The sequence below is a fragment of the Camarhynchus parvulus genome, chromosome 6 (assembly GCF_901933205.1).
Source record: "Camarhynchus parvulus chromosome 6, STF_HiC, whole genome shotgun sequence".
Lineage (NCBI taxonomy): Eukaryota > Metazoa > Chordata > Aves > Passeriformes > Thraupidae > Camarhynchus > Camarhynchus parvulus.
Genome location: NC_044576.1, coordinates 25,724,479 through 25,795,707, shown reverse-complemented (window position 1 = coordinate 25,795,707; position 71,229 = coordinate 25,724,479). Strand labels below are relative to the sequence as shown.

The 71,229-nt window shown below is 42.8% G+C and overlaps 3 protein-coding genes across 5 annotated transcripts in view; 1 reads left to right on the top strand and 2 right to left on the bottom strand.

The window, feature by feature from the left end:
- BBIP1 (BBSome interacting protein 1) overlaps positions 1-1,361 on the top strand; it is a 1,470-nt gene extending 109 nt beyond the window's left edge. Inside the window, exons 2-3 of the mRNA XM_030951757.1 lie at positions 201-455; positions 530-1,361. Coding sequence (XP_030807617.1) covers positions 201-455; positions 530-696 — 422 coding nt within the window. The 3' untranslated portion in view covers positions 697-1,361. The remainder of the gene's footprint in view (positions 1-200; positions 456-529) is intronic.
- PDCD4 (programmed cell death 4) lies at positions 1,351-19,869 on the bottom strand. Of its 3 annotated transcripts, none has more exons than XM_030951093.1 (13): positions 19,727-19,869; positions 16,048-16,198; positions 14,789-14,885; positions 11,214-11,510; positions 10,580-10,674; positions 8,776-8,889; positions 8,291-8,512; positions 7,930-8,027; positions 6,332-6,446; positions 5,387-5,494; positions 4,207-4,317; positions 3,330-3,469; positions 1,351-2,087 (listed from the first exon to the last, which is right to left on the bottom strand). In XM_030951093.1, exons 3-13 carry the CDS (start codon positions 14,826-14,828, stop codon positions 2,027-2,029), a joined length of 1,401 nt encoding a protein of 466 aa, XP_030806953.1. In that variant the 5' UTR covers positions 14,829-14,885; positions 16,048-16,198; positions 19,727-19,869; the 3' UTR covers positions 1,351-2,026. The 3 variants fall into 3 exon arrangements, with proteins under 3 accessions (XP_030806953.1, XP_030806954.1, XP_030806952.1); XM_030951094.1 differs by having other exon boundaries at positions 16,048-16,195; positions 19,727-19,863; XM_030951092.1 differs by lacking the exon at positions 19,727-19,869 and adding an exon at positions 17,123-17,399.
- A 14,352-nt stretch (positions 19,870-34,221) lies between these two features.
- RBM20 (RNA binding motif protein 20) lies at positions 34,222-57,425 on the bottom strand. The gene is made up of 13 exons (XM_030951756.1): positions 56,232-57,425; positions 54,540-54,601; positions 54,291-54,382; positions 53,853-53,944; positions 49,909-50,052; positions 48,848-48,979; positions 46,984-47,063; positions 45,492-46,176; positions 43,549-43,647; positions 41,480-42,149; positions 39,024-39,143; positions 38,204-38,325; positions 34,222-34,332 (listed from the first exon to the last, which is right to left on the bottom strand). The coding sequence occupies exons 1-13, from the start codon at positions 57,423-57,425 to the stop codon at positions 34,222-34,224; spliced, it is 3,603 nt and encodes a 1,200-aa protein (XP_030807616.1).
- Positions 57,426-71,229: the final 13,804 nt, after the last annotated feature.

Here is a 71,229-nt window from a genome sequence, read left to right as displayed (position 1 = left end):
AGGATTTTATTTACAGAAGCAGAAAATAAATCATAAAAGCGCCTCAACGCCTCAGATCCGCGACAGGCCCTGGCGGGCGGGCAGGTAGTGGCTCGCCGGGCCGGGCAGGCCCGCGCAGGTGGGACGTCTCCGCCCCAGAGCAGAGCCCGGTGCAGCTGAGGCGGGGAGCGGCATCCCAGAACCCCGGAATCCCGGTACAGCCCCGGGGGAGTCGCTCCCGCCGCGGCCCCAGCCCAGCGCCACGCCAAGGACTACAGTTCCCAGCGCGCATTGGGGCGGCCGGAGGCCCGTTAGGCCTACCACTCCCAGCACGCACCGGGGGCAGGAGCGGGGTACGTGGGCGTGGCGCCGCGCAGTGCAAGCTGGGAGCTGTAGTTGGCTCTGGGGGCGGTGCCGTGCCGGAGCCGCCATGCCGGAGGGGACGGGAGCGCTGCGGGAGGTGCTGCCGAAGCAAGGTACAGCAGAGAGCACCGCCCGGCCCTGCCCGCCCAGTCCGGCACTCGCTCACGGCCCTTCTCTCCCTTTGCAGGGCAGCTCTCGGTGGAGGACACGGCCGCCATGGTGCTGTGCAAGCCCAAGATCCTGCCCCTCAAGTCGGTGTCGCTGGAGAAGCTGGAGAAGCTGCAGAAGGCGGCGCTGGACGCGGCCCAGGCGGCCCCGCCGCCGTCCGCGGGGGCCGCGCCGCCCCGGCAGTAGCGCGGGGAGGGTCGTGCCCGGCGGCGCCCGCGATCGGAGGTACCGCTGTGGAGCGGGGCTGCGGATTAGCGCGGCCTGAACGCGGGCGGTGGTGCCGGCTGGGCGGGGAGGCCGCGCGTCGGGCGCGGGTGGTGCAGGAGTTGCGCTGGTCGCTGCCCTGGCGCTTTTTAAACGCGTCTTCAGTGGTACCAGAAAAGGAAAGCGGGAGGAGGCGAGTTCCACAACCCCTGCTCCGAGCCGGGCGTACCAGACCCACTGGAGCACTGAAGCGCTTGGCTCCTAGAGCACAGCATATTCCCGGCCCTGGAATGGCTATTCCAGCATTTCGGAACGCCTGAAATACTGACGTGAAACTGAATAACAAAGGAGAGGCACTACGGAGTTCCTGTAAGCGAGTCATCCTTAGATCCATCTTGTTCTTGAGCAAGGGCTGCACGAAGCTCTGCTGCAAAGACACGTTCACAGTATCTGTGCCAGCCTGGACGCTCCTACACAAGTCAGTTGTGTTTTCCAAAACATTCTGGTAAATACTCACTTGCCATGAGTTTAATTATTCTGTGCTCTCCTCCTGATTGCAATACCAAAGGGCAGCGTTAGATGTACTGCTTAGTTTATTCTGTTTAAAATAAATAAAAAGGAGGCAGAAACAAGAGCTTCACAAAAAATATTTTTAATATGTTTTACCAGAACTTTTCACTTTTCCAGTTACATAGAAAAAAAGACAAGTTTGGTACATGGGGGCTGAAACCAACCAGTGTTCTCCCCTGAAACAGATGAATTAGTCTTGTGCCCCAGCTGTATTTTCTTGGGCTCTTTAAAACAAAGAAACTGCTAATTTTTTTAAACTCCCAAAGCACAGTATTTCTTTAGCAGCAATGGAAATGGGATCACAGCAGCTTAACTTGACCCTTCTATAATAAAGCTTTGTATAAACCAGTGATTTTATGATGACAGCACTGTCCTGGAAAGAGCGAGCGGCAGTCAGACATCGATGCACACGTGGAATGATTAGGTCATAAACATGGCACATACAGAGATAGCTTATTTCAAGGCACCACCACAGCAGAGTGGTTAGTTGTTCTACTATATGCCCAAAGAAAGAACACTTCTTCCTGAAATTTACAAAACTATTAAAAAAAAAAAAAAGAAAACAATTTGTACCCAAAACATGTGCTCTTAAAAAAATACGAACTGTGCTAAGCAACTCTTAAATTTGGTCAGTCCCAGATGTGCATCCATACACACACCAGAGGAGCATGCGTGCTGTATATATCGATAGCGAGCTACGTTCCCTTTCAGCTTGTAAGGCTGCAGGAGGCAGGTCTCACATTCAGTAGCTTTCCAGCTTCAGACGACCTCCATCTCCCTCACTCACAAAACGCTTCCTGCCCCTGTAAGAAAGTACAAAGTCTCTTTTCAGTAATTCACAGTAGCATTGCTTGATTTTATCACTGAGAAGAATCTTTTCTCAGGTCTTGGAAGTCAAGTGAGTTCAGCTGGGTTAGCAGTGATCACAATGTCAGCTCAGCTGCTTAAAAATGCTGGTTTGAAAACCTAGGAATGGTGAGTTTCTACTTAAAACTGAAGTACATAAACCAAAAATGCCTCTCAACATATAAATGGTAACCCAGAGCATAATCAAGCTTTTGATGCAGTGATGACTCTCTATCCTCCCACACACCCAAACCTGCAAAACATTTCATACCAACACACACACACAGAGTTTTAAGTGTGAAGTCCACAAATGGAGGCTGTTCTTGATAAAGATGCTAACATTCCGAGATCCAAATTTATCACATTTAAGAACTCTGACAAAACACCCAAAATAGAAAAGACCTGTCAAATAAATACTATTCCCAATGCATAAAACTGTGAATAATAGTATTTATATCCTATTAAAAATTTACATATATTTCCCAGAGGAAATGAAACTTCTTAACTGGTTTTGTGACCAGTAAGGAGGTAACAGCATACTTATTAGGTACAGTTCACACAGCATTATTTATGCTATAAGTAACCAAGCCATAACAAAAAAAAAAGAAAAAAAAAAACCAACAACAACAACAAAAAAAAACCAAACCCGAAACAAAAGCATTACAAAAATTACAGGACATATATAACGAATGGGGTGTGCAGAGCTTATCCCATATTAGTGTTCTGTTCCTTTTTATGTAAATATTTGGACTGGTTGTCTCATCTTAGAGCTCTACTCACGCTGTTTGATAAATTTAAACCGTTTTTAAAGGATTCTTCTTTCATTTCCCCAGTATAACTGACAGTTTTCCACTGTCACCTACATGGACCATTGTGGCAACCTGGATCTTCCAGCTTGGTGCTGCACTGATTTCTACCAAGCAAATCAGGAAACCAGAGGAGAGGCAGCCTTTATCTTCTGAGGAGCACTGAAGGGGTGCTACCTGGGATTCACAGAAGACTGCCTTTCCTCAAATATTTATCCCAGCCTCAACAGGTTTCACGTCAGTGCAGGTTCTTAATACTTATTTTTCCAGTCCAACTGTTGGTCCATCCTCCAGTTTCCAGTCAGCAACACTTTAGCCCCCAGATGCTGCTTTTGGTACCCTACGATAGGAATGAAAAGCAGTGCCTTTGCCTATCTGCAATGAAAGAAGTACCTGGAGGGGCAGAGGTCTCTCAGTGGTTTGGAGATGATTCCAGCCTGGAAGCATTCCTCTACAAAGCGCTCCAGCACAGAATAGGAGTGTGGCACATCCAGGTTAATGTCAGGGATTTCACAGTAAACCCGTTCATAGCCCTGCAGTGTAAGCATTCAAATAATCATCAGGTTATTCTATGATTTATTACAATGTTTTTAAATGCCCTTCTGCATTCCAGAGGATTTATTTTTTATATGGTTTTACGAACCTAAAGCATTGCAGCTACAAGTCAGTAGAGAAATAAGGTATATAATATCAGCCCATACCATGGCATTGTACAAATATCTACATAAAAAGACAGTCTGAACTTCTAAAGAAGTCAGAAATCCAGACAGTTTGAAATCTGTATGTTAACCTGCCTGTTGCTACAAGGGCAGTAACATGGGAAGAAAATGAATAAGTCTTCCATGTAGGGGAACAAAATGTGGCCACAAATGACCAACACAAGTTTATGCAGAAGGGGAGACTGGGGACAACCAGAGATGACTTCATCACTTCCCACCAGCAACACAGCTGGATCAATTTTTATGTAAGTGTTGGTGTGGTCCCCAGTCTGCCCTGGGACAGAATTGCTGTCCCATACTCATCCTGAGAAGTCACAGATGGTTCCAACTGTGTAAAATACTGGTTTTTATACTGCTCTACTTGACATTTGTAATTAGTAGGCCTTCATTGTACTACTTCAGTTACAAAGAACTACCAGATAAAAAGACAAATTTAAAAGATGAAGCAATATTTCAGCATTTTAGATTATTAGTTTTAACCAGTTAACTGCATAAAGGCAGCTGAAAATTTTGGAAGACCTTATGCAAAGTTCTCTAAGTGCCATACTTACTCTTTTCATTTGGTCCACAGTAATGACAGAAGACTTCCACAGAGTTTTCAGCAAATCCAGTATCATTTTAAAGGTCTTTTCTCCAGTTGACTCCAAAACCAATACAATAGCCTAAAACAAACCATGCAAGTGTTTTGACTAAAATGAAAACACAGGCTCAGGTACAAGGTGTGTGAGCATATGAAGTACAGAAAGGGGTGAATGTGTTGTTATTATGAATTTTCTGGGGAAAAAGCCCATTTGCTACATGCACTCAGTTTGATATTATTATTATTAGTAGTAAAGAAAAACTAATGAAAATCCTTTGGATAAGATAAAAGGTATGAGAAACCAGAAAGGACTAGACAGAGTGAAAAGCATTGCCTTTCTCTCTCTGGTTTCAGCACTACATGACTATATCCATATGGCTGCTGCAGTGCAGATGGCAATTAATTAATTTTGTGAAATTAATTTTGTATCCAAGGGATTTTAATTTTGTATCCATGGGGGTTTCTTATCTGTCATTTTAGGAGGACCCAGAAGCTTAAAATCTACAATACTGCACAACCCCCATCAACTGAAATGATTCTGTAGTTCTATTGCAAAGGAATTTTCTATAGCAAGTCAATTTACTGAAAAGGAAGTTTTGTAGATTGTAGGTGTTCAGCTTTATTGGTAAACAACCATTTCCCAATTTGGCAGAAAAAACAGTACAAATGGGAACAGTCTCCCATATAGGCTGGGTCTGAAATATGTAAGCTTTTACAAATGTGCTGGGTGAAACAATCCCACCCTGAAAAAGGAAGCTCTATAACTTAACAAAAACAGGTAACACCCATTAGAATACCCAGATATCTGAAACTTGAAGGAAATAAACACCAAAACAAAGCATGGGAGGATTTTCTCTGTTGCTATTCCTCAGCAGAAAATAAACTGAGATCTTATTTTCAGGAACTTATAATAATCTGGATTCAACTATTTAACCCCCAGAAATTACTTCTGGATCTTCCCAGAGTCAGCAGCAGCTTACTTGTTGCACAATACACACACAAATGAACACACAAACCTTCAACTTTACATGAAACAATTTAGTTATTCAAATAACAGAACAAGCAACCTAAGCTTCAGATGCCAGTTACATTATTTGCATGCCCACATCAAAACACCAACAATTATTAAAGGGACCCTGATTTCTCCTTACTTCATATACAAGTTCATGGTGAAAATGGGGTACTTCCAGTTCCTGAAGGCAGCGTTCTGCTTCCAATACATCTCCAGAAAGCAAATACTCTTTCAGCAACATATCAATCTATTGAATTTTAAAACAAAAACCCAACACTAATTAGAGATAAAACGTAAAAGCTGTCAACTGTTTTGATAATCCACTACCAACCCAGCAGCAAGTTAGTTCCTCAAACTTGCTGCCAATGCTTTTATAAATGTAATTAAATTTAGGCATTAATTAAATTGAGACACTATCAGTAACCTGAAACACAGCGTAAGCCAAATACCTATCCACAGTGTTGATACAGAAGCACCAAAATCATTGTTTTATAAGCTGTATGTCACCATAAAAGGAGCATGTGGGTGGCATTAAGTTTATCCTCTCTCTTGAATGCCTCCTCCTGTCATCTGTTAGACTCCCAACCTAGAAATTGTAACATGACCTTTTCCTTTAGACCTGCTTACTTTATAGCATGGATCTCTAAACATTCCTCTTTCTCCCTCTCTCTTTTTTCAGTCATTACTATGCTTTTGATCAGCAATGCCAAAAAATAATAGTTTATCTAGTTTAGCCAGTTTCATCTTGGCTCTTTTAATTACTTCATCACTTTATACTGTGAGGTCTTAAAAATCTGAATGCTTACAAGTTTTGCTTGAAGCAAAAATAAACATATACTTGCAATACAGAATGTTGTACTAGCATGCTCCCACCAGTGACAAATACTACAAAATCAACTAAATTATCTACATCAGTTCTACTACTTTGTCTATATCAATTATATAAATAAAAGTCCAAACAACAGAAAAAAAACAACACTCATGACATAAGACATTATTTTAGTATGGGATACTTGTTTCTCTTCCCCAAACAAAGTAAGCTCAGACCAGCAGCCCACTGGAGAGTGGGGAGTTTTGGCATTACCTCTTTGACCAGGTGTTTCACAGACTGCTGGCCCCCTCCAGCCCCCCAGACGCTGTCGATGCGCTTGCCTCCCTTGCTCATGCTCAGCAGCACCGTCGCGCGGTCCAGCGCAGCTCTAAAGGCAAAGTCAGTGCTTTAAACCTCGTTACAGAACTTCATGAATGAACCTGCAACTGCCCCCATGGCCACATCTCCTCAGACAAAGCTACCAGATCTTTGGGAAGGGGTCAGGGTTATCAACTCCAGGTGACCATCCAGATCAAAGAAACAGCAAAAAATAAGCTCCCCATGTTGTCTTTCTGTCACCCTTACACTGCTGCTCCTATCAAGGACAGGTAACAATGCTGTGATGGCAGTAGATTAAATCACCAATGCAGAACCTGGAACATCCTCACAAAAAACAGCTGAATATTTTTCTTATGCAGAAATGGATTGTATCCAGACTCCTCCAAGAATGCAGCTTGGCAGGTAGATCTCAAACAAAAAAGGCCTGAGTTGCTGCCACACTCAAGAACAGTTTTCTACTGAAACACTATTTTCCGTTTGGGTCTGAGGAATTATGAAACCTTTAGAATTTAAGCCAAAGAAAACACTTCAGAAGGTAAATGTGTAGTTGGAAAAATAGCACAAGCTAGGGATGCCTGCCAGTTTATTGAAAAAAGTATAAAAAGGGAAGTGAGGTGACAAAAAAGAAGTCTGGGATACAGTATGTACCATCCATGTAAAGGAGGAACAGTTCTCCCAGTCCTCATGCTCGGGGCAAGCCAATAACAATAACTCTATTCACCAAGATTTAATGAGCAGGAAAGACTGGCCAAGAAATAACAAAGGCAGCAAAGCATCCCAGATGTGCAGAATGCAGGCTACAATCCCTCAAATCACAGGACACATTTATATAAGTGACAGACAATTTTCTCAGTTTGAGCCCCCAAGGTAGGCAGCTAAGAACTGCTCTTCCTTCTGAAGTGCCAAACTGTAACCACTGCAAATGCAACTTCTGGAAGAGACAGGAGTTCAGCACCTCCAAAGCAAGCCTGAAACATACACTTATGGGGGTAAGAAAAATAACACATGACTCATTATTAAAACATCCCTCTTTGTCAGAGATTGCTCCTTCAAACTTCTCACACTGACATGGAAAACAATTGTACTTCTTGACAAACAGAGCATTACAGAGAAAGTCTCGGAAACCACTGCACAGGCTTCAAAACAGTTAATCCCTTGTGTATTTCACAACATAATTACAGCAGCTGCCCTGATGCTATATTTACCCATTAATCACATTAAAGCTTTTTCTAAGACAAAACCTTCCATAACCACTTCTTCTTACAGCTCATTTTTCACTCTTGAACATAAGCTGGGCAACGAACCTGACAAACTCAACTCAAATGTATTAATACACTTTTTAGAACTCAGTATTTCTCCTCTGACTTGAGTCATTCTGGATTTTGTTGGTTTTGTGGGTTTTTTTTCATTTCAAATTAAAAAAAAAAAAGTTCAAGAACTGCACGATTTATTCTGAAGCTATAAATTCCTGATCATCATCTTTGACATTTGGAAAAGAAAACTGTCTCTTATAGAGAAAGCAAGGAAATTACCGAGCTTGGACACAATCCACAGTGCCTTTGTAGCCATCTATGTAGGTACTGCTTAGGATCCCATCTCCAACAGCTCTAGCAATGAACTGGCCCACCAACTGCAACGAAACAGAACCATTTTTAATTAAATGCTGAATTTCAAAGAAGTTTTGAGTAGATAATTATAATGTGCTTGGTTTTCAGGTTTTATTTAAATGAGCTGTTTCAAAGTGAAAACACAGCCTGGGTTAATTGGGAGAGGATTACAGACAGTAAGAAAATCAATAGATATTTTTCAATACACAGAGTCTATTTCTTTTTATTTGATCTATTTTAGCCACAAAAAGCTTTTGACTACTGGCATAAGGATTTACAAATATACCTGCGGCGCCCTGGGAGAATCCAACACCAATTCAGGTAGTTCTTTGAGCAGTCTGTCAAAGGATTTTTCCACATCAGTTTTGCTTACTACTGTCCCACAAAGGTCAGAGATAAGCTTAGATGTCATTTCCCTGTGACTAGCCTTCCCCTCTAATGCCAAGGAAACAGCCAGCACTGGCACACTGTATTTCATTTCACCAAGGTTTAAGTTCTTCAGCATCTCCTAGATAAGATTTGAAAAACAAAACAATGAGATTTCATAATTTTTATTATTTAAATATATAAATAGACCTCAAATAAGTATTTATGTGCTTATACAATTACATATATGCTTCTGCTCACATAATTAGTACAACTGCTTGGCTATTCTTATAGTACATTTCTTGCCAATTTCTCAATAAATTCATTCATAGCTGGCAATTGCATTACCCTGTATGCTACAGCTTTGACCACTAAAACACAGAAATAAAAAAGCACACAACATACCGAAACTTCGTTAGTATCTCCATGTTCAAAATACTCCTGGATGATTGGTGTTAAAGTTTTCTCAAATGCTCTTTCATCAAGAGGTAAAACTACTGTTTCATAGACACAGTTCTCCTGTTTTAAAAGACAACACAATCAGATATCCTTATTGTCTTTTCTTGCAATTTATGCAGCACTAATAGCATCAAAATAGTGGGTTTTTAATCCTTAATACTTCATTCTTGTTAGTCAATATTCTCCCATAAAACATTAGACTCTGTCTCTACTATTAAAGCACAGATAATGCTGGCTAACTGTCATACTTCTTTATATTTTGACTTTACTGTTAGCTGAATTTAACAGAAAGGCTTTTTTTAATTTACTATTTATTTTTTTAATTTTAATTTACTGTTAAACAATGGTAAACACACCAAACTCTGTTCCTAGGATTCAACTGATGCCACAGGAGCAGAGGTCAAGTGCCTCCATACTGAAGGGAGAGTGACAGAAGCTGCTGGCCCAGCCCAGCAGAGTTGGCTGTGCCACAGCACCTTCCCCGGCAAGTGGCACTCCTGTCCCTGGCAGGAACCCTGCCTTGTTCCCTCCTCCTTGCTGACTCTGTGACCAGACAGGTGGTGCCATGCACAAATCACAGAAAAAGCATTTTCGCAATATTTGTGAGCAAAGGCATTCCCTGAGGGAGGAAAAAAGAGGCACACAGCAACTGCCTCGTGTATCATCTGTCCTGCAGAGTTCCAGCAGCACCACATCTCCCCACTCTAATTTAGGTCCCTACTCTGCAGCTACAGAAGCAATATTTAGAGCAGTGCTACAGAGCTGAACAAAGACATCTGATCAAAGACGTTTTTCAACCAATGTTTAATGGAAAGAAACTTTTCATGATCAAGAAGTATAGAAGAAATCAGAAAACCTATCCTTCCATCATATCAAAGCTACACAGAATGTTCATTCTTCATTAAATTTTGTTCTATGAACGTGTCAGCTCCATTTTTAATGGCTATTTCTGTTAATGCAAACTGTCAAATTTTAGTGAAAATTGATCCTGGAAGAAAGTTTTGATATTCTCCCATACCATACCTTCAGCAGCTATGGCTACAGCAAATGCCTCTACTCAAAGGACACCACCATTGCTCTGCTGATGTCACACAGAGCGTACTTATGGTCTGTCTTGCAATTGATCTGATCTCAGAGATCGCAGCACACTGTGTTCCTAATCACCATTTCCCTTTCAATGATGGAAAGCCCTCTGCCCAATAAGCTTTGCTGTCTCTCCCCTTCTCCCAGTAATGTGGCTGTAAGATACAATCTTCCATAACATATTCTAAATAAATATATGCCAACAAAATGTCCAAGCTATGTTGATAGCACTTGCATGAAGTGTTTATACCAAGCAGACAAGACATTGGGCAGGCTGGAAATACAGGGATTATTATATTATTATAAAGGATACTGTCCCCACTAACCTCCCCACTTGAGCAAGTCTGTGTTGCAATTTTAACACAGTGTTTGTGTGCAATACAGAGCAGCACTGCAACATCCACCTCCGTGGGAAACAGCAGTGGAGAACACACCTGGGAAAGGGATGCTGCTTACTCAGGCACAGAAAGAGGGCTTGGGAATAAGATTTGTGAGTATTATTCTGTGACTTATACACTAGCTGACTTTTTACTGGCCAATAATCTATTCTTGAGCATAAAAATGAACATTTCAGTGTAGCCAGGCTGACATTCATGTTAACTCACAAGGCCATTGAAACTGATAAAAGGAAATATAAACCAACACTGCAAAGAAACTATTTGCATACCTGGTCATCATCATAATTAGGATCCTTAATATCTACTTCTTCCACATCGTACACTTGACCTGGTGTTCCCCAAACTCCTTTACCACCTGCTCCACCTGGCAAAATATGGGAGAGTAAGTAAGGACCATCAGTTTATAAACAACACTTCTGATTTTAATACAACATTCTTTCACTCAAAAGTGATCTATCACTGCTTGTGCCCATATCCTGACTAACAATATATGCTGAAGAAGGTGTGTTTGTCTGACAAGTTCCCACTTCCTCAGCCACTTTTCATCACTTTCCGGTAAGACACTAGAAGCAGTATGGACTGCACAAGAATTCCTGAAGGTTGAAACTGAATTTTCAAATACAATCATGATTTAAATTTGCATTAGTAACAGTCCCATGAACCACCAACAGTTCAGATTTGTGTATTAAGCCTTCTAAGGAAATGTACTTCCCTCAAAGACAGATGTTGACATATTAGATTTGCTGCCACCTGCTACTGCCACCCACTAAATAACAAAAAGGGCCAAATGCCTGCACAGAGACTGTGGTTTATGAAAATGATTCCCAGCAAAAAAAAAATGTACTGTGCTTTGAACAAATCTTTATCTTTCTCATTGTACTCTCTCCACTAAGCTACACCAACCTTTCTTTGGTAGGCCTCTTCCCTTTCCAGAGCGGGATCGCCTGTCCAGGAGTTTCCCCTTTGGGCTCGTTGGTACCACTCCAATCTTCAGTGTCTCTCCATTCTCACTAACAGAGTCTCCTCTCCCAGAATCTCTAGAGGAGTTTTTCCTCAACCGTCTCTTTGCTTTAGCGTTTATTTTGGCTTCAGTAATTGAAGTTGCAGGAATCCAATTTCCATTGATTTCGGTTTTTCGCTCCTCAGACCCACCATTTTCTTCATCACCAGAAAATGGAGCATCATTTAGATTCTCAAGTTCTTAAAAAGAAGACAGAAAAAAATCTTATAGTTAGAATACCAAAACACATTGCATTTAGAAAGGATTATAACATCATATAGAACGCTTGTTTTCAACAAGGTAAAGGCAAACATTGTTCTTAAGGTATACTGCAGTAATAAGGACTTCCTTATTCCCCTGCACAAAATATCCACAATCTAAACAGAGCAGAAGTCAAGAGTTGGAGAGCAAATTAATAAACCCATACATAAATACATAAACCACAGAAAACCCCACCCTTGTTAAACTAAAACTAGCCAAACTCCTAAGTGCATAGATCTAAGTGCCTCGTTCTCACTCCTCCCACTCTTCTCTTGATTTAGAAACAAATGAAACTGCCAATACAGTAAATTCTGTAGGAACTCACCGATGTTACAAGACTCATCACCAAAGTGAAATTAACCCCCTAAGTCATCGACCAACATTCCCCTTATTCAATTCAAGGAACTTCAAACACAGTTCACTAGCAAGAAAAGCAACAATTTAGACACCGAAGAAAATTAAAACATTAGTCATTTTATTTTTTGGTTTTGAAGTTATGGGGGAAAAATGCTGTTCACTACAAAGCTTGGAGAGCTTGGTAATGAAGACTCCTAGAATATACAGTCCTTTGAATCAGTGGGAGCTCTCTTCTCTATGGAATGTCCCTGTGTAGCTTCTGTCAAGACTGTTTCTAAACACAACACAATCAAATATGATAGGTTTGTTTTGTACCCAACAAAAAACTCTCTCACCTCTTAAGGATCTGTAAGTATCTCAGAGTACCAAGAAGCACAATAACTTCACTCTCTGAGGAAGCTAATACACATTTAATGTTTAGGTCTAAAGTCTTATTTCACAAAGTTAAGTTGTCCCCCACTACTGCTGTGTGGTTCAGTAGAATGTCTTATTTAGAGCATTATAAACAAAGGCTGTCACAAGCTATTCTTCCCCTTCTTAACTAATCAAGATTTTTAAAAAAGGAAAAAAAAAAGAAAAGAAAAAGCACCTGAGAAGCAATTTACATTCCAGTGAGTACCCTGGGAGTCCTTGCAAATTAGAAGACACACACACAGACAGAGAACAGCCTCAGCTCTCTGTTACACAGTTCTCCATTTCTTCAGAACTGAGCAGAGTCCTAAAGACACAACCCATAGCCCCAACACTAGCAGGGCAATATGAGGGCACTCAGAAGAAGCTGCTTTTCCAAAACTGCTTTACAGAAGAGTTCACTGCCATAAACCCAGAATATGAAGAGTATTCAAAATTTACATTTGAACTTAGCTAACATATTAATTCACCCTTCCAATATCTACTCAAAAGCAATGTGCATTTGGCAATATTTCTCAGAATTATGTTTTTTTTCACTTTGAAACAAGTTCATGAAAAATTGTTTTTAAAGCCAAGTGGACTAATAAAATATTGCTAATCTCCAAGTATTTACCCATATCAAAAATTATATTAAACTGAGCAAAAATTGATGGAACTGCCTCCTTTTGTGATCAAAGAAATAACATTTAGATACTGGTGTTCAGAGATGTGAATGCTACAGCAGAGCAATAATGCAGCCATTCCAGGCTAAGCTTCATCTTTCCACTCATTACTCCCACAAAAGCATTCCTTTTATGCTTGCAGCAAGCTAAAAAAGAAAAGCATGCATCACATCCAGGAAAAGATTTCTCACAAGCGGCTTTCTCTGTTTGTCTAACATTTTAATAAAACAATGAGAGATTTGCATAAAGCTAACAGAGGGGAAAAAAAGAGCAAACCCAAACAGGTTTCCTTCCTCTCATTCCCCAGGAGACCCCAGCAGCAACAACCAGCTCCTCTCAGTCAAATCCACTCAAATTCTTCTTCATGCTCAGTCTCCCATGAATTTCTCCAGTTTAGACCTGAGTTCTGGCTGTCCAGAACCACTTACTTCTTTCTCAGTTTGCAAAGGAAACGGCCAACAATTAACACAAGTCAGTCCTGACTCTGACAGCTAAGGATTAAAGGGGAGGCGACAGACCAACCTCCTTACACAATCCTGATCTCAGGTTCAAGACTAAAGGAAATCCTCCACAGGGAACATCCAACCCATCAGAATTTATATTTCTCACTGCACTACTACACTGGTTTTTATATAACACTGTAACTTCCAGCTGCAGCCTCTTTCTCCATAACATGGTAACCACCTGGTCCTCCACTATTAGTTACCTAGTTAGGCTTGAAAGAACAGACTGAACACACATACTAATTTCTAAAAACTTATATAATAAAATAAGAACCTATAAAATGGTGCAGATCTTCCTTCTAGCTTCTTATTTTCACCTCATATAACATATACATATATAGGCAGTAACAGTCTTCAGTCAACTTTAATACTTTGCTTACTATACATCAAGAAGTTATCCAAATTTATCTCATTACCCTGCCATTCAGTCTAGCAGGCTCACTTAAAATCCATGCTTTTATGGGCTACCTTTGTTAACAAAGCCTTCCACCAATTTTAACTGTCCAAACTCTGCCAACCCAGCTCTCCTGCAGCTTTCTACCCATTAGCCAAATATAATTCTAAAATGTTGACAACCAAGGTGTCTTCTGCACTAACCTAATTCTGCTTAAATATCAGAAATCATATGGAGTATATTGCCACCTCAACTGCATTACTCGTCATCTTAAAATAGATACGTGTTATTCTAAAAAACATTTAAAACCTCTTTGACATGAAAGAGTCAGTGCAGACCATCACAACCTTTGGAAGATACAGAAAACAACATGAATCTGTGTTACCCTGGCTAAGCATCATAAAATAAATGTGTGATATGGACAAAACAGTCCATTTTATGGCAGTCTCTAACATGTACTTCCTAAATTTTTCCCATGCCAGCCCACTTCCAGCCAAGCCCTTCAACATTTGTTTCCCCTTATTTTAAGGTAAATTGTTGCATAAAAGCAGAATTTCAACACACCTACAGATTTTACTTCTAAGTTTATTCTTTTCTTCACACCAGCACTACTTGAACTCAGATGATAAGGAGACAAGTGCAACTACTATCCAGTAACTTATAGAAACGCTAACTTTATTATTTTAATAAATTTTAAATAAACATAATAAAGCAGGGTTCTTTGATATACAATTGAAGGAATTATTCTGTAAGTTTTTGATAATTTTTTCCCTAAATCAGTATTGTTAAAGTATTATCAGGTGATGCACTTTTTCTACAGAGAACCCTTCTGGTCCGCTAAGCAACTTTAAGTTTAAAAAAAACCCAAAACAATTGAATATATTACTTACCTGTTGGAGTAATATAAATGTGTTCCTTTTCTATTTCCATAGCTGCTTAAGAGAGCTGACTGTGAAATGTAAAGTCTTAAAGTTTTCCCTCCAAGGCCTAAACAGAAACAGAGAAGCTTAAAGAACAAAAACCACTAGATCAAAGTAAAATGCAAAGGCTTCACTCACAAAATATAAAAATGGGGGTGTTTTAGCTATAATTAACTATTAGTAGCAGCTGAAAAGTCCCTGGGAAGGTAAATGGTGTAGCAAGAGAGAAGCACCAGCCTCCAACACATCGAAGCCTGGCTGCCTTAGCAGCTGTCAGTTCTGCTGCTTATAAATGGGACAAAAGCCGTTATTTTAAGGCTAAAAGCCCCATGTACACAGCTTTTTTTAGCTGATAAAAGCCACCTCTATCAACCCAGACTGTCCTGCTCTGCCAAGTGGTTATCTGTATAAGTGTACAATATCAATGTTATAATTGCATCCACGAGAGAAACGTTCTTCATGTGAATGATGCTGATAAAATGGTACCAATTTATCCAGTTCAGCCCAGCCCTTAGAAAACAAGTTAATTTCTGACCCTCCCCTTAAGGACATAGTGTTTGTTTTGCTGTATGTGTACATACAGCTATCAAGTTTTCACATCTGTGCTTCTGCACCCTTCAAACACTCCTTGCAACCACCATTCAATCTGCAAGGGATAAAGTTCTCATTTAAACACTTCTCTTTTTCTGCTCCTCTTTCTCCCTCTTCCTAGTAGCTAGAATTCTCCAAACCACCCCATGTCACTGTGAGCAGGACGGCATCATCCATCTTTACTTTATGTACACAAAAAAAATTAAGCAGTCTCAGAATTCCCTCATACACTTCTTCACCTGCAAGATTTTCACAAACCCCTTCACAGGCCTTGGAATATTACTGGTATTTGAGTCTGTCCCATAAGAATTCAAGAGCCCTTTTTCCCCATCTCATCCTTTGCTGCCCTGAAAACTGTTCACCGTTGAGTGGCAAGATTGTGACACCAAACAACTGCATTCCCTTCCCCTTTTCTCTTCCCTGGTTTTCCCCTTTCATGCCCACTTGTCTGCCACAGACCCATTAATGGCAAATGATTCATCACAGACCGTTGGCAATAAAGAAACTCTGGTTTGGGGCACAGCATTCAGCTGTCATGGTCCTGTATTTCCTAATGCCAAGCAAACAGCTCCCAGCCTTGTGCAATAAGCCTTCCCTGCCCCACACATTTTTTAAAATCAACATTTTTCATGAGTTACCTCAAGCAATCATTCAGGAGTTCTCAAGTGTTCCTTCCAGTCACTGTTGGTTGAGATATATTTCCGTGCAGGTCTCAGTCTAATCTGCACAAACTACCTTGAAAGAACAGTTTTATCTTTCCTAGTGGAACGTTCCATCAGTTGTCCACTTCTTGGGAAAAGACAAAAAAGGACAAAACCTGTGTTAAATAATAATCACAGCTTTCATCATTTGTAACCAAGTTCCAAATTTCAAGGGGAAAAATGCTCTTCCTGTCCAGGACCTTAGTTGAAATCCTCCACCTGTGGCAACATAATAAATAACAACCCAACTTCCATGTAGTACCACTCTGAGATTCAGCACCCTACTTTGGTTATAACAAGCATATTGGAATATCCTAGCCTTACAGTGCTGCTGTCATACTGATCAGGAGATAAGAGCTACACTCTCAGTTTAGCAAGGCACCTTCTCACTAACTCAAACTAGAAGATTCTGGAGCTTCAGGATACTGGGATTTATCACTGTATCCAAAACCCATCATTCTCTCATTTGCAGACTTACATCACACAGCAGTACCGATAAAACCATGGAACACAATTTGCAAAAGTGCCTTTAAAACATCAGAATCCATCTTGGAAGAGATAATACAGGAACAAAATGGACAGAAGCCACTTTAGGCAGAACATAAAAGCCGTGGCAATTTTTAAGATGAATCAGTGATATGAACAGTACTTTTAAAGTAGTTCATAAGACAAGGGTATTTCTCTAAGTCACTGAAACCCACCAATTAAACATGCTCGGTGCTCTGTACCCACTACCATTTCTTGCACTCCATCTAAACAGGCAAATCTACCTCAGCAGGCACAACAACCTTTACAAACAACACACGCAGCTGGACAAAGCTTCCGAAAGTTATCAAGACCTCCCGAGGAGCAAAGCATCCCCAAGTAACTTTCACAGAGCATGCACTTTTTTTCCCTTCTCGCTAACTTTAGGCAAACACCCCCCGCTACCGAAGCTTTGGAGACCTGCCAACACCAGCTGCTGTTCCGCAGCCACACACACAAAAGCCACGGGAAGATTCGGTACTCCTACCAAACCCGTGCCGCCGCCCGGGACCAACGGCGGCGCAGCGCCGGCGCTGAGGAGCGGGCGGGACCGACGGCCCAGGCCGCCGGACCGAGGGCTGCAGGCCGCTGGGAGCGGGCCCGAGGGCTCAGGCCGCCGGGGCCGGACTGGCGCAAAGGCAAGGCCTGGCAGTGGCTGCCGCGGCCCGGGAGCGCCCGCAGCTCCCGGGATGCGCCCGCAGCTCCGCCGCTCCCTCAGGGCCGCGGGCCGGGCCCAGTCCCCTCAGCCGCCGCCGCGCGCGCCCCCGCTGCCAGCCGTGCGCGCCGCCCGCCACCCGGCCCCGCCCCCGCGCGCGCGCCCGCCCCCTGCCTGCCTGCGTTTTCTGCCCCAGCGACACGGCCACCCGCGGCGCCGCCATTGGCTGGCTGCCGCCCGCCCCGCAACCAATCGGCGGGCGGGGCTCGGCGCGCGTTAGGCCGGGGGAGAACGGGGAGGGCGAGACCATCGCGGGTGGGTGCGGGGGGCGAGAAGGAGCTATTGGTGCGGGGAGCTGAGGCGCACTTGGGCCGGCTCCTCCATTTCCCTGTGGGACACGGCACCGGGACAGCATCGCCTGGGCCCTTCCGCCGAGGGGGCAGGTGTGGAGCGGCAGCCCCCAGGATGTGCGAGAACGGCTCCTCACATCGCGCCTGGGGGTGCTGGGTGCTAGCCCCGGGGCGGCCGCGGAAACGCGGCAGCTGTGCCTGGTTCCTCCTCCACGTGCTGTCCTACGTCTTTAATTAAAAGTCAGTTTTTCTGCCTTTTCTGAAGAAAACCATCAGAAAAAACAACCTATTACCTCTTATCTGTGTGCGTCTCTCTGCTAAGAAGGGGAGCTGAGGCCTTTGGCCGCCTCCCTCACAAGCCCTTCCCTCAGCGTGGGGACGGGGCTGGGGCAGGGCGGCCGCTGTCCGGCGGGATCGCCGCTCCTCGCAGCCGCCTTCTGCCCTGCTGAAACGCTCAACACAGGTTTAAGGATTAGCTTTAGGATTGACAGCCAAACCGTGCATGTCCGTCCACAGCCTTCCAAACTTCCCACCTTGTTTCAGTTTACATTTACCCTGTTTACTCTATACGAACTGCCTGAGGGCACACACCTAATTAGAGGTGACAGTCTCTAATTGTCATGTGCTTTGCCTCCATTCGGGCCTCTCCTCAAAACTCAGCTCACCCTTTGTCTTCTCTCCCTAATTTGTCACTCCAGAGAGCCCAAGCAATGAGGGAAGCAAATACAGATCCCTTCTGCTTTGGTACATGTGCATTGCAGGATTTTCCAGCTGCCAGCAAGAGAAACCTCCTCAGTTAACCAGATTATGACTTGACTTTTGTAGGATTATTAAATATTTTTCCCATATAATTCCACTCCAGATTGGTACACTTCTGACTGAAATAAGAGCCAAAGTTCCCTTGTGTAAGAGCCTCTGAATTAATTTAGTGGCCTGGCTCTGCATGAATCATCCAAAATAGGTTTAAGATCTAAAACAGCAATCTGTTAAAAGAATGTGCAACACGATTGCCATGTTTTCATGATACTTTCCCCATCAGCTAAATGACAGAAAGAAAACCTTTCTTGCTCATGAAGACACTAAATTGCAGACTTTTTCAAGTCAGAACAGTCCAACATGCTCACACAAGATTTTTTTCACACGCGACCCAGAGGCAGCTTTAAAAGATGTTGTTTCCCCATCAATCAAAAAATAGTTCCTAGTTTGTTCTCTGCACCTTTGCTGACTCGTGCATACCAAGCAAACCACCACAGTGTCGTCACCGAGATTTGGAAAATAAATTCTACTTATTAACATTGTTGATGGAATTCAGCTTTCCCTGCAAGGCAGAGTGGGGCTTTAAAGAGATTTTTCAGGAAAGAAGAAAGAGGTGACAGAGAGACTGAAACAGTAACCAGAACCTGCACAAGGGAAGATGTCACAAAATATGGCATCATGCCAATTACGCCTTTTAAAGCACCATGGAAAATTGCTAAAGGATTTTCTGCTAAAGTTTAGGACTGGATCACTTTCAAGAGGCCTAAAAGCTGGGTCAGTAATCAAAAGAAGATGAAAACCACCAAACCATCCAGCATACCTCCAGACCAGAAAATTGTGTGGTTTTTCTTTCTTCTGCTGAATATCTCTATTAGCAGCTGGGTTATCAATCACTGAAAATCTCGTCTGCACATATTTTCTGATTTCTAAAGCACTATGACTTGAAAAATAGCTGATGTGCATGAAAAATATTTTGTATTTTTCTACTCTATCAACCAGCCTACTTACTAAAAGACATCACCTCTTTTTCCCTTTCTAACCTCAAAGCTGCCTGCAATAAGTAGAAAACAGCTGATCACATGCTAACCTCTGAGCTGTAGAGACCTGCTCGCTCCCTCCTGCCCTTCCTCCCTCCCTTCCCTAGACATATTAATAGCAAACACACCACCAAAATCCCCACAAAAACAAAACAGCAAAATTCCTCCTCACATAGAAAAAAAAAAAACAAAACTAAAAAACCAAAAAACCTCCTAAATTCTTTAGAGCGTTTCGGGTGGGTTTGCAGCGGTGAGGGGTGTCCGGCCGGCCCCCGCTCCGCATCCCGGGTTACCTGCGCCGCGCCTCGGCCGCCCGGCCCCTGCTGCGCTTCCACCCTACAGCCGCCGGTCACCTGGAGCAAAACGCTCGCACGGAGGCGAGCAGGTCACTTTCCAGCAGTCTTCCTTCCTTTAGAGCCTGCTGGGTTGTTTTCAAACTCTCCCCTCCCTTTCTCACATGCAGGCCAAGCCCTCCCGTAACAGCCCGGAGAGGAATCCATTGGCTGGAGCTGCCCCAAAGGCGTGGAGCAGCCCTTCCCCCGTGCCGTGCCCGGTGCACAATGGACACCGCGTGTCTGAGCTGCCCTGCCCCGGCTGCTCGGCCTTCGCTTCTCACCGAGCTCTGCCTGAGCTGTCGCTGGGTTGACTCACGCAGGGCTTCCGACCTCCCGCACCAGAGAGAGCAGTGAAAAGCAGAGAGAAGTTGCCTTGGGTTAGAAACGCCACCGAGCATTTCCCTTGTGCTCCCCACTGCGGATTTTTCAAAGTTTTACTTTCTGTTTGAAATATTTTCGATAGGCAGCATCTGTGCTCCTGACACCTCAGCAGTGCTGTTTGATTACAGTCGAGTCTGTTACTGTGTCACTTGGAATAAGAATTTCCACACATAATGCAGACAGCAAAAATGTATCATAGCTGTTAAATCAATCTGCTCTGTTCAGTTGCCTGTCTCTTGGCCTTCTGCTTTCTTTCCCTTCAGACTACTTTTATTTTTGCATCTTCGGCTAAGGTGCCTTCATGAAATGAACTGCAAACACAGCACACCCATTCTTCTTCATCAGGCAGCGCCAGCTCCAGGTTGAAAGGGTACTGAAACACGCCTTCACTTTTTTTTAATGCTCAGTAATTAGAGCTGCTTTTGAACATCCTCGTGCAGCTCCATGCGGGAGCTGGGAGCGGAGCAGTGCTGCAGGCCCGGGTGCCCAGCGCCTGTCGGGGCTGGGCGCCCTCGGAGAAGGGATCGCGTTGCGTTTGCCCGAGCACGGAGACCGAAGAGTCACCCATTGCCATGGCTTTGCATAAACACTTTCCCGAACCACTGCCTTCCTGTCTCTCTCGTGGCTTCCCAGGACTTGCCCCTCACGTTGCACAAGAAGCCTGCCCCGCTCAGGGCTCTGAGTGCACCCTCCTGGCAGCGGCAGCAGCGGTTTGCTCCGTCCAACTGTTCCAGGCATGTCTCCTCCGTGCTGCCGCTGTCATCTGTTCATTCTTGCCTTAACAAAGGGCAATCACGTATCTGAAAAGACGCTTTACTGGAAAGGGCTGAACTTGTGAAATGTGCAGAAAAATGGGAGTACTTGATTTAAGAGTTCCAGACAGTGAGCTCATTTAAAAGCTAACAACCAAAAACACAAAATGCCACCTCCACCTCAGAATAATTGACCCTTTTTACTGGTTTACTGTGGGAGAAAATCTTAGTGAGCCATTTATTAAAACAAGGTGTGTTATTGCCTTGTAATTATTATTTGACAAGCTGAGGTCCTGTGATTAATAAATCATGTGCCTACTTTTTTTGTGTATATAATCACATGCTCTATATTTATATGGACAGAGGCTTACAGAACATTTACCTTTGTGCTTAGAACTGGCAGGAACTTCTGTGCTATCAGGTCTCCTATCAAAGGCACCCTGTGATATAATCCTTGTCATGACCTTGCCAAGTTACATCCTCAAAGCAATTCAATATTTTGCATGCACAGCTGCAGTGGGGAGGCCATTCCAGAACCACATTGTCAAATGGTTGGTAACAATCTTCTGATCAAAATGTCTGATGCCTCCTTTTGATCATTTATTCTGTACCAGCACTGGCCCTTAGCACCATCAGCTCTTCGCTCTTCCCTTCCTGGGAGTGTTTATGTGGAGAAAGCCTCATGCTCACAGTATTTGCTTTGCAAAATGGAGTGAGATAGCCTCTCCTCAAGCTCACCCCAACCTTCAGTGCGGCCTGGGCTGCATCTCTCCAGCTGCCTTCCAGGATTGCATTTCTCACTTCCTATTTGCACTGTTGACAAGTCAGTTACTTGGTGATCAAAGCGTGAGCTGCCAGGGAGCTTGTAGGAAAGGCTTTGGTCATTTGTGCCTATGACTACCACTTTCTGCCATCTGCCTTTCTCTGTGTAATATTTCAAGCCTCCTTTCTCCTGAGGTTGCTTCATATTTTCTGTCATCAGCAAATTCACCAGTTCTCGAGTAACATTAGTGCCAAGGTCATTTAAAAAAGCACTTTGCCAGTTCTGCAGAGTGATGCTTAACACTCCCCTGGTAACTGCCCTCCAGCCTGACAGCTCTGCTGCTCTTACACCAGGTCTTTAAGGGGGTTATACCTTGTGCAAAATCACCTCTCCCTTTGCTTAAGAACTTTCCACGTGGCACCATGTGAAATGTGCAATGTAGGTCCAGAGAGGTGAGATCCACCCCATTTCCTTCACTAAGCAGATGGCTTGCAGCTTGCCTTACCCAAGAAAGATAAATGGGTTTGATAAACCCATTTCATCTCATGCCATTTACCTCCCTCTCTTTTGGTAGCCTTTCCTTCACTATTTTTTTCTGAATCTGTCCTTATGCTATTAGCTGAAACCTTCATGCCTCTTCTTGCCCAAATCAGTTCACTTCTCTGTACAGGTTTGCTGTGCTCCTGTCCCTGGCTGAGGGACCTGTTAAAGACATCAGGCCAGTTCTTCCAGAGCTCTGGCATGTGGATTAGCCCGTTCCTCTGCCTTCAGCACAGGAAGCAGCTCTGAGATTTGCTTCTATCCTGGCCCCAAACATTTCCATACTCCCATCCTATTATACCTCACATCTGCAGCCACATGATTAACATCCTCAGCAAAAGTTAAAGCGAAGTGTGAGTTCAGGTTCTGCACATACCCAATGCATATTAACCTCTATCCCCTATAATTTCTTCTTCCTCCTGTTTTCTTCAGCCATATACAATGAGAAAAAACTTCTTCCCGTTTTTTATTAATGTCCTTTAAAAGACAAAATTCTGACTCCCTTTTGAGACATAGCTTTTATACCAAATAAGTTCTTTTGCTTTTTAAAATGAATCCTTGCAATGACTGTTCATTCTAAGTAGCATTTCTGAGGTATAAATTCATTCAACTGCAGCATCTGTCTCCAGGCTTTTCCCTTTGCCTGGGTTTTATCTCCAGTTAACTAGAGTTTTATCCCCTATCCTGGAGTCTCGTTGCAGTGAAATTTAGACATGTAAATCCCCAGGCTCCTAAGGAAAGCTGACTATATGGATTAGTTCCTGTTACTTATTTAAATATGCTCCTTGGAACTCTGAAGCTGTATCAGTCACGCCTGCCTTCATAAATGGGATATAATATTTTGAACAGGGTACTGTTTATGACTAAAAAACCTGCAGCCTCTCAAGTCTCCAAGAAAAAAAATTGACCAGAGTGGATTTTCATTATAGTTCTAGGGTAAAAATAAGTAGCTCAGTGGTGGAACAGTAGTAGTTGGTCTTTTAGAATTTTCTTTTTTTAACTTTATAAATATAACTGTGCCAGTCACCTTTTGTGGTAAACACTAACAAGGTGTTTTGCCTCACTGGGGCCAAGAGACTCAGCCAAGGTGTTTTCCTGACCACTGAGGTCTAAATGTCTACATGCTTTCCTTCACCCCATTTCACATCTGCTTTTTTCTCCACCTCTCCTCTCCCTCCTTCTGACTTCCTCCCAGAAAACAGGACACTGTCCCTAAGTCCTACCACTGGCCTGAAGCCAGAAAAGTGTCAGCATGCAAGAACTTGACATTTTCAGCTCTGCTGCTGCAGGGCATAAAGGTTTGGCACCCCGTGCCTCCCACAGCCCAGCCCGCTGAGCTGGCCAAAGAGTGTAACACCTCCTGATGTCCTGAATGTGCATCCAGGCTCCTTGGCAGGCTGGACCACCTGGTCTGGAGGGAGCCAGTGCTGCTGCACCTTCACTGTAGCCAGAGCTAGTGGGAGAACAGCAGCCTGGCAGTGCTGATCCAGGGAAAACCACCTCTGGTCCTCAGTGGTGTCCCCCAGGTTGAATTGTTCCCTGCTGAGGAAGGTCCTTCAGACCTTCCCATGTGAGTATGGCCAGCGGGCTGGAGGGATTGGGCTGGAGATGGGGCTGCAGTGGCCATGCTCAGTCCAGGGGCATCACACCTTGCCCTCCAGGCCCTCCAGGCTGCACTCACCCACCCCACACCATGCCAAGGCAGGCTGGACTGCAGCCCCAGGCACAAGAGTTCCCAGGACAGCCCCTCAGCCACAGGGCTCCTGGGGAATGGAGCAGAGCTTGGGAACGGCAGGTGCTGCTCCCAGCCAGGTGTTTCCAGGGCACTGCCCAGGCTGTGCTGAAGCTCCAGCTGGGCTGAGTGCTTCCCCCATCTCTGCCCACCCCAAGGAGCTGGCCTGGCACTCTCTCTGCAGGAGAAGGTGGGGTGTGTCTTCTCGCTGGGGCATGAGCCACAGAGTCAGCACTTCAGGGCTGGGTTCCCACCTCTGACGCCGACTTACTGCATGACCTAAGGCAAGTCACTTAGCTGCTCTCCTGCGTTTCCTGACTCTGCTAAACGCCAGGGATAATAAGTAACTTTGTGTGAGTGCTACGAAGCTTTGAAATCTTTAGATGAAAAGGTGCTGCATAATTGCAAAGCATTTTTAATAATGCTAATCATTTGCTTCGTTCTGCAGCGCCAGTCTCAGGCTGCAGCAGCCTCCAGCAGGCAGCCAGGGAGCATCAGGCTCTGCTCAAGAGCAGCGTTTTCCTGAGTTTGTTTCCATTTTTACCTCATGCTGGTCCAAACAGGAATCTTAGCTCAGCCCAGGACCTGACAGAAAGCTGCAAACTCAGAACAGCGCCTGGGCCTTGCAGGCAGGAGCTTTCTGGAAGGCAGGGGAATTTGGGGGAAGGGATTTAAACAGCTGTGTTGACAACACAGACAATAGGGATCTGATTCAGGCTGAGGGGGCTACGTGAAAGGCAGCACAACGCTGAAATTAAAGCAACAGTCAAGAGCAATGAGAAGGAAGAAAGGAGGATTACTTGGGTTGAAATGCTCCTGGTTTGGAAGCAGCCATAACCACGTGTCCCAGGAGATGCCTGGCTGGCTCCAGCCTCCTCTGCATCCCAGAGAGCCTTTATCCTTTTAAATGCACTCTGCCAGGGATGCAGAGGCTTCTGGGGCAGAGTGCTTAAGTGTGAACATTAATCCAGAGGATTACAAAGGCAGCGCTTTTGTGAAGCACTGCAGATAGATGAGGTTATCTTCTTTAGTTAGGCCTGCAGAGCTCATGTTTAACCACAATATTATTTTTATTTGACTCACTAAATAACAGTAGCTAGTGATGCCTGCAGCTCACTGCAATCCAATACCTCCTCTTCCAAACAGAGAAGTCAGTGCACTGCTGGAAACTCCTGTGATTTTATCACCATTTATATGCTTTGGGGATTATATCCTGAAATCCCAGCTCCTTGAAACAAGGGAATTTTAGCTTTCATTTATAAACAAAGTATGCCCCTAGCCCTCAAGGTTTTGTGGATGAAAGATTTGAAACCATGAAACTAGTGCAACCTAAAAGCTTAAAAAAAAACCTGGGAGGTGAATTAAGAGATCCTAAAGTTTGTGGGGTAATTAAAAAAAAAATTAAGAAAAGAAATAGTCAGCAAACAACTTTGTCTTGGGAAGCGGGGCAGGGCTTGGGCTGACTCCTGGTTTTTTGGGACTTGGGGTTGCCAATATGCCTTTGAACTTTGCAGCCATTCATAAATCCTTACATAACAACAGCAACCACAATGCACTGGAGCTCTAGAAATGCTGACATGAGGAAAGTGGTGGGAAAAGATTATTTTAGAAATGTATGACAACTCAGTTTGAAGCATTACCTGAAGCCTCAACAACCCATATCCCCTTGGAAAAAGAGCATCTTTCTGCTCTGGGAACTCATTTTGCTCTGTAGTAAACCTTTTGTAGGTAAAGAAGAATTCAAAGGCTCCACAAGATCACAGAACTGTATTGAAAGAGGCTGAACATATGACTTGGTCCCTTCCATTTCAGGAAAGTGATTCTTTGTTTCATGGGTGGTGTTTGCTGAAAGCCTCCAGGACCAAATAAGAGCAAATGTGAGCTTCAAAACCTTCATAAGCATCATTCAGCTTTATCCTGTCTGCATCTTCAGGCTCATTCACAGGCAGTCAAGACACCACAGAGCTCTAGTTGGGTACCAGCTGACCCACCCCAAGCCCCTGCTCCTGCTGAGCCAACATCCACTCACTCAGACCACCTACACTCTGCTTTCAGCAAACAGAATTTACTTCCCACTTTGCCTGGCTGACAAGAAGTGATTAATGAAAGTGAGCTCATGCCATTCCTTGCTATGGTGTGAACATGCCCCAAGTGCAGAGAGATGGAGCAGCTCCTGGAAGGAACATATCCAAACAATATTTCTGAGGGGTTTCTTCCAGTTTTTTTCCTCCTTTCACCAGGCTGGCAGGGCCCAGTGCTCCCTCACACTGCTCATATCTGCTGCTGTTTTAAACAAGTATTTAACTTACCTTAGTGCTCAAGTAGTGCTCAACCAGACTCTCACTGCTTGTTTTAAGATCAGACCCCACAGAAGGGGTTTGGGGAGAGATGTGCTGGTGGCTGAACTACAGCAGCAGCTTGTGAATCAGCACCTGCCTCTGCAGGAGGAGAAAAGCAGAGGAGCATGTAACTCAGCTTGTGAACATGCAATCACAGGGACATCAGCCTGCTGATATCTTGGAAGACTAATTCTATCATATCCATCCTGTCTGCCTGAGTTAATCTTTCCCAATTGTAATCAGGCACTAGAATAGCTCAGCTGCAGTGGTGCTGATCCCCGTTAGCATCTGGACACACCTAGGCTGCTCTTGCTGCTGGTCTCAGTGTTCTTTCTTCTCACTCTGCTATTGAGCACACCTGTTTGAGGACTCCCTCCTTTCCAGAGACCCTGTGGATTGTCCAAGGGCACACTGACACCAGTCCCTGTGAATGTCTTGGTGGGGCCATGTCTTGGCAAGCTTGCCATCACAGCTTCCACCTACAGACAGTGCTGTGGGCGGTGACAGTGAACAGGGTAGATAAGCAGGTCAGAACTCAGCTTGGGCACACCAAAACAACTTTCTTGTGATTGCAATGGAGAAGTACGTCCCATTGCCAGCTGCTCAGTGCTAAAGTCCATGCAAGGCAGCACAAGCCTTGCTCATGCACACACATGCACACCCACCCTCCAATGTGCCCACGCCTTGGGAGCCAGAACCTCTACAATGCACTAACAGTTCTGCTGTGAAACTGGTTTTTACATCTCAGCACTATTTTCCTAGTTCTCCACCACAGGTGTGCAAAACACAGTGTGGCTACACGCCGTGAGCTCAAGGTGAAAATGTGCTGCCAAGAACACGTTGCTATCTGCCAAAGATAAACCAGCTGCAATGCAAAAGCAGCTCAGCCAGAGAAGAAACCCACAAACAAAACAGGCTTCCTGTGTTCTCTAAAGACACCAAGGCAGTGTTTAAGGAAGGTGGAACTAATATGCGTGTCCTCAAACAAGGCTCAGGAACAAGGGGAGGACAGCTTTTAAACAAGAGCCTTTGTTTCTAAGGCACAGGGAAGAAATCAGGCTGAGAAAGCTGCCTCCTGACCGAGGGCTGTGCTGCTGATACTTTACTGTGTTACCTTGAGGAATAGTGTCCAAGACTCTGCCTGACAATTATTTAAACATTTAATAGGCTGAATTCAGCATGCCCTACACAGCTTTCTAGTTCACAAAAAGCTTTTGGACGTGCCCACTCATTCAGATGATCCAGTTAATTAAAAATTGATGTATGCTCCTATTTCAGTTTAAAGGAAGCTAGTTCAGGTAAGCTGAGTGTTGCTCCTGACAGGCAGCCCTTTAACCAGAACAGGCCTGATGTGAACTGAGAGAGCTGCTGGCTTCGGGTATCTGATTAGAAATCTCACCCTGCAGAAGGCTGATGCAATTGTGTGCAGATCAGCCCTAAGAAAATCATCTTCACAGTGTGGGAGATGGATCCTTGTGGCCCCACTGCTCCACTGCCTGCTCCTACACCCCCGTGGCACCAACCACAGGGCCCTCCTGATGTTGGCAGCAAAAGGGGACAGGTAGGAAGGAAAAAATTGGAAATTACTTCTGCTTCTTTCACTTCTGCATCTGGGGAGTGAAGTTCCCATGGTGCCATGAGTAGGTCAGGTTAGTACAAGCCTATTCCAAAATGATAGGGGCCAGATTAGCAGTGCTGTAATGCACCATAATCCCCAAGGAAAGGGGAAGTGGGGAATGGCAGGAGAGCTGGGAAGGATTGCTGACCACCAGGTCAGTAAGACCAGCTCAGGCCCTGCAATGACAATCACAGAATCACAGAGCATTCTGAGTTGGAAAGGATCCCCAAGGATCATCGTGTCCAGCTCCTGGACAGTCCAAAAATTCACACCATGTGCTGTTTGTCTAAATGCTTCTTGAACTTTGTCAGGCTTGGAGCTGAAACCAATTCCCTGGGGAGCCTGTTCCAGATCCCAACCACCCTCTGCATGAAGAACCTTTTCCTAATATCCAACCTAAACTTCCCCTGGCACAACTTCAGGGCATTGAATGCTGATCTTCGTCGGTATTTTGTGTTCCACTGCTGCATTACCTAGTTCCACCAAGATGTTTTAGGGAGAATCCCTGTCTCTTGTTGAGCCCCCCTCTTGCCCCCAGCCAGGGGAACTTGCCCTCCACAAATACATACCACATGCTCCTATGGCCTCATGTTGCAGCATTGCATCAGTGAGTGAAGCACGTGAGGAGAGCTCGACCTATTGACACAGATCCGTGGAGGCCGATGGAGTTGGACGTGGGAACGTAACCAAGGCAAACCTGTTCTCTGGGCTGCCCTTGCTGCCACCTGCACAAACACAGCACAGTCCCAGGGCACTGAGAAAGCAGGAAGGGGAGGCTGCTCCACACAGGGCCTGCCAGCCCAGCTGATGTGCCAGGGCAGCATCCCCCAGGCAAGCCCCACGTCAGCCTGGCCCAAAGCAGGCAGCACCATCCCCAGCTCCCTGCATGCCCCTGCCCTCCCTCCTGGTCAGCTTCCCACACAGGGCTCCTGTTTTGGGACAGCCTTGACCTGCACTATGGGGCAGGCTGGACAGCCCTCCTGTTTCACAGCCTGGCTGCCCAAGTGAGGTCAGCCACAGCCTTGTGTCAAAAGGCCAAGCTGATGTTTTGTTCACCTGTGAAGTTTTCCAGACCCGAGTTCCTTTTTCCACCAAGAATATTATGACAAAACCTGGACTTGAAACATTGTGTTTGAACACCAGAGTTTGGATTTTTTTTTCCTTTGGTATGAATATATGATTTCATTTGCCTGATTTCTAGAGTGAGAGATTCACAGCTTCAATGAGATGGTATCACACGAACAAAGGTTTCAGTATATCCAGGACAGAAGAACTGAAACCATTTGTGCTTAAAATATATGACATGTGTGCCTCACCTGCAAAAGAGTTTCTTAAGACTGATTTAACAAGCTGCAGAGTCAGAAAACTGACTGCCAGCCTTTCTGCCCATTTTCCCAGCCATTCAGTGGGGCAGACAGGACCCATTTCCCTCCCAGAGAGGGGGATGGGAGGTGTAGCTCATGCTTTGACAGTGCCCCATGCCATGCCTTGCACATGGACCAGACATTGGTGTCACAGTTTTCCTCCCTGTGTTTTCCACTGAATGAATTCATCAGATCTGGTGATAAAGTCTCCCCTCAGCTTTTGTCCTCTTTGCATTCTTTAAATATTTAGTACCAGAATGTCTTTAGGTCACCCTGGCTGAGGCTGAGTATTTCCTCCCAGGAGCTCTTGTTGGTGGCAGTGGTGGTGAGTCAGGAAAAGGCCAGAGTGGGAAAGGTCCTCATATAGCTGGGGTGGCACTGGGGAGGACATTACTGAAAAGAAGAAAAATCAGGAAAGGCAAAGGGAGAGCACAAGGGAAACAAAAGAATTGGGTAAACTTAAGGGATGTAGGTTGAGATGGCATGGAGAAAGTTCCTGGCTGGGCAATATTTTATGTGATGCTTTCAGAAGGCTGAGAAGACAACCTGGATGGAGACTGCAAAAAGCCAGTGGGAACTGACAAGTTGCCCGGTTCATTTGGAAATAAAAAGGGAAGTAAGGACATATCTAGAGGGACAGGAGTGGGTAATAACAATTAATGATAATTACAGAGTGAACTGCAGAGATGTGCTCACTTCAACTTCAGCACCAGCTGATGGCAATCACTCACAATCTGTACAGTGGGAGCTCCCTGGCAAGAACCATGAACCACAACCTGTAAAAATTACATTTAAAAGCAAACCTTTTACACCCCTGCTTCATTCTTACTCCTTAAACTATCTTTTATTAATTTTGATTTTTAATAGATCCCCTGGGAAGCTAGAAGCATGTTGTTTCTGGGACAGTTGCCCACCAATGTATATGCTTTATAATTCTCTTTATTAAAATCTTTCTTCTTAAGAAACACAAATTGAAACACTTTGCAATCAGTTACACAGATCAGTTAATATTGGTGACAGGTCCTACATAATTAAACAAGTACTAACAAATTTCAACTGTTTACAAACCAAAACTTAAATTAACAAGATTATATAAGCTCAATAAATAGTACATCTGGTCCAGTTCAAGTATAATTCAACAAATCACAGCCTTAATCCTTACAGAAAAGGAAAAAAACCCTGAATATAACCAGCCTAACACTAATTTAGTGTTAAAGCCAGTGTGAAACTTTGTCTGATCTAATGGGGCAAATGTTTAATTCTTTCATTTTTTTCTTCAAAGGAAGTAGGTTGCAGATTGACATTAAAGACTATTTGAGATCAATGCAGATTTCACAGAGATGAAAAACATAGTCCCTATTATAAAAGTGCAATCTTTGGTTGAGATGTATGGAAATGGTTTTGATATATTAAGGAAGCTCCTTTTTAAATATCAATATTTGTATGGCTAGACCTGAGCCTGCTTTGTGCTATATACATATATATATATATTTATAAAAATAAAGAGCGTGGATTATAGTGATGACAAATTATGCCAACTAAAAAAAGTCAAGAGTTTAATATAATAAACCAAAAGAAACAACACATTTTTACACAAGCTGAGGAAGGTAAGGGGCTGCCTATAGTAGAATTCTTTCTCAGCAGAATAGGTAGTAGAGACAAGTTGAGGAGTGCCTGTCAGCATTGCATGATGGCCTGTTGGAGAGGGAAGGAGATTAGCTCTGAGTTCTCAAAGTGCATCAGGCTGCAAACTGATCATGGACATCACTGGGAGCTAATTGAGACTTGGGATTTCTTTCAACTGTTGAAATTTTGGGGAGAAAGGACCTTCTCAAAAGGGGAAGTGCCCATTTGGCTGTTCCCAGGATTTTGCAGATTGCTGTTTTGACAGAGCCCAAAGGGATGGGGTGTCCAAACCAGCCCTACAAATGTCTGGCTCTGATCAGGGCTGTGGGGCTGGGCTCTGCACCTGCACTGCTCACCTGAGTCATCTCCCTCCAGAAGAGGAAACTGCACAGGGTAGAGATGCCATCTAGAGCCACCTCCTTCCTCAGCGGCAAGCAAGGGCCTGTAGCTGTGACCCAAACAAGGTGTCTGGAGCCAGGACATTTCCTGCTGAGCCTCGGTCAAGACTCCACCTCTGGAGACTGAAACTTCAATGGCTGGGGACCAAAGGATATCAAGACCCACTGTATCAAGGAGGGATTTTGTATTCCTAATGCAACTGTCTAGGGAAAAAAAGGAGGTTAATTGCAAGCTGTGAAAAATGGGAGTGAACCTGGTTCAGAACCAGAGGAGGGGGAAAGTAGTTTGAATCATCTCCCATAAATCCAAAACTAAGCCCCTGGGTAAACACTCATTTTAATTATTCTTCTGCTGCCAGTCAAAATCTCATGGTTACCTGCTGCTTTCCCTGCCTGCCTGTATCCACCTGTTGTCTGTTTTCAGAAAGTGTGATTTAAAGCTCTTTGGCCTGGGAAAGTCTTTGTTGTGGATTTGTGCCTTGCCTATAATAAAGGCAGTGGACCTGTAGCTTCTGCTGCACTACAAATAAAGAATAATAACAGTGATACTTTTCTCATTTGAGGTTACCTGGGGATAAAGCTGCTGGAGGCATATGACTTTGATATACAGTCAGCTATGTCTCACATCCAATTAAGCTTAACCACATGGTCTAACAAGCTCCCATTAGGCTGGTGAGAGCCCCAGTTTGATAGCAGGGTTAGCTTCTAGGATTTGATGCTTGATTTCCTTCCCTTGTGTTCAGTTTGTGCTGAAGGGCATGAAGGGAACTTCATATTCAGATGATACATGACCAGCTAGAGAGCTGCACTTTAGAAGACAATTGCACAATCTTTACTGCCATTTTCATCATCTTACAGCCTGCAATACAAGCTCTTGTCCTAATAGCCCTGCGCTCAAGTTTCACTGCAATGTGAAAAACAAACAATCAAAGGAAAACCCAACCTTTGAAGGAAAAATACCTGGTTTGCAATATTGGTGGGTTTTTTTCTTCTCCATAGGGGAAAAACCCAAACCCTTCAAACAAAAAAAAAAAACCAAAAAAACCCACAAACAATCCCAAAAAAAAAGAAACCACCAAAAACCAAAAAAAGCCCTCACCAAAACAACAACAAAAAAACCCCAAGACTAAAACTAAACTAGCTGTTTTAAATGACAGATGGACACGAGTCTTAACATACTTCAAGCCTGGACAAAGGAGGATTTAGGCTGTAATGTTTTTCATTTCCCCTTGTTGTTTGGTAGACTCTGTCTGAATCTGGGATGCAAAGAATCCCTCAACTTGCAAGAAGCAGGAATTCCAACTATGAAATCTGAACCTACTTCTGGTAAAAATGAGTGGAAAGCACAGGCCATGGAATGGAACAGGGCTTCAGGCAACAACACCAGGCACCACTGAGAGACACTGCCTGGCTACAGGGTACTTCAGAGAATGAGCACAGCTGCTGGCACAAGACATATTGGAACAAATACTTTGGTGGAAGCAGTTTTGGCAATTTAGCCACTTTGCAATATTGTGCAACATCCCTGTCACTCTTAGGGAAAGCTAGAACCTTCTGGGAAACTGTTTCCTCTGCACAACATCTAAAGAGGACATCCAGTACCAGCAATTTTTACAGAACATACAGTGATGAATATTAGAGTCAGGCAAAGAATGGAAATGCCTGCAAATCCCCATCTGCCCAGATTGCACAGGGCATTTTATAAACTCTGGGATCAATCCTGGCAATGGTTTGCATGCGTATTCACTTTAGTACACAAAGCCCTATTGAAATGAACCAGAAACTTGTACAGTGCATTTCAAAGGGACTTTGCAAAATCCTAAGCAACAACTGTGCAGAAACAATAGGTCATAATAATGCCAGAGCTGCTGGTGCATCCTGTGTTCTCAGTGCAGTGCTCCGTGAGCCATCAGTTGTTGTATTCACCTTAAAAAATTCAGGGAAATAAAATACAAAAACAATATTAGAATCTGGCATCTTTCCATAAAAACCAGGAAAATTCAACATTGCCAAGCTGAGGAGAAGCAAGCTTTAAAGAAAACAAAAAGACCCCAAAAGCAAGGATCTTGAATAAAATGTCTAAAAGAGACATGGTCCAAACATGTGGCACTTTAAAAAACCTCTCATGAGAGTTTCAAGTCTGTAAGACTCAAAGTTGGCACCCTTTAGAATTATCAAAAAGAAGAGTTTCAAACACAACGGTCCCTGGAGAACACCCTGACCACACCATGGAAAATGCTGAAAGCAGAGCAGGCTGGCTGTCAGCACGTGCATTTGAACTGCTCTTGCTGTGCTGGCTTCAGGCTCTGAGGTCCCTGGGACAGACTGTGGCTCCCCCAGAATTCACACAACACTGGCAGTGTACAGTCAGTGCTTGACAACACAAACATTTGTCATTTCACCAAGCGCTAAGACATGGACGTGGGTGCTGATGGGGCTTACATTATGCCATCTACTCACTAGTTTTAGCAAAATGGCTTTATATCTATCTTTTTATCCTATGCAAATCCTACTTCTCACTGGGGCAAATGGCTGAAGATATTTTAAGCAACATTAAAGCCTATAAATAGTCACATCTCCTTTCCTTCCAGCGTCCACTGGAGGATGCTGAGTGCTTCTAAGTACTCCACCTGACTTGACATGTTACATCAGAACTAAAACTTTAAGAATCCCTGAGAATTCTGATTTAATCTAGGAAACCACTCCCAGCACGCAGAGTGTGAGAAAGAATTGCTCCACTTCTAACAGATATGCCAGCATTGCTTCACCGTGGGAAACAGTTTCAGGCATTTTGGTTTTTAATGGCACTCTGGGCATAGATGCATGGAACATGCTCTTTATTTCCCCTCCTCTGTACAGTGCAAATTGACAGTTATATCATAGAAATTAAAAAAAAAAAAATCAGCATTCACTCATTACAGCTCTTTCAGTTCATCTGCATCATGGTTTTTTCTTTGCAAAGTGAGGAACGATGCCAGTGTCGTCCTGAGACAGAGGACTGCCTTCTTCCTTCATTTTCAGGCTCTCTTCTGCAAGCTGGGATAGATACTTCTGCAATCACATAAAAAACCCAAAGCATTGTTACCAAAACTGAAAATATTAAACACAGAATTCTTTATGCCTCTTCAGAGCTCTAACTCTTCCAATATCTCAAAAGGAAAGAAAGCACACAGAAGCCCCATTTTGGTGAAAACTCAAGCTAGAAGATATGGCAGTGTCAGGTAAACTAGCTGAATACATGCAGAGCCTCAGAAGTTCAGAGCTTTACTGTGTGCCATGGGGGGGAACTGATGACAGAACCAGGAGGACTCCACTCCCCATCAGTCTGTGACCAGACCTCACCTCTTCTCTACTCCCCTGTGCTACAGGGCAGGAACTAACTCCACTGAGTCAACTAAATTCTGCCAGGAAAGTACTGGTGTGTCAGAACATAAATGTGATTTCAGTCTTGATTTAAAGTTTATATATTATACTTTCAGCATGTCCAGCTCAGAGATACAACTTTTGAACGAGAACATTTTGTTTTAAGGGAATAATCACACTCAGTAATAATCAACACAATTTAGCAATTTGGCTAGAGTATTTACCTTTATTGTGTTTCTCTAAGATAAAGCCTTTCACTGCTTTGGGTACTAACTGAGATTTAAAAGAACAGACATGGCCAGTGAGGCTTTCAACCTTTTAGCAGTGCTCTTAGTTGGCAGAGCTGCACACAAAATGGATGATGAATGGGTACGGGTCTCAAAATAGTGCTCAAACTATTTATTCAAGGTCAACAGACATAGAAATGGATGGAAAGAAGCTTTTTCAGCAGCAGCTAGTGCAGAGACACCTGGGAAATTCCAATATAATAATGTAGAGGTATTCTTCTTAATGATTTACACACATCACCTTCATCATACTCAAGAATAACTGATCTACACATTATTAGGATCATAAAACTCCTTTTCTAGCTATTTACTCATTCTGATTTATTTTGAAAAGATCCTTTCACATCACTGCAAAATTTTCTCTACTTGCAGGATTTCCCCAGAGTACAGTTTACTCTTTGGCATCCATGGGGAAGAGATTAAATGAGAAATGGCTATAAAAATCCTAAGGGCTGTGTTAGAATTGCCACATTCTCTCAGATAAATACAAGTTTTGAATATAAGAGGTTCATCTCAAAGTTACTCAGCAATGGTAATGAATGGACATACCCATGGACTGCACCCTTATTACTCTGACTAGAGAGACTGGGCTGTGGAAATTGCACAACTCTCAGTCCTGATCTCTGGGTGCAAAATTCCACGTGGCAAAAAGCCAGAGTAAATGTTACAGTAGTATACAGAGATATAGGGACCATAAAGGCTGGGAGACGTGTTCTGTACAGCGTGAACTGTAATAAACCACTAACACTTGTCCCTGCCTCAGATAACCCAAGCTTTTGGGGCTTTTCATGAACACCGACCAAAATAAGACTGAGCTTTATCCACTACCTTTAGCTGATGTTGCCAGCTGTCATGAGTACCACAAACACCAGATTTGAAATTTGCAGATTCAGATTAATATATAGCAAAATGGCAGTCAAGTAAAAACTGTGTGGTTTTTTTCATTTAAATACAAGTTTTGACAAATACTGCATAAAGCCAGTGGAAAACAGGATGAAATACTGCACTGAGTTGCCAAGATAGCTTTCACAAGATGAATGGTAGCTGGAGGAAGTGGAGGAAGGGATGGCAAAAATATGGATTTTTTTGGACGTGGGAATTACAGTGTATCTGTAAATACAAATATCACCTGGGAAAACAATTTATTATGATGAAGAGAATTAAAAATTACAAAAGAAACAGCTCATTTTTTAAATCAGTGATTGATGTTATTTGAGGGGCATCACAGTTAGATAAAGCTGACTACTTCAAGACAAAACTATCATCATATAAACAAGGCTTTTGGAAGAAAATTGGCAAACAAGCTGTTCAGTGTCACATTCAAATCCAAACACTGAACATATATTTTGGATGTGGCTCAAGGAGATCACAAGAGACAACAAGTAGCAAATCAGCTATAAAAGAGTCAACGCTGTGACACAATTTGGGATACTGTGGTTGTCACTGGATGATGGCATTTGGCATTCAGGAAGGAGAACAGGAACACTGCAGCAGCACTCCCATAGCTCCACTACAGAGTCCCTAGTTCCTACATTGGTGGATACACTCGTTAACTTGCATCATCATAGGAGAAGCCTCATATTCCTTGCAGAATGCATTAATAACCATTATGGAGACTAAAAGGGTTCCAGCAACACAGAACAGTGATTTGAAATTTGCTAAGTTTCCATTTGAGCAGGCAAAAGTTGGACGAGACATTTACTTCCTGTATGTAGCAAGATAAGAGGTATGGCTCAACAGAACAGCCTGTTTTTATTACTGCATTTAGCAGATTTAATTTTAACAGCTTTTATAGTCTTTGTTCTTTTATCTCAAGTCAGTGTTAGCTATCTACCACAGTACCCATGGGAAATGTCTTAATGGGGAGAAAAAGAGGTTATTTTCACACTAAGTCAGTTTTAGTTGGGCCTGTTTCTAATGACTTTAACAAAATAAGTTAGAAAATTAAAAAATAAAAATCCCTCTTCTTTGCATGGAACCAGTTTCCAGGGGCAGGGGCAGGAGCTGCAATCTTTCTTTAGAATGAGTTTCTTAGGGACAGACTTGCATGGGATACACAGCCTGCACTGAGTGGTGCCACTTCTGGTGAATCCCTCTGGGTTTTTTTGTATTAAGCAAAAAAAGGAATGCAAACTTGGCACCTGCTTTTCAAGCTTGCACTTAGAGGGTCCATTATGAGCAAGCATCAGAGCTCTGTAGGAAGCCTTTGGAAGCCAGAGGCCTTTGTATAATTACAGCTATGGAACTTCAGGAAAGCCAAGAAGAAAATTCTCCCAGAGAAATTACTTGACTGTGAGTGTCAATGCCTACTAGCCAGCTAAGGAAAGAGAGTTTACTTGAACAGAAGCAGAGTTACTGCAGTTACTGTGGGCAGAAGGAAGGAACAGAGAAAGGAGGAACAGCTCTGCTTTGCTCTGCCATGAATTTTGCTAAGAGTATGAGAATGCCAGCACAAGTGTGTGTGTAGTGTACACACCCTGCTCATAGGCAGGACTAAGGGTGGGAGCCAAGGCCTTCTCCTCTGAGGAGCCCTGAGCATGCGACAGATAATGCTCAGGCTATTGTGACTGATTCTATTGATGGTGCCTCTCAAAAGTGACAAAGGCAGGTCTTTGATTGAACTGCAGGCACACATGATCTCCCTGTGCTGTTACCAACTGCTGACATGTTTTGGTTACATCCTTATGGAGCAACAAGCACTGACATGCTCCTGCATATCCCGATGGAAATAACCCAGCAGTGCTGCTCTGCACACAGGGAGGGGATTTCACCGGGTCACAGCAAATGCCTGACAGAGCCCTCGTGTCACAGAGAGCTGTGAGCTGAAACACACTGAGAACCCACACCAGCACAGAAATGGCTCTGGCTACCTTATCAGACAAATGCCATGTTTAATGCTCCTGACATTAAGATGTACTGAACACTGCTACTGCTGGGGTCACTCCCAGTGACAGAAACATCTGGGACCCTCTGAAACAGGGAATTAAAGATCTGAGTTGCACACTGTGCTAGTCACAAGGACCAAATGTAGATGAGAAGATCAAATTGTCACCTGGCCTCATTTTACCTATGATCCAGAAGTTGATTTCAAGGACCTGAGAGTGAGAAATCAGCATGCTAATGATTGGAACTACTGAAAAGTTTGTTTACCTGAATTTCACTTCATCTGAATTCTGTCCACAACCTAAAAACTAATTTTTTATCACATCATCTACCTTACACACAAACCACTCCATAAGCTTGTTGTTAGGTAGCTGCAGGTGTGTTTTTACCTGGAGATTTTTGTAGTGAACAGTACTCCTGCAGTGACTTGTCTTTGCTGTCTCTTCATTTGTATAGAAGAGTCCACAGAGCTTGCAGTAAAACCCAGTTCTAGGCACCACAAATTCCACGCCTGTTGAGAAATTCTGAATTACATTAAAGTGTCAGTTGAAATCCTATCCCTCCCAAAATAAACTTGTTTTCAAAGAAAAAACATTGTATTTAGTTAAATATTAGGAATAGGAAGATTGAATCCTGGATTCACTTCTCTGATTTCCCTAATTTTGCAATATTGAGCTGCACTTTAAAATCTTGTGCATTGAAACACACCTTTTCTCTTCTCGCTTAGATATACATGCTTTAAAATCTATTTTGTCATAATATTGACTGGAAACTTCACTCTGTAACCTCAAGGGCTAGAAAAGCAATAATACTTTTTAGCAGTAAATACATGTTCAAGTTACACAGATTACTTTTGAGGATGTACTTCTTCCAGGTGTTTTGCTCATAATCAGTATTTACACAGTAAAGCCAATACTTCTGTTTATACTTTATGCCAAAGACTTTTAAATTACTAAGTAATTTTTCATATGTATTTCATATATAGTCCAAGGGAACTTATTTCATCTCATCAGCTGCCTTTTGCCATTCATTTGGAATGAATTAGCAATGATCTAGAATCAAAAGGCTGTTTCTTTCAACAGCTACCCGTCTGTCATATACTCTGTTCCTTCTCTCCTCACATCTGTTCTGAAAAATAAATATAGCAAGTAGCCTTAAAGTGACATCTTGTTGCAAGCCCTGGGTATTGCAGTGGGCGGCCCAACGTACCCAGGGGAATGCTGAGCTCGGTGAAGACGTCCTCTTGTTCCCAGCCTGCTGCAGAGGGCCTTTGTTTAGACTCTACCTCCGGGTATTCCAGAGATCTCATTTCCAAGTACCTAGAATTTGCTTAACAAATGAATAAATGTATTGAATGAAAACAGTTTATTAAAGAGACATTTGTAAGCTTCTTGGGAACACTTTCTGGGTGGATCTATAAATGAAGTAAAATCAGGAAAAAAATGCTTTCCCATTCCAATCAGAAGCCTGTTTAGTGCAACTCCAGCAGCTGTACTACGGTGTGCAGTCACTCTGATTTCTCCCAGTAGACCATTTTTCTATTTCTAATTTAATGCTACGTTTGGAGGGGTTTTTGTATTTTAGTCTATAAACAGAGCTATAACATTACACACCTCTGGCAGAAGCATGGCCTGACTGCAGCTCTGTAACCACATCTATTACTGCATGATCAGTGCTGCAGCTGGGATGGTGGGAGCAGCAGGACCTCATGAATACAATTCTCCAAAGCTGCCTTTTGTAGGATCCCTGCAACATCATTGGCATCTTCTCCCTGGAGCCACTCTTCTCCCATCCTCATCTCTCCAAGGGATAGTTCCTGCTTTATGGCACCCAGCCACTAAAAGATTTTGGTTTCTAAATAGCAGGGATGGGATGGTTGGTCCCTGCTGGCTGACATTAATTGACACAGCAGTAGATTCAAGATGTGGAAACACTGGATTGGTTTGCTGAGGTAGATATAGCCAGTCAAAAGAAGAGATGATGTCCCTTCCCAAGATTGCTACCATATGAATTAATTTTATTTAAAAAGAAGAGGAATTTGCTATCACAGAGTGACAGAAATACAGATAAACTGGTCTGATTCCTCTTTTTCAGTCCTTACATCAAAGAACTACCTCACTTGCCCTGACAAAATTTCTATTGCATTGCAAATTTCACCTAAATAAGGGATATATTTTCTTATAAAACAAACATATTTTGCCCAAACCAAACCCTTCCTGTATTTCAAGTCTGTAGTTCAAAGATCTACAGTTTCTGGCTATGAGAATGAATTTTTCTTTGCTTTTAAATATGTCTATTGCATGATTTAAAAGAAAATAATATTAATTCCTAACTGGTTGGCTTTCAAGCTAACTTTAAACCTACCCCAGGATTCCAATACTGCAGCAGAGAAGCTGGAAGCCCCCAGTAAGCTTAGACACTCAGGGCCTTTGCAGCAACTAAAGTCCCACTTCAGTTGACTTCTGTGCTTCTGAGCTGGCAGCTGCATTTGTAGAGGGCCTAGAGCCTTGGACAGCAGATCCCAGATAACGAGTCCATGTCTGAAACCTGGGAAGCATGAGAGGCCCTGGAGCTTCCAGGCTCCCTGCTGACAAGCTGGAAGCTGAGATGCTGGAAACACTAGTAAATATGCTCTTGAGACACGCAACTCTTTCATCAGCTGGCTGCCCAGGGAGCCCAGGAGAGCCAACTTTTCCCTGCCCAGTCCCATGGCAATATTATCTCCAAACATGCAAAGTCTGGCAAGGTGTCTTCAGGCCAATCAGGCAAGTATTAAAACCCAATGAGTTTCAAGTCTGTCCTGGAGGAAGAAGTTAGCTCAAAATCAGATGTTTGCATGAAATGTTTCCAGCATTGCACTCTCAAAAAATCTTCCATCAGCTTCTTTTCAAAAGCCCCTGTCCATCACATGGGCTCTGGCAGCAATTAAAAAAGAGCATTTCTGACCAACATACTCAATGCAGTTTTTCACTTCATCTCACTATGCACAGCCATTTGCTCAAGTATCATGATAAGGAATTGCACTGACTTTCAGACCTCAAGATCCCTTTTTTCCTGACAACTAAAATATATATAGGTAGCTATGATTACATTTATTGACATTATCTCACAGCACATCCTATCAGTTATATTAAAGGCAGCATGCAGTAGAACAGGACACGATAAGGCAAGTCCTGGCAAAAGGCATATATTTGCATGAACAGGGACTGAGAAGTAACAATCTATGCATGATATCCATATTAATAATGCTTCAGTACAGTGTGTAAGAATACCCACCTTGTCCAGGAGCCAGCCAGACATTACAGATACTTTTCTGTTGACCTTCAGAGACTGTCACTCATTTCATTGACAATTCAAAATAAATTTAGCAAGGCACTGCAAGACTTCAGCTAAACTCATGTGAACCTTGACATGACAATTATAGCAGCTTATGCCTTTCAGAAAGCTTGCAAGCTGCTTATCATATTTCCTTTACACTATTCATCTAAGAGGCTCTAATGATTTAGCTTGGCCAAAGGCACTGGAGGTCTTTTACTAAGCTGCTCCAAGGACAAGCCTTGATACTATTAACAACACTTATTCTTGTTAGCAATAAATTTCAGTCTACCCTCAGAGAAAACATGCAAGGCTCTCTGCAGGCTGAAAGGAAAAAAAGCAGTAGTTACCCTTGGCCTCGGGACACTCTTGGCTTCCATGTCTTGTTTCTTCACTAGTGTTTTTAATGAGCGTTTCCGTAACTTCTCTGCTCACAGCTCCTTGTGATCCCATCTGTTTGTAATAATCTATAAATGTATCAGGGAGCTGAAGAGTCTCTTCTTTCAGATGAACAGAAGGTATTTGGTGATCTTCAGGCTCTAAACAAGTGTCAGAGCTCTTATCAATTTTTCCTTCCTTCTGCTGGCAATCAGACTCCTTAGCAGATTGGTCTTCTTTCAATTCCTCTGGCTTCTGTTCAGGGTCCAGATTTAGGCTTGATGCTTCAGTTACAGCATCATCATTATCATCATCCTCATCATCTTCCTGACAGCCACTAGAAGCTGCACTGTCCTTTGCTGTTCTGAAGTTTGTTTCTAAAGCTTTATGGGCAAATTTGTCTTCACTTCTTGTTAAGTGGCTGTGATCGTTTTTCAGTTCTAACATGGTTGACATACATGGACACATTTCTGAAGCAGCTTTATTTTTTTGATCAACTGGGACTATTTCTTCAAGCTCAGTTATATCAGGCTCCATAATTAAATCATCTTCTCCCACTTCATCTACTGTCACTAATTCCTCCATGTTAGCAGGATACCAGGTCTCACCTTCTATTTCACTTCCACTCTCCCAGTCTCGGTCCTGTCACAGATGTAAAACATTTGAGAGATTGGTGATTATAGATAATCACTGTAAAAAGTGGTCCTTGAAACCAGGAAGAACCTTGATATGGCCATGTCTAACCCCTCTTATGTTTTAGTTTCAAAGAGTGATATGCCTTGGTGCTGTGATTTTAAATCTTATGCACAAGGACAGAAAATCTCTCGAACTGTCACATAAACTTTTCTTTGTGAAGATTCTGTAACTGCCTTGGGGATTGCAGTCTCTCCAGTCCCCAGCTTCTTGCTTTTCTGTAAGCAGTAGAGCAAGGCACAATTTTTTACACTTTGTTATGCAATTGATGCTACTATGTGATCCCCTTCCTCTACCTCCTTCTCAGTGCAATGAAAATATATTGAACCCCATTTGAGCCACTGTGGCTTTCTCCTTCCTGGACCAGGTCCTTTAAATTCACATGGTGACTGAGAAAACATGGCTTCCTTCTGAAGTCACTTCCTTCCATCAGCAAGATCCCTCTGGCAGGGACTGTGCTGGGAGCCACTGGCCTAAACTTTAGGAAAAAGCAGTTATACCCCAAAGCACATATTCTGAAATACCTCATACATGCAGCTTCAGACTTACAGGACTTAGGCACTAATACTGGACTTGAGAAGTCTTAGAATTAAAAGGTATATCTTACTTTTAAGACACACTTGCATCTTAGATTTCAACTCCCAGACTCCTTGTGTACACACAATCTATTAATAATCTGCATTCTCCTCCTGTTTGGCCATTCCCACACTTCCCCTCCTAGAATCCTAAAACAGCATGAAAACTCTGTGAGCTGGCACTGCTCTTGCCGGGAGATCAGTTTTCTGCAGCAACAGATATCAATATCTTCCATATTTGACCATCAACTCATGACCCTACAGAAATGAAGCTGGAGGAATTCCAGGGACATTGCTGTCCCCAACTGCAACGCAGCAGTAGGGGTGCTGTAAAGGCATTATTTAATTAAAACCAGAAACAATAAGAAGACTGCTATCTATAGTTCATAAGGCCAATGTTCTAAAAAGTATTCATCATAGCCTCCCCTCTTTCCCCACTAACTGACCACATCTCCTATTTTTGGGCATGGTTTGCAAAGTTACCCAGTTCACTTGAGCATACATTCCTCACAGCTGCCACTGCCAAGCGCTATGTATGTGAAGCAATGTACATGAGCAAAGAGTAACTAAAAAAAGAGTTCTGGAGACTTCAGGAAAAGCTGTCCCTTAAAGCAGAGGTCAAGATAAGACAAGCTAATTTAGACAACCTCCTTCTCCAAGCCCTTTATGTGGTTTTTCATGAGGGGTTAATATTTCATTTGGGAGAACATTCTACCAAACCTGAGGTTTCAATCATTTTCTCAAAGAAGCTACACCAACAATGTGTCACCAACCTTCTCTTTCCTTGTGTTTTCCAGAATCTCTCCAGATTCTTTTCCTTGCTTATTATCTGAAGGTGAGCTCTTCACTGGAACTTGCTCCTCTTTTTCAAGCTAAAATAAATACATACACACGTATACAACACACAGTGGTGCTCTAGTATGTTTCTATTCTGAGTTTAGAGAAGCAAAGTCACTCACAAGGTCACATTCTTTATTTCTAAAGTTTATGCAAGTCAACTAGGCTGTGGGAAAAGACCCAACAATAAATTCCGTTAGCAGAGCTGTACAAATAAGAATTAAGAAAAAGAATTTTAAACGAAATTAGAGGTGTAATTTATATCACAGAATTGGCTGAAAGACAGGTGGGGGATAATGTCAATTCATTAAAATTTCCAGCCTCCACTCTTCTGTTCTCTACCCACATTTGTTATGTTGGCTCAGATGTGGTAAGGAGAGCAGCAGTGTTAAACTCTGCAGAAGACCTCGACTGTTTTGTTTATTGACACAGGATCAGTTGCAAATGGAATTGGTTGTACAGTTCATACTTGGGAAGAACAAAACCACAGTACTACCTCGTATTTAGTAAAAGAGGGACAAAGCAAAAGTGAGTCCAAGACATACAAAACTATTTTTTCCTTTTAAAATAAATTACTAGCAATAGTCCCCAGAGAGGTATGTCTTTAGCAAAGTCACTGTAAAACAACTTGGAAAACATGCAGAGGAGTGTGATTTAGGATGCTGTCTGACATTTCTCTCTGACGTCTCCTCCCAAGGAACCACACATCACAGTAAAATACCAGCCAAAGGAGAAAGATGATAAAAGGTGGTACAAACAAGCTTATCTATGGCATGGGGCAGTGCTGCTGCTGGTTACAGACTAGTGAGTTACCAATCTAGGAAATTCCACCAACTTAGCCCCACAGGAGAAGAAGGTCAACTGGAAACAACTGACAATGGCCCCGGCAGCACAAAGGCACAAGCAAGAGATGGAGCCCTGGTCAGCCAAGCACCTTTGCAGCCTCCTGCGCCAACAGACCTGGGGGTGGATGGCAGCAGCTATCCCTGGGGGACTCCAGGGGTGGCAAGGTGGCCAAGAGTCAGTAATCAGATCCCCAAGGGGTGGGGATGTGAGTATTGGCTGTACTGAGACTGAGCAAATGAGGTATCTGGATGTGCTCCCCCTCCTACTTCTTCCCAGTGGAGAATCAAACACACAAACATCGCCACTTTGCCACTGGAAGTATTTCTCCAGAGATTGCACAATTTTATAGGTGAGCTGATTCAGTGGTTTCTGTCATGGGAAGAGATTTCTGCCAGAACATTGAAGGGAGTGGTGTGAATTATCCCTGCCAGCCACAGTTGAGGGTAGGCACACATGATTAATTGCTCTGTTGAGTTATCCAGAAAGAAATGTTTCTCATTAAAAGTTCATTCCCCATTTTAATAGTATAGCAACCACTTCCCTGTATAAATACTGTGCACCTCTGTAAAGTATCACTTAATTTCCAGATAACTCAATCCTCCTTGCTGGCAGCAGAAGCAGGTGATGGATGCAGAAAGAGCAGCTATGGGGCATTCTGCACAGAGTTAGGAAGAGGACAATTGCCTCTTCACACACAACCTGCATGCAAATAGCAGACTGTCACTTGGTTTCATTTTCAGCTGTCTGCCCCATCCCCTCATTTGTTACCCAAAAGTTCTATGCTAGACACAAAATGATAATGTCCATATACCCAATACCACAAGAGTGTAAAGGATCTGCATGGTCTGGGCAAAAACACGGACAAAATGGCCTCCCAAGACTTCTTCTATGACTACATTCCCTAATTTTATAATGGAAAAACATTTCATATTGCTGGCATTACACCCACAACAAATTCTCTAAGATATTTCAGAAAATGTATTACTTCACCACTTACACGTCTTCTTACATATACTTCTAGATCTCTATTTACCTCGTTCTCAGGTGGTTTGGTTTCCTTTACATCACTGCCTTCTGCAGTAGCATCTTCTTGGTCTTTTTCAGCTTTCTTCACCTTATTCTTATCACTTTGTTTTTGCCTGGAGCCCTCAGATGCTTTGCCGTGCTTCTGTTCAGCTGCCTCCTCCCTGGCAGTGTCCTCGCTGTAAGAATGCCTGCGTTCCCTTAACTTTGCCTCTTCCTTCCTCTTAGATCTCCCAGGTAAATCCTGCAGCTGCCTCTGAAACTTGTCAGATTTTGACTTAGAGGATTTTCGGTAATAGTCATCTTCCCTGTTCTTGTAGCCAGACAAAGGGTGAAGGGACCCAGGGGAACCAGTCTTTAAATATTTTTCTCGATGCCCTCTGCCTCCTTCAAGTCGTTCATCCAAATCAAACTTGTCCAGTTGTCGGGAATAATGTTTCCTCTCGTGTACCCACGTGTCAGTCCTGTCCCTCTTCTCATCCCCATTCTCTCGCCATTCTCTGCTATCTCTTTCCTCTTCCCGTCGAGAATAGGGGGACTGATCCCATGCGTCTCTCCCATTTCCCCAGTCGGTCCTGCTGGTCCCCAGCGGGCTGTGTGGTGAACTGCAGGAAGTGAAGCTGGGCGTGTGGGACCGGGGTGACAGCGAGCGGCTTATGGGGCTGCGGGAGCGGGGCCTCTCGGTGCCGTACCTGCTGCAGGGGAAAAGGCAGCTACTGTAACTGGCTGACCCACTGCTGTCTACCAATTCTTGTACACTGGAAGCTCATGGGGACTGCCCTGGGGACTGCGAACCTGAGACCCCAGGCCTTTCACAGACATGCACTGCACAGCTGCAAACAGCGAACAGGAGAAAAGGCAGTGTCATAGCCACAGAGCTTAACTAAATCCCCACAGAACTGTCAAGAATATATTCATTCATTCTTAAAAGCATCTCATAAGGGTTTAGCATTAAAAGCTTATAATATGTTAATACCTTTACAATGACCCTAATGTGTATACCCATAATACTCACTCAGCTAGGGCATCTCTGACACAAAAGTGACAAAGGCCACCTGTTTAAAAGAGATGTTTTAGGACTGTGATTCCTCTCCCATTTTGCTGAAAGTTCCAGAAGTCAGAGAGATCAGAAATGTACCCAAATACATTTTAATCTGAACTGCCTCCTTCCCACTTGGTCTCAAAGCAACACCAGCCTTTATGCTTTTCACTCAACAGGGAGGAGAGTGGAAAAGTTTCATTTTTATGCTCTTCACATGCCAGACATACTTTCTGAGACATAATCAGTAAGAAAGAATTATTTTCATAACATGCACAGTTTCAATTTGATCTCATTATACAGGCCCTGTACCAACTATTGTACTACATAAAAATATACACTATTTTATAAGTGAAATCCCAATTAGGAAAGCAAATTAAATACAGGAAGGATGCATAGAGATAATGCGCCTTCTACCTGTAGATTTACAGACTTCCAATTCCAAACTTTGGAGAAACTTTACCTGTCCACTTCACGCAGCAGGTCCCTCTCCCTCTGTGAGTGGATGTCCTGGATTATAGCAGCCACATTCTTACCTGGTTTCTAATAAAAACAAAGACATTGTTTAGCATGCTGCTCTACTCTCCAAGCTGATACAGGTGATTTGTCTTTCAAAAACAGTATCCATGCTTCAGTCAATTATTTTAGAACTAGAAATACTTAGTTTCAGTGTTGTGGTTACACTCTCTTTTGCAGTTGCCTTCTCAACAGCACGATCAAAGCAGTAAAACGATACAAACGGAAAATTTGCTCCATTACGTTGTAGCAGTCTCTCCTCATATTTGGCTGCTCTAACAGGCTTAGAAAACTAGCTTGTTTTCAAACCTTGTTACACAATCACTACAGAGCATTTTGTAGGAACTGGATGTAAGAGGAAACAAACCTGACAATTTTTCTGATACAGAATCAAATATGTATAGCAGCCTATCTCTGATCCTCTAGGTATGAACTGCCTTCTCTTGATCTCAGAGTTATTCATTCTGGATTATAGCTCCAAAGGGCTATGTTTAGACAAGGAGAGCTTCAGACAAGCTAAGTGCAACATGTATCCTGGGGTGTTGATTACGACTAGGTAGGATGCCCTACACAGGCTGGAGTGCTCGCAATTCCTCAAACACTTGGAGCACACACAGATGAGCAACATAATCGTGCAGGAACTCACCAGTTTGTAGCAGTATATGCTAGCTCATGCATATTTCCTTCCTGGTATTTTTATTTGTTTTCTTTCTTTTGCAAAGCAAAATGATTCCATGACCTGAAAAACTGTCATTGGAAAAGCAGAAAAATCTTCCTGGAATCTAGGCAAACTATCACATTCTCCTGGGTAACTCCTGCCTCTCTGTCAATCTCCACCACCAAATATCTGAACCCCTCCCTGTGCCACATTAGGAAAGTCTGCCCTGATTTATGAACTTTTGGCAACTCATTTTAAGTCTCCTTAAGCTAGTATAGACATACAGGAGAGAAAGAGGCTTTTCCAAAGGTCAAGCCAAACTATCCAAGTTCCTTTTTTTTTTTCTCCAAGGCTCATAAAGGACTCTTAACATTAAATTGGAACACTACAGAGCTGTTCTACAAAATAACTTTGTGCTGTGTTGGGTAATACAATATGGAGCTCTTAAGCGCTGCATTGCCAGTTCTGGTCCAAGTCACCATGAAATAAAATTACTCTCTTAGCGTTACATGGCAGTATATAAGCCTCTATAAATACTTTCACAAGAGCAGTGATCTCTGGACATCACTCAAGTGTCCAGAAGAGAAGTGTCACACACTCTACAGAATGTCTAAGTAATATTGCTCTGGTTTGACTCTATGTTAAAAGAAAAAAAACCCTCTTGCTTTATAACTTAGGTCATTTACAAGAAATAAAAAGAAATCAGTATTCTGTTTAGTCCTGTTACCACTGCTTGGTGTCAAGACTGCTATGGCTCAGGCATGGAAGCAGTGAAAAAAGTATTGTTCTGGGCTTAATGACTGACTAAAAGGATAGAATCATCTTATTTTTGCTGACATGTTGTATCTTACACATGGCTGTGTTTTGGATCTTTGTTAGACCAAGGAGGCTGCTCACAAAGAAGTTCAGAAGGGATTTTTGAAATAATGGTATGAAAGGATCATAGAAAATGGGGTCTCTTCCAAGAGTTACAATTTAGAATAAGAGCAAGTGTAAAAGATCAATAATATGCACTGCTTAATTTATCTTTATTTCTTTTCCCATCATATTGAAGCATTAATTAGAAATCAGTAATCAGCAAGAATCTTTTAAAATGTATTCTCCAGATGTGCCATGGAAACTCATATAATTTGATCAAGAATGACCATCTTACCTTCAGCTGTAATTCCTTGTATCTTTTAGACATCCTAATAAGTAACTTGTCATCATTTATCATAGCAGGCTTTTCCTTGTAGTACTGTACCATGGCTTGGGCTGCTTCACTGTAAGCCATTTCCAGAAAGGCCTAGCACAAATGGAGAGAACTTTACAATCTATTACATAATTAAGAATACAAAGTAAAAGAGAGAAAAGGCAGCATAATAAATTTTCTCTGGGTGCTTCTTATGCAAAATGTCTTGATAGTACAAAATTGAGTAGCTTTCTAGGCCTGAAGCTGAAATGATAATACTCAGTCCATTTCTCCTTTTTTCTTTAACTGCAAATAATGGTTTCAAACCAGCTATGAAAGCCAATATGTCACCTTAGAAGATGGTTCAGTTAAAAATGAAATGACTGGTATCTAATATTCCTTGACTGGCAGTGTTCAAGGCCAGGCTGGATGGGGCTCTGAGCAACCTGTTCTAGTGAAAGCGTCCCTGCCCATGGCAGGGGGTTAGAACTAGATGGTCTTTAAGGTCCCCTCCAACCCAAACCATTCTATGATTCTGTGATTTTTACACATTACAATCTCAAACATTTTCCACCAGCATGGATTCTACATCCACCCATTTTGTCTGCTGCAGTAATGTGAGAGAAGATATTCTATTCCTACCAGCTTACACCACTGGTACACTTAAGATACTTAGAGTATACTTAAGCTACTATAAAGAACAAGAGAAGTCTGAAGCAACCCTGACAAATGGCTGAGAGAAGGCAGGAAGTAATTCACTTTTTAAAAAAATTAGTCGAAGTACAGTTTCACAACACTTTTTCATTGAGATTGCCAAGATTTTTAAACAAGAGCTTGTTTAGATGTGGTCATGTTTACATCCTCATCTAATTCAGTGACCACCAATTTTTTTTTCACTTTGAGAGCAGACTTCATGTATTTAAGTTTCTATTACTAAATAAGAGGTTTCCCCCCCAAAGACTCTGTCTTCATATTTATGTCTTCATATCTTTATGTCTTTATGCCATCAGATGTCAACACTGGCAACCCCAAATGTGCAGTACCTGATTAGTAGATTTCATGAGGATGTAGTTGGTGACCTTTCCAAACGGGAGGCCCAGGTTAATGACATCATTCTCTGTGCAGCTTCCCTCAGGGAGGTTGCAAATGTGAACAACTCGACCCAAGGTAGATTTCCTCTGGGGAAACTGGGGGAAATGTTTTTATGTTAGATATTCCTCCACTAGATAACATCTTACATTTCTGCAAAAAATTAAATGCTCTGCTCACCTGCTATTAAGAAAAAATATTCTTTAAAACTTGCATTTTACAATCCTGGTTTAGAAGTACAAATGGAAATAGAAATGTTTAGCTGCAGTGCAATGGAGTCTCCATCCCTGGACTTTGCAAAGTCCAGAGAGGATTTCTAGAAGGCAAATGCCTCCTTCAAACAGGATCAACAATACTCCTGAAAAACCTAACTACTCACTGCAGTCCTTGCTGAATTTATGGATATTGGAAATCACTACATGGGTGTTCAGGATAGCAGGGACTAAACTTAAATCGTTCTTCATGGAACACACTGGGCCAGGATAAAAGTGATCCCACTTGACTTGTGAGAGGACACACAGCTGTACCTGGGGTTAGAAAACCTGCTACTTTTCCCTCTCACTAAAACAACACACAGGAAGAAGGACTTCCCCCTGGGGGGCACAGTGAGCAGTGGACATGCAGAGAGGCAGAGCTCCCAAACTGGCTGGCACAGGCATAGAGAACTAGAGTGGTGATCACTTCCCAAGGGTGGAAGTCTATTTTGGAGTGCTGGGGCAGTTCCGAAAGAGCTGCCCATCTTCCTGGCATGGGAAGCAGGCTCTACACTCCCTGTGCAAAAGGCATCAGGGTACAGCCAGAGAGAATGCTAATTTACCATAGCTAATGACAAGCAAAATGTCACTCACACAGGATAAAATCTTTCCAGACTACCTCCATGTTTATGACCTCTCGATTAGGATTTTACTGAAGAAGTAACTCTACCTTCAGTTAAAATTGCACCATTCAAGGGAAGATGCAAATCATGTAATCTTGTGGGATCAAGTTCACCAGAGCCATCACAAATGTTTGGCTTGTCAGCAAGTTCACAAGTTACAGAGCTAATGTTATCTTATTTACACCTCCATCCTGTTGCCTTCCCCTCAGACTTCACCACTTAAGCATTTGTGTATTTTTGCTGCATTAGAATCCTGCATTGCACAGTGATCTGCTACTGAGCTTGCATCTCACAGAGCCCACTCAGGTGCATAAGGCAAGTCAAAGAGAAGTGCAAAAGTCCAGAAGTTAGGTTTTTATTCTGGCAGAAAAATAACAAAGACCAGATCCTGAAAAAAAGATGAAGCAATTCAACTCCAGTTGAACAGAAAAGGTAGTGATGTCTGCACACATCTGGCAAGGCAGCATGTAGCACAGAGCAGAAGAACACTACTACAGCTAGAGGTAAAGGAAACATCAAATGCAGTCCCAGAGTAAGAACACTCCAGGTCACCAAAACCTTTTGTTTGTTTTGTTAGATCTGTTATTGGACTAAAAAGGCTCAGCTCTTCAGAGCCTTGGCTCCAGAGCCCATGTTCCCACACACAGCCCTCAGTACATTAAATCAAACAACTGTAAGACATTGCCACTTCCCCACAATTGGCAATGGCTTAAATGAAAATGCTATGCCATAAACCTGCTGTAGCTCTTGATTAAGAAGTGGTCACATACTCGTGCCAGAAGCCAACACGCTGCACCAAGCAATAATCTTGTCAGCTGATTGTAGTTAAACTGGATCCACTCATTAAACAGAGCTGTAAATCATGACCAGAAAAGGAATATACACCTTCCATATCTACAATCAGGAAGTTAGAGGAGCTGTTGCATGCCAGGTGTTGCATGTAATTTTCAGTAAGACTCAAAGTTAACTTTCTTGGCAATCAACGTCTGCCAGGGGTTACCAATGCAGCTGCATGGCTATTAAAAAAAAAACAAACAAGTCTAAAACAGCAAAATGCACCTCATACTATTTACAATATTGTTTCACCCATCCAATTTGGTGATTTTTTATTACAGCTGTTTTCTTACATTTGTTGTTGTTGCTCCTTGCTTTTCAAATTCTTTATCCCTTTCTTGAACTTCACATGAAATTTTTCCTAAAGATAGTAAGAAACTGCCAATCTCATCCCTCCAGTGCTAATGGCTCACCACGCCCAAGTGAAGACTGGTAGCACTTGCCTTTTACAGAGGGATAGAGTTATTTGCAGATGGACAGCACAGAGCAAGCTCTTCCAGAAATCTGAACACTTTGTTTATGATTACATGCAGGGTCAAGTGTAATCTCCTACTGCTCAGTTAAATGGCAGCAGCTTAGCTGAAAGTGAATACTACCGTGCAAAGGTGTAATAAATTATAAGCCACCTGGGTTGCAGAGTGAATGACAGCTGGCAAACTGAGTCTTAACACCTCTAATATAGCTCCCTGTTCATCCAATAGGCTTCTGAAGAAAAAAGGGATTTACAGCATCCAGGAAAATCAAAGTTATTGTTTCTTTTATGTCTCAAAATACTGCAGGTCATTCAGAAGAGGACTTCTTCAGGCAGCTTAAATGATAAATAGTGACAGATTCTAAAGAGAAATGACACTGGTATTAGCAGTGATTTCATTTGTTGCGAAGTTGACAGACATGATGAAAAGGAACATTCCTCTGCACCCACTACTAGTCCACCTCTGACCTTGGAGGCAGCTGTCATGAGCAGCTCTGCTCTTTGCTGGCCTGCACTCACAGTGCCTGTGACAGGCAGAAGCTGAAACCCCTTCAAATAACCTCTTGCACAGTAAAACTGCACTGTAGAAAATTGGCTGGATTAAGGAAATCTGGGTGAACTTTCTGCAAGCAGTGCCTGATGTGAACTGGAGTGCCACAGGGACACAACTCAGCCTGGCTTTTCAGAGGGTCTGAGACCACATCAGGAGAGATATATACATAAAAGTTAACAAGGTGAAAAGTTGAACCCCTGGATTACTGCTGCTATTCCATGAACGCCCTAACATAAGTCTTTGGTGTGTCCAGTTCTAGTTGTAGCTTTCTGATATGTGATGAGTTTCATTTTATGAGTTTCATAACCCCAACAACTTTGTATTTTCATTATGAGTATGGTTTACTTTTATTTGCCTTTTTTTCCCTTTTAAAATGTTTCTGCTTTGTCAGTGTAAGAATTCCTTTTAACGTTGGTTCTTTTTTCTGGCATTTTTTGACTATAGAGCTAGGAATTCAAGTGTGTATTAGAGCAATATAAAACTGGGTACCTGTGTTGAATGCAGGGCAGGGACTAATAAACCTAAACCATGGAAGGCTCCACATCAAAATAAACTTGCCGAAAGGCTACCAGTGACAGCAGAGGATATAAATACTACACTAAAATAAACTAAGGAAAAGCTAATCTATTATAAGGAATTGATCTGGGACCTCCAGGAGAATAACAAGGAAGCTGCAGCCACTGTCTTTGCCACTGTTGCTAGCTGGGAGAAAGACCTCAGTGTGAGAGAGGCAGAGAGCAATTGCTACAAATAACCTGAGAGACAGAAGGGCTCAATATTGAAGGTAACTCAAAATTAATCCAAATCTTCATTCCAAGCTGAAGCTGACCTTCCTGGGTCAAATAGACTCAGACAATGGGGGAAAAAGTCAATGGAAAACACACACAAACCTATTTACCCACCTCCCCAAATAACTCTGACAAGCAAACAACCGTTAGCACTGCAAAAAAACAAAGCAAAACAAAAACTACAACCAAGTTCATATTCAGTCAAAATCAAAAGCATAAAAGAACTGCAGGGAAGTTGAAATAACAGAGTGAATATTCAGACTACTGCCTAAAAGAAAGCCTTCAGGGTTTTAATTCCAGTAAGCAGAAGTGGCTTCTACAAGAATCTTCTACAAGAAACACAGACATCAATTTGCTTAGGTACTCATTCTTACCCCTGATGGAGGAGAAGAAAATTTAGGACCTGGCTGGCCAAAGGATCTTGCTGGTGTAGTGATAAAAGATGCTCCAACATTTGGTGGATAATCTAAATAATGGATTACACACATTTCATTAAAATCTTGGCTCATATTAATTGCATTAATGTGCTCAGTAAACAATGCCCCATTTACATAGTAAATAATTTCATAGTCTCTATTCCAAATTATACACTGTTTTGTTGTAGTATAAAAACAAGTTATGGTTTGGAAGAAAAATAAATTCATATTTCAAAGGGCACAGTATTGGCTTTCATTTTTTTGTGCACAATTTCTCAAAATTTTTCCTTTGAAACTTTTATCACATTTCTTTTTAAAAACACAATTTTCCTGAGAGACTCATTTCCCTTTCAATTAAAAAAAGTGTTTTTAACTACTGCACATACAATCATTCACCTTCGATACTAGATGGATTGAAAACTGCTGCATTATTTGGCGATAAATGCAATGTTCCATCGGCTGAGCTTAACATACACCGGATACCAGTGCTGGAAAAGAACAAAAATAACTTTAGGGACATGCATGATATACCAAAAATTTTAAAGCTTCATTGTTAGGCCGTAAATTCCCAGTGGAAAACCACTCAAGTAAGGGATACTCTGTTAGCAATTCAGTTTGAAGAATTCACTTTAAAATAATACTTACTTATCTGAAAAAGCCATACATTTTTGAATGTGAAGACTTCCCTTAATGTGCTGATCCCAGTCCTATGTTGAAACAAAGAGACGATGAACACAGGAAAAATCCTGAGACAAATTTACAAAAGATTATTCTTCCATTCAGTTTACCTTATTCTAAAAACAATACTGAGATGCTGAAGATCAAACCATGTGATGTCAGAGCCAAGCATACCTTCAACAAATGCATTTACTGATTCAATATTTGAATGTTAAATTATCCATTATTTTACAAAAGGAAACCTTCTCTGTATTAGATATTAAATTCAGTATATTTCTAGTAATGAAGTTATTTCACTCTTGCTGAAGACCTCATCCTGCAAAGTGCTAAGCACCTTCAATTCCTGCAATGTCCATAAAGAAGGTGTTCAGTATTCAAGGCAGCCGGGACAGTGCTTGTTATTTCACTAGATCAGCAACATCTGTCAAAGTACACTTAGCTATTTACATTTCTATGATTCAATTGAGGCAGGGCATTAAACACCAACTAACAGATCTCCTGAAACTCACTGCAATGGCATTCCTCCTGCACTTTTTAAGTGTTTAATGAAAAAAAGAAATGGCCAGCATGCCCTAGACAGGGTCTGCTTCAGCCCAGCCCCACAAGCTGCAGTAACCAAAGCAAAACCTTTTGCAAGCAGTTGCTAAAAGAGGAAAAGGTAAACATGAAAGCAAATATATTCAAATATCCCAAATCCTCAGGGTGTGTAGGGATCAGGTACTATTTAATCTGCTGGTCATTTTCTTTCTTACATACATGCTGTTATAATTTTATTGTCAGGCCACCATCAGCATGAAAACACATGCCTTTGTGGTTAGGTGCTGGTCCTGTGATGTGACAGAAAAGGTCATAAGGACTTGTTGAGCAGGGCTCACCAGGAGGCCAGAACAACCATGGATGGCTGTGGGGCTCAGAGGGCCACTAAAGTGGCCTTCTCCAGACCTGACCTAAATAACATGACCTACAACACACTGCCTGGGAAATTGGGAAGCTGTTTCTTGAGGGTGAGGTTGAATTTGGAGCTCCCTCAGCAATATGAACAGAAAAGTGAGAGAGAGCACAGTCTGTACCACATGTGCTGAGCAGCTTCTTGCTTTCAGGTCAAAGTCCCTGGGGACCTTGAGACCTAAATTTTCTTGTGAGACACAAGGAAGAAAAATTTCCTACAGAGGAATAGTTAAAATAAGTTTATCCAAAATCGTGCTGGTTTGTTTAAGCAAGCTGCTTCCATGAGGCTGTGTTGGGGGGGAGCCTTTGGGATCAGAAAAAGAGAAGCAGATGAAACTACAGACGTGGGGTTGCAACACTGGCTTGAGTATCGGGGGATCAGCTTCAAGCTCCTCCCCGCCTCGCTCGGGCCGTGAGGTGAGCAAGGACCTCGGCTCAGACCTCACATTTCTCACATCAGTGCTGCAATCTCACTGTCTTTCAATGCAGCATGTGGAACAAAACCGGATCTCGAAGCCCCAGTAACTGCCATGAAACAGATGTACCATGCCCTCAGCAAAACTAAGGCCTTTTGTTTCTGCGTCTCTCAGGGCACCTCTGTGGTGATGGACACTGGCAGTGAGGGGTGGCAGGAGCTGGTGGTCAGATCAGTCACCTGACAGCCTGTCCAAGGGTCTGACCCGTGCCCAGGGACGCTCTCAAACCACTCACCTTCAGATCGAAGATCTTCTTGTCACACAGGGCGCAGATGTGGGGGAAGTGGAGAGGGGCCACACCGCGGAGGTCGCCAAGCTGGTGTGGCGGCAGGGAGCGGGCGGGCAGGTCGGGCGTGCCGCCACTGCGCTCCTCCTTCTGCCTCATGCGAGGGCTGCCGAAGCTCTGCGCGCTGTGGTTGAGGCGGCCGAAGGCGGGGGGGGCGGCCGTGCTGAACTTTGTGTCAGGTGTCGGCTCTTCGGGGTTGTACAGCTCGTTTCTTATTTCATACTGCTGCTGACTCGCTGACGGCCACAGGCTGTCGCCGGGCATGAGGTCAGGCTTGTTTTGGCTGGAGAAATTAGGGATATTTTCCCACTGGTTGCTTGTATTGCTGCCATGCAAGACAGGGCCGGGATCTCCTTTCGGATGGGAGCCCGTGTGTGGGTCGCTGGGGAAGGCCCGTGCTGCACCGTGCTGTGCTGCTGCCCCATAGGGCTCCTTGGGAAATGTCGCTGCCGCCTCGTGCTGCAGCTGGCCGGGAGCCCCAAAGTGACTCTCGTAGCGCGGCCCTGCTGCTGGGGTGGCAGTGTGGGTGCCACCAGCAAGGAAGCCGTGCTGGCTGGACTGTTCCCCCTCCGAGGCAAATGCCTGAGAGGCGGCAGTGACGGTGTTTTGCTTGTTGTACTCATAAAAACCCCCTGCAGCAGATGTGGAAGCACCTGCCTTGTTGAGACCCACCACCACGGGCTGCTGGCCGGAGGTTGGAGCCATGACACTTCCAAAGGGATTCATGACAATTGCGTTGGGCGCCTGGGCCTGGACAGCTCCCAGACCTCCCCCTGGGGCAGCCAAGGCCGGGCTCTGGGCAGGAAAGGCAATGCCACCAGAGGGGAACCTGGTGCCAGTGATGCCGGGCCCCTGGGGCGGGCCTGCCGTGTGGCCCTGCGGGGCGCTCATCACCGCGGGGTGCCTCAGCTGGTTGAAGAGTGGCTGCGACATGGCCACTTTGGAGAGCACCTGGTTGAGGACAGTGGCAGCGGCCGGGTTGTTGGTGACAGCAGTCTGAGCCAACTTCAGCCTGTGGAGCGTGAGCTGTGCCTGGAGCTGCGCCAGCTGCAGGCTTGCCGGCGAGGGGAGCAGGGGGCTCGGGGCACCAACAGAGAATGGACTCTTCTCCAGGAGCTTGGCAGCACTGCAAAGGATCAGCATCTGTGTTAGCAAAATTCACCCCACGCCTACCTACGCCCACCTCCTGTGAAAGCTCAGCATGGCATACACAGCTGCTGCCAGAGGTTTAGTTTATCCAAACTCAAGGAAAGCAAAGGCCATACAGGCCCTCCCACACCATCCCCGAATCAGCAATTTTCCCCCTTTCTTGCATGTCATGCAACCTCCAGCTTCCTTGCTGAGACATCACTGATCCTGACTGATTTTGTGATACTGTCATTATTCCCTTTCCCTACAAAGCAGGCAAATGTGAAGAAGAGGACATCAAATGGGATTTTAAAGCCAGCCCCACAGGTATTTCCCACCTAGTACATCTGGTTGCATAAAGCAAGAGAAAATATTCCACATGCATTTATTTTGTTTACAGTCCTTGTGTTATTAATCTGCATAGCAGCTTGTTCTGTAACAAAGCCTATAGTTTTGCAAATGCAAATATAGAGGAGGAAAATGAATGAGAAGCAACTACAAACAAGCTGTCCTCAAGAGTTTTCCCTGTTCAGCTGGAATCTAAGACAAAATTTCTGCAGTGCCAGCTGGTGAAAATCAAGGTCTTTATACTTCCTAGAAATAAGAGGTACACTGAGTGTTGTCCTTCAAGTCTCATACATGGGATGAATAAATGACTGAATTGCCTGCTTGAACTCCAGAGCTGGGAAAACAGAAGATGAATTTTTCAGGCATATGGTGGTTCCTTGCTTTGGGAAACACCTTTGAGACATCTCACCAGTTCACAGCACCACCACCAAACTATCATTTTCAAGCTCCTACTGGAAAAATGTTATCCTTCACTTTCCAACACCTCTGCTCACAGACAGCACAGCTACTCATTGCATTACAAATGGCTGTTCATTCTGACAGTGAGAGCAGAGAACACTCATACAACAGGCATGTGGTCCAAAGCTCAATTCATTTATATCGTAAAAATGTATTGAGTTTCAATTGAGACCTTTCAAAGTAGCAGGAACAATGCATCAACCACCACGCAACCCTCACTGTTAATAATTGGCCAATTTGCTAAACTGCATGGATGAAGCTGTAGTTAATGATAAATGTCTTGTCAGCATGCTACATTTGAAAACCACAAATTAGGAAAACATCTGCTTAAATCCAAAGTATGACTAAGAGAAAATGAATGGGTTTCATATTTAACATTTAACTTCCACTAGCAACTGCAAGGCACATCTGTCTCCCAAAACACAAACCACTGTTTGGATAAATGTATCATTATGTAATGACATGACTCCCTGCCAGCACAGGCTGACACCAGTGCTCAGCTTCAGAGCTGAGGTGCCTTTTGTTTCCCCATGTGGTTTCCATCACTTACTCTCTGACTTGCACTTACAACTCAGTTTGCTGTAAATTTGATTATGGATGAGAGTCAGTGCACAAGTACAGTCAAAACAACATGGAGAGCCTCACAAACCCCAGCCCAGGAGATCCTGAGGACGCACAAAGCTGCTGAGGAGTGCATGTGGTGAGAGGGGCTCAACGAGCAGGGAATGCCACAATGGCACACGCACTGTCATTGCCACCGGGACCCATGGCATGGCCCTGTGCCTAGGCTGTATTGTGCCACCAGCATCTGCAGTGTCCTGACTCATGGTGTGTTTTGTGGCATTTACCACAGGCCTGACAACTGTTTCATTTTATAGCTAGTTATACCCTTCGTTCTTTAAGTAGCTGCAAAACTCTTTAAAAAACGTTTACAAAGCATGCAAATAAGATCTGTCCAGGGGTCTCAAAAAGAAAAGCCAGCAGCATATAATGTTTTCAGCTCAGGAGCCACAGATGACTGCTGTTCCCAGCAATCTAATTCCACTGTGCTGCAAGCCTACGCAGCAGTGTGCTTATCCCAACAGCTGCAGCCACTTCCCAGCTCTGGTGGTTACCTGCTGGACACAGGCACAGGCTCCCTCTCCAGAGAAACCATCTCACTTGACACTGCCACAAGCCCTGAAGCTGCCTCAGCCTCCTCATGTCTTGACCAAGTTTGGAACACTGTTTCCAAGAACCTGCACCCCTGGCTGGACAATGCTCTGGGTGCTGGCTCTCCCCAGCTCTGTGCTTGCCTGGGATGTGCTGCTGGGTATGGGGAAAGCCAGGCCAGGAGTGCCCTGCACAGCTGCTCTGGAAATGCTCCGGCCACTTCAGACCAACAGCCTTTGGACCCTGCTGTGTAGCAGGGCAGCACCAGCTCCCTGTGCCTGCTGGCTTCATCCCTGGATTGCAAGCCATGAGTCTAAACCAAGGAAAGACTGGGGTTGCAGGAAACATTACCCAAAATGAACCCATTGTATGGTATGTTGAATACCATATGGTATGTTGAATACCATATAGTATTCATACCATATGGCATTCATACCATATGGTATTCAACCAAACGTTTGTATGAAGAAGCCACAGCCTCCAATCCACTTAGAGAGGGATAGAATAAGAGGGAACAGTTGTTCCCATGCACCAATAGTTTTGGGAATGGCCAAACCTTCAAAATCCATGTCTACTATGAATTTCCAGATTTCAGGGTGTTTCGGGTTGCAAAATTTATCCTCCCACAGCAGAAACAGAATATTTTATCATCTAACCAAGGCAAAGAAGGCAGTGCTTGTTATTGGGTCAGTGGGAAAGCAGATATGCAGATAGCAGGCTGGAGAAGAGCTGTACATAAAGCATCTTTTAAAGAGATACTCAGATTTGAGGATTTCTGTTCTGTTGTGAAATACATGGCGCAAGAGATACACTGGGCCAGCGTGCACAGCTTTGAAAGTTTCTTTCTTTCTATTCCACTACCACAATGTTTATGTATTTGATAACATAATTTTGTAAATAATCTTGCTACAGACTTACTAACCTACTGGAAAGTGCAAATACAAGTTGAGGATAGCACTCAGCTAAGGTATTTTGTGGGTGCCATTCCCCATTTGGACACACCTCCCACCCCCAGCTCATCCTCAGGTTACCAAAAGGCAGCCCCCACCTGCTCGTGGGGGGTCTCTGCCACAAGATGATTGAAAGCAGCTGAATGAAGCTCTCATTCTGCATCAAGCGCTCAGGGAATTGGCCTGCGTCAGACGCAGTTAGCTCTATCCCGTGCAAAACATTCCTGATTATTAGGTCAGCAATGTAAAAAGTAAACAGAACTTGTCCTCTGCAATTATTTATTTAACACCCGCTGTACAGCTGGCCTACACCAGCACCACTAGGAAGGCCAGAAATGGTCTTTCTTTGCTGAAATAATGACAGGCAGGAGTGCTGCCACACAGTTTCAACAAAGAAATCCATAGCCCAGACAAGTTTTCACACAGCTCTGAGAGACGGGAGTTGAAATTGTACATTGACATCGCAGCACTCACAATGGGATTGCAAACACTGGCAAGGTCATATCACCATAAATCAATTCAGCCCACCTGCTATCCCTGTAATCTTTATTATGCTTTTAGTATCCAGGAACAGTGTCAGAGGTAAGGTATCTAGATGGCTGGATTATTTGAGCAATCCTGTCTACAAGAGTGATGAAAAGGTTGACCACAAAACATGTCTATTAGAACAGACCAACAACCTGGAGCTTGATTTTCAACTGACAAAACTAAGGGTTTCAAAATGCTGCCCAGCACCTTTCAAAATTAGGAAAGAAATAAAAAAATCTGGACTAATAATTAATGATCTGAATTGCAACAATTTATATATTCACAAATATTTGAAATGCTGCATAAGGTGTGAATTTGAATACTTTAAAAAAAACCCGAAGTCATAGCAGTGCAGAATTTTTCTTGTGTCTTTCATGAATCTTGCATATATTCTAAGATTTTTGCATTCCCTCCCCAAGAACGTCTTTACATATAATTACACCTACCCATCAAAATATTCGCAAGAGAAATTTTTAATAATTTTTGTTCCAGAGTGTGCCCTTTTTTTTCCCAAGCAGTCAGTATTACTATGTTAAAATTTCAGAATTAAAATGACAAGGACATTAACATACCCAAGTATCCTAAACGTATCATCACTCTGCACTAGTACAGTATTAGATTTAAATGTGTGCAGAAGCATGCTGGTTTTTTAAAGCTGTTTCTGAATCAGTTAGCAAACTTTAAATTGATGATCCAGGAGTCCTGAATACATCACACCGTTTCCTAATTATACAAGCACAAAATCATTCTGTTATGCAGAAAGGTGAACATATCCCTTCCCTGTAATGTATCGTTTATGAGAAATATATTGGGCTGCCTTCTCTAAACTCATCCAAAACAATTGTCACTGTACTAAAAAAGCAAATATGCCTCAAAAATATACAAATCAACTGTTTGATGATGAAGTTGGCAAGATATTAGGGGTAGATGTAGTTTTCAAATTAAAATGCATAATTTGACAGCACTTCATTAAAACTGCATGTTTGTATGTGAGGACAGAATCCAGCCTCTTGAACACAAGAGAACTACAACATCATATTTCAAACACTGTTAGGAGTAAAGACAAAGTTCAGCAAATTCCACAACATATATTAATTATAGTAAAAATTAATTATTACATTTAAATTCACCTTCATAATTTAAGCTCTGAAATCATCTACTACCAAACTTTTTTTTCCTGAGTTCTGGTTAGAAATGATAAAAAAGGAGATCATGTTTCCCAGTAAGTTCAGCTAATGATGGCAAGCACTAAAAACCTTAAGCTACTTTAATACATGTATAAGCTGCAAGTAAAACCTTTCTTATCCCAAATAATGATTTCTAAAGCCTTCCATTACACTACTGAGAGAGGAAAATAAAACATCAGCCAATGTATACATGTGCTTTGCCAAGTGAGTTTTACATGTTTGGCAATGCTAAACTCTACTAACCGGACAATTATCTAACCTAACAGTTATCTAGAAGATGAAATGTAAAATGTTATCACAGAGCTGCTAACCCTGATGTTTACAAAGCTAATGGGAGTTAAGTGCTTGCCTCCTACCAAGAGTCCTTGTGCTCATGTTTTGGCTTGAAACTTTCAAGCCAAAAGGTTCTCTTGCCAGGCAATTTTCACTAAGAAAGGAACAAGATAAAGGGGGAAAACACAGTAGCTTTGTCTTGGATAACAGTTCTTTGTTTTGATCACAGAAATAAAATTGGAAGTGATGTTAGAAGGATGGTTAGACCAGGTCCTGAAGCAGGATCAAGCTGAACTCAACCACTTGGGACATGCTTGTTTAATCTGCTCTTAGGAGGTTTCTTTGGTGGATATTTAATGACCTCCAGGGATAATTAATTGCTCAAATCCCCTTAATTTTATAAAACTCATTAGAAGCCTATGGTGGCTGTCTGCTTACACCCTAAGCCCATCATCCCATGCCCACAGAGAAGGGCTTCTCTTATCTGTAGCTGCTGCTATCATATCTTCTCTGCAATCATCCCAGCTCCCTTCTCTACACGTTTTGTGCGCTGCACTTGTTTGCAAACCACAGGCTGATTGCTTTTCTTTATAACAGCAGAGCCCTGTGGTTCCCTGTTACATCAACCCCTTTCCTGAAGGGATATTGCCCAGATATGCTAGTTGGGAGGAATCTTGGGAGCTCAGCTGTTCTGACTTCCCACACAATAAGGACTAGCTCAGTCCTTGCTTTTTTGACTGTCCAAAGGATTAATTGTATCACAGTTTCATTTTATCCTCATCAGTATTTTATCCATATTAAGTCAGATCTGGTTTGTCAGGATTACTCTGAATTCCCATGGTGCCTCCAGAGCATTTGTAAACTCTCTCCTCTCAGCACCAATTTAATGGATACTTTGCTCACCCAAGTTATCAATGAAGGCATCAAATAAACTAAGGATGTTCCCAATAAGGAAACTGTAGCGTGCTTTCCATTTGCTCTCCAAACACCAGTAATTCAAGGATATGTTATCCACCTTGAAGCTCTGCTTTGCATGCTTAGGAGACCATGTTTTTAACTCCCTGACAGTTACTTCTGCTAAAAAAAACCCAACAAAACACATTTGCATTTGCAAGAATAAAAGGGTGGATCACCTCTGGTGAGACTGATTTCTTATTAACAACTCTTGCTCTATATTTCTGGGGAAGCTATCTAGGATTGTTGTTTAAAATCAACTACTTGTTCTGGCTTCTTTGCAACAACATTTGCTTCTGTTTCATTCCAGCTGCTTTCAGTTGCTGAATCCAGGGCCATAGAAAATAGCTGGTATTTATAACACAAGAATAATACCAGGTACCACCGAAGTCTGTGCTGGCCATCACATTTCCTGTATATGTTACTCAATACATGTTTTATCCTGAAAATATGCTTCCTATATTGTGTGAAACTCCAGATTGCATACTGGGCTTATTTCTGCTTTCCCCCATGCAATGCATCTCTCCATAAATAGTTAGGTAAAGTTCAGCTCTTTTCAAGTAAGGCACATAGTCTAGCAAATGTACTACACAAACCCAAGGCTCTAAGGCATTATTTCCAAAAGCTGGGAAAGTTATCATATTGTTTCATGATAATTAAATGTTGTTTGGTTTGTGCCACAGTATGTCAAAGATGTCTCTGAGCATTAGTGTGCACATAGGAACATTGGTTTATATTTTAAATTTCAGTAGGCAGCTATACTAATTCCTTTAGCTGTACTGCAAGCATCTAGCTGCAACTGCTTCCCAAGGAAATGCAATCCTTTATTTACTGAAATTAAAGAAAAATATTTTTCAAAATTTATTTTAAATTTACGCTAAAACCTGTTAGAAATAGCTATTGCACCAGATCAGTGCCCTCAGTAACATGTTGCAAAGTTCTAAATTAGCAGAGAAATTGTGTCACAGCTTTGTGGAGCTTTCAGGGCTTGCTATGACAGTCTGGCAGTGCCATGCTGCCCGTGCCTGCCTCCCCAGCACCCTTTCTGCAACAGCTCTTATCAACTAGGCTTCAAATACCCTTTACTGACCAAAGTCCTGGTTGGCTGGATGATCCCTGCAAACCAGCATCCCAGTAGGCGTCCTGTAAGGAGGGGTGTTGAGGGACCCCACTAACTCAGGACCCCAACAGCCATGGGCCCTGTGCAGATGGGGGTGTCAGGGCGCTGAGTGCTCAAACCCCTCCTGCTCCTGCCTCAAGCTGCCAAGAGAACAGCGCTGGGGAACTGCCTGGGGCCAAGGAGCACAGAAGTTCTTTTGGGGGATGAAAAGCAGGAGAAAAGGTGGTATGGACCATAATGCAAATCCCTAGGGTGGGCAAAAAGGCAGGGACAAGGATTAGCATTGGCAGAGCCAGGTAACTCTGTGGGAACAGGGCAGGGGCTCCAGCAGATGCACCCCTGCCCCGGAGCGCGGCCACTCTGCCACACACGGCTCCGTTCTCCCGGCGCTGCTCCCAGCCTCCCCTCGCAAAGAACACAATTCTGGGGGGAAAGGATCTGGAAAACTTATTTTAATGTAATGAAGAAAAGAAAATGCAAACTTTAAAAAAGAAAAAACACAATTCAGAAATCCTTTAAAGGTTTTTACATGAGCGCATAGACAAATGCCCAACTGAAAAATAATCCTTGACATATAGTATTTACTACAAGAGATATTACAGTAATATCTCACCACACCTCCTGCTAATGTGTTCTCTGCATGACATTGTTAACCACTACAATAATAATAAGTTTGAATGTATCAATATCTTGCAGTGCCTGGAGGCACAGCTGTTTTCATTTGTGTGTTGAAAGTAGGAGCCATAATGTGGTAGGCGGATAATTCTTCATTTGAATAAGCCATTTCTATTTCACAATAACATAAGACAACATAAAAGCCCTTTTACCAAGGTAATATCTTCAGTTTGTAGACAGGAAAATGACATATAACTGTGGAAAGCATAGAGTACAAACAAGGATTTTTATTTCTAAAGTAGCCTCATTTGTGTTCAAAGGAAGGATTGCCATTTGTGGGGGGGAAAAAAATTAAACTCTCCTTTCATTTTTAAATATTAGTGCCAATGATACATTTGAAAAGTTGAATGAAAAAGCATATTAGTAAACTAAGTCTCTGGCAGAACACTAGTGATACAGGCTACAGAAATCACATGCAAACCTGAGCTCTCCTGTCTATATGCTAGGTCAGCTAAAAAGTGACAGCTTGTGACCACAAGTCACCCAGGAGCATCACAATCATTTCAGAATTAATCTAGTATTGCCATCTCCCCTAAAAGCTGTTTCCATGCTAGGTGCTACTAACCAACATAGCACATGAGTGCAGGAGCAGAAATGCTGGAATAGCTCCTATCTGAAGTGGCCAAGATGGTTTACTTTCTCTTTACTGCTAATGTTGAAATGTTGGCAATTTAAAGTAATAAATTCCTTTAAAAACCCAACCAAAGCCCCCGAAGGTTCAGCTATTTTTCAATCAGATTTATGATTAGAAAACCAGAACCTCTGTGGATTTCCTAAGATGTTTATATTACATGACTATATACTTCGGCCTGTTTTTCAGTTTTCCTTTTATGCATATTTTAAAACAACATAAATGTTATAAATTCCTATTGTTTACATACTCTCACATGCTACTGGTGTACATAAATTATACATGAATCTTGTGAAGCCCCAATCTAATTCAGCTGTTACTGAAGCGTGTTGCAAAGCCTTCCTGATTTCACTGTAACAAGAGCAATGCTTCTGTGTCCCTTTTTGATTATATTTAATTTAAGCATAAAACATCAAATAAGTTTGCTCTCTTTCCACGATCTCTTTGAAAACAGCCTTTAATACTAGGCCATATTATTCATACTGTTACACAGAAGTAATACGCAGTGTATTTTAGCCCAGAAGCCTTCATTATCTGCATTGCAATGAATGTTGCTCACTGTTTTCTTTAACGAATTCCAATTTCTATGCTAAAGAAATTTAATGTGAATCTTAAAAGATATATAAGAGGTTTTCTTTAATTTTCTTATGTTAGAGGGCAACAGTTGTATGAATCAGACCTGAGCATGTTCATTCTGGCAGAAAACAGCCTGTGCCAGAACTGTTGCAACTCTTTGGCTTTGAGAAGTTTAATTTATTGTCTTAAATAATAAACTGCCATTCAATCAACCTTGTGAAACAAAACATAAAACAGGACTGTGCTTAAATCTTGAACAGGAACCAAAAGAGTTTTCCACAAACGAAACGAAATTGGAAGAGGCATTTTGGATTAAATAACATCCATTATTTTGTTCTGTCTTTCTGTCTGCCTTCAGTATTAATTAGGAATAACTGACAGTTAATATGCTCCAAGCTCTGCATGGTAAAATTGATTAGTATACTAAGACAGAAAGTAAGAATCAGTTTTTGATGAAAAATATCAGGTTTCAGAGCACTGCATGTGGCAGCTGTAGGAAGGAAAAAGTGTGAAGATATTAACCTATCCCCAACACTGAGCTGGGCATTTGCCCACTCCTGCTGACAGAACTGTCAATGGAGACGGCCGGCCACTACTTTTAGGTTAAGCACTGCCTTATTTCCTCAATTTCTGCTTGATGGTCTGTCCATTTTTACTATAATGCACATAGTCTGCTGAGTAGTGATTGTCTAAATGCCTATGGAGCTTACATGACTGAAGAAAAATAAGTTTTTACTTATCTCACTGGCCTGCACAGCAGATGTTACACATTGTGTTATTGATGTATCTTTTAACTGCAAAACACCCTAGGACCCAGATTCAATTTTGTGTGGAAAGACATCCAAGAAAGTTATTACTGCTACTGCCTTTTTTTAAAAAAATACTATTTTATTTAATACTATCATATTTCTTTATCAGCCTTTACTTCTGAAAATAAAAAGCTCTCTTGAAGCATAAAGTATCAGTTATTAGAAAAACCCCAAACAATAAAATGACAAAACAAACAAAAAATAATAATGCTTTGATTCCTCTTTTTTTTCTTTTTTTTTCCAAAGAACTCTATTCATAGCCTAATGAAGGCATTTCCAAATTCAAACATCTTCAAAAAATTTTGGTATTTTGAGTTCTTCCACGAGTTGCAAATAACTCTTTGCCCACTGCTTGTAAACAGCACTAATATAATTCTGCTTTGTGCCTACTAACACAGACTATGAGGCTTATTACCGGGTGGTTAACCATGGCAAATCAATAGGATACAATTGGGTGTGGAGTGTCTTTTAAAGTCTAAAAGCCCTTTATTACAAAAAGCTAAGCACGATAAGAAGCTACTGCCCAAAGCAGACCATATCTTTAATCTGAAATCCCAGTTAGCTGTTGCCGCCAGAGCTGCGCTTTCCTGTCTTTTCCCTTCATTACGGAAAGAGCTGAACTTCAAAATCAAAGTTTAAAGATCGCTAAGATACTCCACTTGGCATATTAGTATCCCTCCTTGCTGAGAGGACAGGGACACAGGCATTTCGGCACGGCGGTGGATGGACACGGGTGACACGACATGATCTTACCTTCTTGCAACATGAAGGGCTGCCGGGAGCAGCGAGCTGGTGCGGAGGGAGCACGGCCAGGAGCCGATGTCAGCGTTGCGCACATGCCTCCCAGTAACATCCCACTGACATTCTACCTGCTCTCTGCACCCCGATTATTTACAAGCTTCCTTCCAGAAAGTCACAACTTTAGGAACAAAAAACCCACCCCAAATGGAGGACTGGAAGGCGGATCACGTGGCCACCAGGAGCCGGTCCTGTTGCATTACACACAGCAAGTGTGGATGGCAAACAATATCGGTTGATGTTTATGCCATATGTTCTCGATCTCTTCAAGTATCAGCACCAAAATCCTGCTTCTGTATGGTGTAATACAACAGGATCCTACTGGGAAGAGGGTCACAGTCTAATTAGGCAAACTGCGGAAAAAACACGGCTCACTAATGAAGACTGAGGGAGACTGAATTTTACAAAGCAAGCCCTTGCTCTGGAAGACAACAAGCATTACCAAGCTGAAGTTTTAACAGTTTCTTAAAACACACACTCAAATACATCACATTTTATCCCCAGAGCAATTTGTCCATGTTCGGGCTGGTTGCTTCTGCAGGACAGTTGAGGTTTTGAGGAAAGACACTGCTGATATTTGTTAGCTCAAGCAGTATTATTGCTCAAATCAGGTCTCTGCCCGCTCAGAAACACTCAGGGAAAGGAAAAGTCATCATCCAGCACTAATCCACTGCCCCAAAAGTGTACGAGAGCTGACCTGCGCCACAGGTTCTGCTGGGACCCCAAAGCAAGAGCAAGAGGTAGCGCAGAGCCCGCACACCCGCATGCAGCCTTCAGCAAGTTATCTCAGCAGGTTTTTCTTATTGCTGATCCACCTTTTCCTTGAAAACCAAAGCTTTCCAAGAACAAATTTTGCACTTCCATAAACCCAAATATATTACACCTTACATTTGGGTGGAAAAATCAAGGATCTTTCCCATATTTCACCCTATTAAAAAATTAACATAGACAGAAAATCTTCTATTTTGCTGTCTTTGCTTCTAACATGCCATAGTATATATGTCAATTAAGAAATAAATTCTATTATTAATAAATAAACAAGCTGTTCTCTCATATCCAAAGATCAAAATAAGGCAAATACTACTATTTTGCCAGAGGAACATGAGCCTCTTCCGCCCATCAGACAATGTTTCTGACAGCAAGAGCTTGTTAAACTTCCTTTTTCCAGCATTAGCCTGGAAACCTTTCGCAATAGCACTGGCACTCTGTATGTGACATGATCCTTCTATGGAAGATGCCATTTCCAAAATTACCTTGCAGTAAGGCAAACCACAAACTAAATCAGCCTGCAAGCGCACACCTCTTACCTCAAAAAAAAATATTATAATCCTGCAATACTTCACACTCACTTGAAGCGGAGACTGGAGGGTTCTCCATCCATATTTTCTAATTTTTTCTTGCCTTATTTCTTCCTTCCTGCACCACGTCAGAGAGCTCTCCCCACCCCTCAAAAGGAGAAAACTATTGTTCAAGTTTTTGGCTTTTCTCCAAATATAAAACCCCCAATGCTTAAGAGATGGCAAAGACCATGACTGAAAGGGGAAAGGCACCTAACAGGTGGTCCAAGGGGGTTCCTTCACACATACAACTCCCATCAGGAAACAGCGTAAAATTCAGGGGAAGGAGAAGGAATTAGTAAAAGCTACAGGGCTTTTCTACAGCCTGTCACATCTCCCCCCAGGCACAGGCGCCCTCATGCTCTGCTCTGCATCTGCATTACATTAAACGGGGTGAAGAAACACAAACCAACTTTCACTCGAATGTGAACTCTCCGCTTCGTGTCACCATCAGGACAATCATGTGAAGCACATATGGTGAGCTCAGCCTGGGAACCGCACGGGACCTTTCCGGCCAGGACCAGAGCTAATCCCCGCCGCTGCCCGCACGAGGTTCATGTGACTGAGCGCTGCAGGTTCTCCCTGCCCGCAGCTGCTGGCCCAGCCAACTGCGCCCTGTCAGCAGGCGCACTGGCATTCTTTCCACCGAGGCAGGGCAGGCAACGGTGAAGGAAAGCAAGGAGAGTAACACAGGCAGTTTGATTGCAGAAAACACTGCCTAACACACAGGCTGCATGGCTGCTGATCTCTCCAAAGAGGGAAAAAATTCACTCTCTCGGTTATAGGGTTTTCCCCAACCTGCATTTTCATCTGTCATCAGATACTTGAGTTTCCCTTCACACCCAGGGAAAGAACGTGCCCCAAAACCGTGGTGTTCCTGGCAGTCTGGCAAGTCTCATCCCTGTAGCATGTCCTCACTTCATCTATCTGCTAAGTTAGGAGGAAAGAAGAAAGAGAAAGAAACCAGCAGCTACTCCTTTCCCTACTTGCCCACAAGGAAAGACATGCCATTCACAATAAATCAGTTAACAGTCACGTCTATCTGCCTTTTTAGGGGTTTTTGCAACCTTAAAAGTGATCAGAAGGGATCAAAAACTCCATTAATTTTGAAAGTGGATGCACTTCAGAGAGAGACTGTGAAGTCTCTCAGCTGGTTCACTTTCAGCTGGGATCATCTTCATTGTTTTCAGATAGTCCCAATACCCACCTTTTTGGCACATGCAAGGCCTCCCAGCCGCCCGATGCCCTCTGCTAAAGTAATACGATGCTCTCTGGGGCTGGTGAGATGAGAAAGGCTCACTGGCAGTCTTTAAATATTAGTGGGAGTAAGGAAAAAAACCATTCAGACCACTTGGATCAAAAAATGAAAAAGCATAGATGAAGTAATGCAGCTGAGAACAGACTCTGACTGAGCAGTTGGCATACAAGGAGAGATATCGAGTCAAAGGCAAGAATATATTTGATGAGGAGCTGTAAGTCCTGTGAGGCAGCTTTTCAGGAAATTTGCTCTCTAACACTGTAATTTGGGATTGTTTAGACTTGACTTTGTAATTTAGCAGTCAATCTTTTTATATAAATCACCTAAGCAAAATTTTTGGGCTCTGAAGTCTCTTCACTTGTTTAAAAATCTCTTTTTATTGCAGCAAACATCAAAAAATTTTAGATTCTGCCCCTGTCTCCAGAATTTCTGGATCATAGTATTACTGTTATAAAAACCATCAGTACGTCATTTTGAAAACATCCTGAGAAGTCAGAGGCATCAACGCAAGCCAAGCAGAAATGTGACGGATCAATTTGAATATTTTAACAACAGAATTTAGAAAAATAATTGGACCAAGATCTCCAGATGTGGGAGCATCCCCACTCAGAGAAGACTACTGAATAAAGAACACGTCCTGATATTTGGATGGAATATGAGCCTAAAAGTCTCTTGGCATAAATTACCTTCTACAGACTGGGGTTTGGAAGAAGGTTATCTCCATATTCCACAAAAATGAGTTTTAGAGTCATGCTTCTATAATA

Coding starts and splice junctions, on each gene's coding strand:
- PDCD4 (XM_030951093.1), bottom strand. CDS start 14,828: ATGGAAATAGAAAAGGAACACATTTATATTACTCCAACAG. Junction 8,028..8,290: donor ATTCTCCCAGGGCGCCGCAG/GTATATTTGTAA, acceptor GTTTCGTTGCAG/TTGGTGGGCCAGTTCATTGC. Junction 5,495..6,331: donor TGAAACACCTGGTCAAAGAG/GTAATGCCAAAA, acceptor AAAATTCAATAG/ATTGATATGTTGCTGAAAGA.
- RBM20 (XM_030951756.1), bottom strand. CDS start 57,425: ATGCTGATCCTTTGCAGTGCTGCCAAGCTCCTGGAGAAGAGTCCATTC. Junction 48,980..49,908: donor TCATGAAATCTACTAATCAG/GTACTGCACATT, acceptor CATTTGTGCTAG/GCCTTTCTGGAAATGGCTTA. Junction 38,326..39,023: donor CGAGCTCAGCATTCCCCTGG/GTACGTTGGGCC, acceptor ATTTCTCAACAG/GCGTGGAATTTGTGGTGCCT.